This window comes from Emys orbicularis, chromosome 22 (assembly GCF_028017835.1).
Source record: "Emys orbicularis isolate rEmyOrb1 chromosome 22, rEmyOrb1.hap1, whole genome shotgun sequence".
NCBI lineage: Eukaryota > Metazoa > Chordata > Testudines > Emydidae > Emys > Emys orbicularis.
Window position 1 is genome coordinate 16,569,508 of NC_088704.1, and position 64,288 is coordinate 16,633,795.

Consider the following 64,288-nt stretch of genomic DNA (forward strand, 5'->3'; position numbering starts at 1 on the left):
GAGATAGATTCAATGTTTGTAATGGCTCAGCCATTCCCAATCCCTATTTAGCCCTGAGTTGATTGTGTCTAGTTTGCATATCAATTCCAGCTCAGCAGTCTCTCGTTGGAGTCTGTTTTTGAAGTTTTTCTGTTTTAAGATAGCCACCCGCAGGTCTGTCAAAGAATGGCCAGACAGGTTAAAGTGTTCTCCCACTGGTTTTTGAGTATTATGATTCCTGATGTCAGATTTGTGTCCATTAATTCTTTTGCGTAGAGACTGTCCGGTTTGGCCAATGTACATGGCAGAGGGACATTGCTGGCACATGATGGCATATATCACATTGGTAGATGTGCAGGTGAACGAGCCACTGATGGTGTGGCTGATGTGATTAGGCCCTATGATGGTGTCACTTGAATAGATATGTGGACAGAGTTGGCATCGGGCTTTGTTACAAGGATAGGTTCCTGGGTCAGTGTTTTTGTTCAGTGATGTGTGGTTGCTGGTGAGTATTTGCTTTAGGTTGGGGGGTTGTCTGTAAGCGAGGAGAGGTCTGTCTCCCAAGATCTGTGAGAGTAAAGGATCATCTTTCAGGATAGGTTGTAGATCTCTGATGATGCGCTGGAGAGGTTTTAGTTGGGGGCTGAAGGTGACAGCTAGTGGTGTTCTGTTATTTTCTTTGTTGGCCCTGTCTTGTAGGAGGTGACTTCTGGGTACTCGTCTGGCTCTGTCAATCTGTTTTTTCACTTCAGCACCTGCTGACTGGGTACAGACGAGTACCCAGAAGTCACCTCCTACAAGACAGGGCCAACAAAGAAAATAACAGAACATTCAGCAGGTGCTGAAGTGAAAAAACAGATTGACAGAGCCAGACGAGTACCCAGAAGTCACCTCCTACAAGACAGGGCCAACAAAGAAAATAACAGAACATTCAGCAGGTGCTGAAGTGAAAAAACAGATTGACAGAGCCAGACGAGTACCCAGAAGTCACCTCCTACAAGACAGGGCCAACAAAGAAAATAACAGAACATTCAGCAGGTGCTGAAGTGAAAAAACAGATTGACAGAGCCAGACGAGTACCCAGAAGTCACCTCCTACAAGACAGGGCCAACAAAGAAAATAACAGAACATTCAGCAGGTGCTGAAGTGAAAAAACAGATTGACAGAGCCAGACGAGTACCCAGAAGTCACCTCCTACAAGACAGGGCCAACAAAGAAAATAACAGAACATTCAGCAGGTGCTGAAGTGAAAAAACAGATTGACAGAGCCAGACGAGTACCCAGAAGTCACCTCCTACAAGACAGGGCCAACAAAGAAAATAACAGAACACCACTAGCTGTCACCTTCAGCCCCCAACTAAAACCTCTCCAGCGCATCATCAGAGATCTACAACCTATCCTGAAAGATGATCCTTTACTCTCACAGATCTTGGGAGACAGACCTCTCCTCGCTTACAGACAACCCCCCAACCTAAAGCAAATACTCACCAGCAACCACACATCACTGAACAAAAACACTGACCCAGGAACCTATCCTTGTAACAAAGCCCGATGCCAACTCTGTCCACATATCTATTCAAGTGACACCATCATAGGGCCTAATCACATCAGCCACACCATCAGTGGCTCGTTCACCTGCACATCTACCAATGTGATATATGCCATCATGTGCCAGCAATGCCCCTCTGCCATGTACATTGGCCAAACCGGACAGTCTCTACGCAAAAGAATTAATGGACACAAATCTGACATCAGGAATCATAATACTCAAAAACCAGTGGGAGAACACTTTAACCTGTCTGGCCATTCTTTGACAGACCTGCGGGTGGCTATCTTAAAACAAAAATAACAGGAGTACTTGTGGCACCTTACTCTGAAACCTATCTTAAAACAGAAAAACTTCAAAAACAGACTCCAAGGAGAGACTGCTGAGCTGGAATTGATATGCAAACTAGACACAATCAACTCAGGGCTAAATAGGGATTGGGAATGGCTGAGCCATTACAAACATTGAATCTATCTCCCCTTGTAAGTATTTTCACACTTGCTTCTTATCAAACTGTCTGTACTGAGCCATCTTGATTATCACTTCAAAAGTTTTTTTTTTTTTTTCTCTTACTTAATTGGCCTCTCAGAGTTGGTAAGACAACTCCCACCTGTTCATGCTCTCTGTATGTGTGTGTATATATATCTCCTCAATATATGGTTCACTCTATATGCATCCGAAGAAGTGGGTTGTAGCCCACGAAAGCTTATGCTCTAATAAATTTGTTAGTCTCTAAGGTGCCACAAGTACTCCTGTTATTTTTGTCTTTGTGTGTGTACTTTTTTCAGCCCTTGCTGTCTGGACATGCCATCGGTGTCAGACATAGTTGGAATTCTGCACCACTGTGTTGATTCAGCAGCAGTGCACGGCCGGCCAGCCATCCTGTGGGTGAATGTGTGTACTGGTATCTACATTCATGAAGGATACAGTCTTACAGATCTTTGCCACGCCTGCCACTCAAGTCGAAGGGTCAGAACATTTTCAGTGTACTGTACGCAGAACTATAAGTAATACTATGCCTTCCCTCCCTAGGGGGGAGGGATAATTCAGTGGTTTGAGCATTGGCCTGCTAAACCCAGCGTCATGAGTTCAATCCTTGAGGGGACCACTTAGGGATCTGGGGCAAAAATCAGCACTTGGTCCTGCTCGTGAAGGCAGGGGGCTAGACTCAATAACCTTTTGGGGTCCCTTACAGTTCTATGAGATAGGTATATCTCCATATATTTTAAAAAGTGGGGAGGGATAGCTTAGTGGTTTGAGCATTGGTAAAGTGGGGAGGGATACCTCAGTGGTTTGAGCATGGGCCTGCTAAACCCAGGGTTGTGAGTTCAATCCTTGAGGGGGCCACTTAGGGATCCAGGGCAAAATCAGTACTTGGTCCTGCTAGTGAAGGCAGGGGGCTGGACTTGATGACCTTTCAAGGTCCCTTCCAGTTCTAGGAGATGGGATATCTCCATTAATTATTTATTATTTTCCTCAAGTGCCTTTCAGTTGAGCATCTGAGGCCTTGGCTACACTGGCGCTGTACAGCGCTGCAACTTGCTGCGCTCAGGAGTGTGAAAACGCCCCCCCCGAGCGCAGCGAGTGCAGCGCTGTAAAGCGCCAGTGTAATCAGCGCCTGCAGCGCTGCACGCTCGCTCGCAGCGCTGCAAGCTATTCCCCTCGGAGAGGTGGAGTACATACAGCGCTGTGAGAGAGTTCTCGCAGCGCTGGTGGCGCGACTACACAGCCGCGGCAGCGCTGTGAATTCCCAAGTGTAGCCAAGGCCTGAGAAATATTGACGAGTGCAGCCTCACAGCTTGCCTGTGAGGGTCAGTAAGTATTATCTGGAGGAAATGATACACAGAGAGGTGGAGACACTTATCCAAGGCTACATGGAGGCTCAATAGCAGAGATTAGAATCCAGCTGTGAACTCAGGCCCTTGTGTTAGCTGCTAGGACAGCATGACTCCTCTATGGAGAGCGGTGCGTGAATCACTGACATTTTGCTTTACAGAGGTTTATACAGATGTTTTCTTTCATTTCAGCTAAACCCAAAGCTTAAGCAAAATTCCATGGAACACCCGCCTGCTTCCTCCACACTAGGGTGACCAGACAGCAAGTGTGAAAAATCGGGACAGGGGGTGGAGGTAAGAAAAAGACCCAAAAATCAGGACTGTCCCTATAAAATCGGGACATCTGGTCACCCTAGGGTGACCGGACTGCAAGTATGAAAAATCGGGACAGGGGGTGGGGGGTAATAGGCGCCTATATAAAAAAAAAGACCCCAAAATCAGGACTGTCCCTATAAAATCAGGACATCTGGTCACCCTACTCCACAGCTCAATTTCAACTCAGCAAAACCATGAGAAACAACAGCCTGCATTGGGCATGGATGCAAAGCCATGAATTGTCCCTCTCAAAGAGTTCCCAAACCTTACTGAACCTTTCAGCAAATCTGGCCTGCTTCATGCTTTCAGTGAAAATGTGAAAGGAGGTGAGTTTCATGTGATTTCAGGGTCTGGCACGAGCATTTTATTGGCCAAATGGGCAACTGTCAACACATATCCACAGGCAGTTCGCTTTCATTGAAATCATTGGCAAAACTCCCATTGACTTCAACGGGAACAGCATTTGGGCTACGCTGGATAATTTATGGGGCCCTCTAATCTTCATTTATACAGTAGGGCTGACATTTTCAAGGTTGCCTGAGAGATTTGGGCATCCAATTACCATTCAAATCAACGAGGTTCAAGCATCCAGTTCCCTTCGGAGACTTTGAAAACCTCAGCCCATGTTATTCGGATCCATGCGCTATGTCACCTATTGGCCTGTTATCCTTCAAATCTCCTCTTAAGAACGGTCCTTTCGCTGTTACACAGTTCCTATTTCAGTACACTATCTGGGGACATTATTCCGATGCACTCACCCAGAAGGGAAAATAGCTTCTTTGTTCTTTTGTCCCTCTCTTTGTTGATCCAGAGCAAACATAGGTGTGAGGACAAGAACTTCTACCTGTACAACGAAAGTCACAGCTGCTGTGTCCATTTATTAGGAAACATCAGCCAAGTAACCCTGGTTAAATATTTTCCTTTGACGCGGAAGAACTAGGGTGTATTGACAGAAGCCAATAGCACAGGAGAGGAAGTCTTATCTGTGGTGCCATTGATGGCCCACAATCTGAGTGACGATCAGTGAGGTGGTTTGTTTGGTGTTAGTTGAATGCCAGATCTCCCGCTTTGGGCTTGGGTTAAACATGACTAGCAACAAATGCTTATTCCTTGTCTGCACTGCACCCCACAATCCCATGAGTTAACACTGTAGCCCTAAGGATTAATCTGCTTGCTTGCATAGATATATCTTTTCTTATAAGTTCAAGTATTTGATGTATTGTAATACAATACAAGAACGTTTATCTTCTAATCAAACGTATTGGCGAGCCTAAACCCATACTAATTAATATTAATAATCATTCATGGTTAATACTATCAATTAATTAAAATTAATTAAAATTAAATTAAATTAAGTGGGTAAATTAAATCAACATTACTCACACACCCCAGATCAGGCTACAACACGTGTGAAGACACAATTACAAACTCTAGCACAGACAAGCCCTTTAAGCACAGCCCAATAAATGTTATTAATGACAATTAGCACTTACATCGAGTTTTCTTCTTCAAATCACTAGTACTGATACTAACTATTCAGACCTCTCTCTCGGCGCTCACTCCTGCACGGTGCCAAGCAGCCTGGCTGTGATCCAGCAAAGCATTTAGGCGTCTGCTTGACTTTAGTCCCATTGACTTCCAGGACAATTAGGGCTTAATCGACACTCATTTAAGCTAATGGCAAAACTCCCCTTTACTTCAATGGGGCAAGATCAGGCTCCTACGCCCATGGTTTAAGTTAAGCACATGTTTAAGTACTTTACTGAATCGGGGCCAGACTGCTTAGCACCTGGCAGGAGCATGTTTGTATTCCACTTTTCATGTCCACATCTCCAAGCACTCTGCTAAAATGAGGATCATTGGCCCCCCATTTTATAGATGGGGAAACTGATGCCCTGTATTGCTTCCACTGTACATCACAGCACCCCTGGGAAAGGCTGTGTTGGCTCTTGTCTTGTGGAGAGTCAGAGCATTAGGGACCAGAAGCCAATCAGAAAAACATCGCCGTCCATCGAGAGCACACTTCACTAGTGAGTCAACACAAAACCCAAATGCAAGGTTCACGCGTCTCCCCTCTAGTCTAGTCTCATCTAGTCTCGCCTCCTGCAGAGCACAAGCCATAGGACCTCCCTGAATTAATTCCTGTTTGAACCAGAGCAGATCTTTGAGAAAAACATCCACTCTCCATTCAGAATATCAAGCCTGCAAAAGTCAGAAAAGTGAAAAAAATAAAAAGGCAGGTTGCTTCTACCAGAGCTGTCCCTGGGGGGGTACAGGGCCTTCCCTGCTAATCTCCTCGCCGTCCACCCGGTGCGCCCGTCCACTCGCCCGCCGCCTCACCCCCCTCCCGCCTGCCCACCTGCCGCTCGCCTCCCTGTTCACCTGCTCACCCGCCCACCTACCGCCTCACCTCCCCGCCCACCTCCTCACCTGAATATCGGGACAAATGGCGTCCTGATCGGACATCGGTCGGAATGCGGGACAAAGGGCTAAATATCGGGACAGTCCCGATTTTATCGAAGTTCGGGGCCCCCCAAAGCGCAGGGCCCGGGGCAGTCGCCCCGATTCACCCTACCCAAGGGACAGCTCTGGCTCCTACCTTAGCAACCAACCGCATCCCACAGATGTGGCGCTGCATCCAAATTTACATTTAACAAGCGAAACCAGGAACAGACCATCCCACATCCATGCAATGGGGCCGAGTTAACATTGTAGGAGCCTGAACGTCCTGACTTTTCAGTGCTTGGAATTAGTTTAACGGCAGACAGCAAAATCAGTGGGGGGCAAGGGGGGGCACCTGCATGAGCTTTTTCTGGCTTTGTGAAGAAACGAATCCGACAGGAGTGTGGGGAAACAGAAGGGAAGAGAGCAGGGAAAGCTGGAAGCTTGCAAGTTCCTTCAGCTCTGTGAGCAACTTGATCTGGCCCTGTTCAGCGTACTGGTTCAGAGCAGAGGAGTCCTTGATTCTGGGACTATGCAAAAGGCTCCCATGCCTGACAGCTCTCTTCTCCATGGGGTTTATAAATCCTGCCTGCCCTCAGCTCTGGGACTGTCTTTTGACCAGCCTTGCCATCGACATCTCCCCACACACTCCACTTCTTGTTCCTGTGCTGGCCAAGCAGAAGAGGACAAGCTGGGAAAACTGTGGATGCTGTGATGGAGTGTTACCCCACTACAGCCCTGATAGGGTTAACGGGGGCCTGATAGGCCAGTTAGTTAACCCTGGCCAGGTAACCTAAGAGTGAAGCCGTCTATGAGGCTGTCTTAAGAGCCGACTGGAACTGAACTTTCCTGCGCTCTCTCTCAGATGTGCTGGGGAACATTTGCCTGAGGGATCTTGCACATTTAGAGGGATGATCAGGCCCCTGGTGATCTGCTGCTGGCTGGCCCATGCTAAGATGCTCATACCCATTCCAAACTCCTCTCCTTCCCCTTAATGGGATAGGAGGGACTGAAAACCCGCAGGCTTTCCTCAGGCAGAGCGCCCACGGAAGACCACGAGAGCAGCCCCCAGTGAGCAGGAGAATGGAGCATCCCCAAAACAGATGTCAAAGGGGCTATTGGCAGCATTTCCTATGTCCCAGTGGCACTGGGACACTAAAAAGGTGAGCACCTTCTGAAGCAAATGCAAATGGGATTCCCCAGCTGCTGGGAATGGTTCTGAACAGCAAACAAAAGCCCGTTCCAAGGGCAAAGTCCCAGGCTGCAATTTTATAGCCCACAATAACTGTTATTATGATAACATTGTTAATGGGGCCAAAGTACCTGACCCAAATCTCTCCCTGTGTGCCCGCAGAAGAGCAGGTGTAGCCATGGGGGAGGGGAGGGAAGCACAACTTGTTCTATACCAGCAGCAAGGGATGCAGCAGTGGGGGACCATACCTGCAGAGGCTGCTTTACAGGCAAGGACGGGAGCTCCTGAGAGATGGGCCCAGGCCACAAAGTATGGCTTTCATAAGCACCAGGACCGGGGCTCTGGGGTCTTGGATTGGGCTGTGAATCAGTGACCCTCTCCCTGCATCTGCAAGGGCATTTCCTGTCGGAGGAACTGACGCCATGCAGTCCTTGTTTGTTTGTTTGCCCTGTTTGGTTTGTGGCTACTACTAAGGGAGGGACCCTGATGGCTCAGCAAAACTAGTACAGCTGAGATATGGATCTGTCTAGCCACGTTCCACGCCCCGCTCCATCCCTGCCATAGTATCCTTCACACTGAGCTCCCCAGCGTGATCTCAGTGCAGGGCAGTAGCGAAGGAAGGCCACTGCCGCTTGACACATCTGTAATGAGCTGGAGGGACTCAGCCAAGCCCCTAGTCCTCATCATACCACGGGCAGCAGCACTAACCAAGTCCCATTGCTGGCAGCCCCAGCAGAGGGACCAAAGACTCAGTGGGCCAGGGAGACTGTGAACTTCCTTTGCAGCCCAGAGCGGGACTCCTGCAGACAGGACTGAAGCCCATTGGAGAAAATTCATAGGGCCACTGCCCTGCTCTCTGCCTGCGCTCGCTTTGCCAAAGCCCTTCAGAGGAGGACAGGAATACACTAGGGCAAACGAGTGAATTTGTCTAAGTCCAACCTCCCCAACAGGTCTCCCAGCGGCTGGTTGAGTGCTGCACACCGGGGCTGCGATTTGAGCTTGCCAGGGCATATGTTCATATGCTGAGCTCAGAGTTCTTTTCGGTGGCATCATCTTATTGTGTTCCTTTGAAAAGGTTTCGGGTGAAGCTGGTGCTTATGAAAGGTAACAGCACTTGCTAGAGGTCAGGTCAGGGCTGTACACAGCTCTGCCAGCGTGCCTCTGTCCCAGACTCCCCACCCCTGCTGTTCCAGTCCTTGGCTGTCCCCAGAAGCTCTGCCAGTTCTCCTCGGTCCTTGCTATTCCAGACCGAGCTCTCAGGCACAGGCGGCCAAGGCACGGCAAATTAGAGGTTTGTTTGATGGGCAAAATGCAGAGGGGATTAGAACATGCTCGGTTCACTTCAGAGCCAGCTGGGGTAAAGAGTAGTGCAAAGCTCGTTGGGGCAGAGAGCATCTTTCTGTTCTGTGTTTGTACAGCTCCTAGCACATTGGGGTCCTGGCCCACGAATAGGGCTCCTAGGTGAGACAGTAATACCAATAATCAACCATCAGAGATTGTCACCTGGCTCCTCTTTTTTGAGGGATACCTGAGGCAGAGGTGAAAGGTCCCACAGCGGGAGCTGGCAGTGGTCCTGTGTGCTTGCTTTTATCTGCAGCATGCCTGTTGTTACTCCACACAGGGGAGTGAATGCAGCGGAGGAGTCAGTGGGAATAGGCTTGTATTTGGTGCGTGTCTACAAAACAACCCAGCGTCTTATTTTCAGTCTTAACATTTTGTGCCAAATAACATGAGAAAGTGACGCAGAAGACCTGTCTTGTCCTTTAAGAAAAAGGAAAAACGTGGTGCGGGTGGGGTGGGCTGGGGATCACGGCCAAGGTGGCTCCACAACCTGAGCAGATGAAGTGACATTGTTCTCAGCCCCCGGTGGAGGAGAAAGTAGGGCCCAGTGGTGAGGGCGCGGGCCTGGAGACCCTGGTTAAACTCTCTGTTCTGAGCCACTGCGTTGCTCTGTGAGTGGCGCGTTGGCGTGGGGGGTGGGGGGGGGAGCTGTGTTTCCCATGGCACTGGCCCTGGCTGGCATCCTGGGACTGGCTGCTGATTTCTCTTGCCTGGGTACGTTGCTTTGGCAGTGACAGACAATCTCTTGGCTGCTCACTTCTCCAGCCGCTCTGCCTCCTACGTCGCTGTCCAGAGGGGCTGAGCATGCTCAAACCCCACCGCCGGCCTGGGGCGCGCAGCCCCTCTGGGACTCATTGGCCACTGCCATGTTTGCACAGTGCTTTAAAGATGAAAGGAGAAATCCTGGCCCCGTTGAACTCAAGGGGAGTTTAGCCGCTGACTTCACCAGGTGGAATTTTTCAAAGCTGGCTACAGGATTTGCCCTCCCAGTAGCCGTTCCTTTGGCCAATCTCCCCCTAAGAGTGCTAAGCACTAGGAAGTGCCAGGGGTCATTCTGGAAGGTACCTTGTTAAGGAAGGGTGAGATCATAACGCTGCTAAATGATGGACAACTGCAATAGTATAAATAATATGGCCGTGAGGCCCAAAGGGTGGGACACTGGGCTGGGAGTCAAGGGACCTGGATTCTTTTCATGTCACTGACTGGCTGTGTGATTTTTGGGCAAGTCACTTGTGTCTCAATTTTCCCCATCTGTATAACGGGAAAGATATTCCGTCCCTGCTTCGGTAAGGCACATTCTAGGGCACAGATGATGGGTGCTATCTCACTATTAAATATTATTACTCCTAACGCACCTTTACTTGAAATAACTCAACCTGCTTTATGCACATTAAATTAAACCTCATAACTCCCCTATCAGCAGCATAAAGTGCCATAAACACCCTAGATCTTAAAGACGTGAGGAAGCAAACACAGCTGGGCTCTTTGCAGTGTCTGTATGTGGCTGTGTGTGAGAGCTGGTGGAGTTGTTATCCCAGGGCACCACAACAATCAGGGCTTGGAAGCCCAGCACAACTGCTCCGTAGATCGCAGGACTGCTGTCTCCTTGTACATTGCATAGATCCTGACTTTCCTCTTTCCAGTGCACTGATATGGCTTCACTGGATAGTTTTGAAAGTGTCTTTCTCTAGCTGGTGTCACACCCAGGGCTGCTGCTGGGGTTGCAAAGGGGGCAGTGGGTGAGGTGGGACTGGGAGGGACTAGGGAATCAATTTGTTTGTTTTACTATTTAAACAAACCTGCTCTCTTATCCATAAAGAGGGTGGCAACGGTAACTGGCAAACATGTAGTGAGAAACACTGCCACTTTGTTCCTGGTAAAAAACACACTGAACACTACTGATAAACTCTCAGAACAGTAGCTGCTCAGCTTGGGTCATCTGAAGTTGGCAGTGGGGAGGGGAAAGAGGTCAGAGGCGTCCTCCATGTTTTGTAATGATCTGAGGCATGGTGCATCTGAAAAGAAGGGTTTTAATGAGCACTAGGGATCTGATAAATTGCTCCTGTGATCAGGGCCAGGAAGGCAGACTCCTGCCCCCATTGGGCTCCTACCCCAGGGATCTAAATTTTATTTGCATTACAGTAGTGGCCCACTGTGCTAGGCGCTGCACAAACAGCCTCCGACCCCAAGAGCTCACAACCTGAATAGACAAGGCAGAAGGTGGGAGAGATAAAGCGACTTACCCAAGGTCACAACTAGTTCAGTGGCAGAGCTAAGATTAGAACCGATGCCTTCTAACTCCCAGCCCACCAGACCATGCTGCCTCAGCCCACAGCTAGCAATACCCAGAGAGGAATCCCTATCAGCAGTAGGGAAAAGTACAAGATGCTGCCAGCTGAGGCTCGAGCTCTATTTCTTTACACCCAGAAAGGACATGCAGCAGGTTTAAAACAAATAAACACAGCGCACAGTCAACCTGTGGAACTCCTTGCCTGAGGAGGTTGTGAAGGCTAGGACTATAGCAGGGTTTAAAAGAGAACTAGATAAATTCATGGTGGTTAAGTCCATTAATGGCTATTAGCCAGGATGGGTAAGGAATGGTGTCCCTAGCCTCTGTTTGTCAGAGGGTGGAGATGGATGGCAGGAGAGAGATCACTTGATCATTACCTGTTAGGTTCACTCCCTCTGGGGCACCTGGCATTGGACACTGTCAGCAGACAGGATACTGGGCTGGACGGACCTTTGGTCTGACCCGGTACGGCCGTTCTTATGTTCTTATGCATCCAAAATACATACTCCAAGGCAAAGCACTGTACAAGCATTACAAAGATAGGAAAAATCTCCTGCTGCCACAGAGAAAAACACTCTGTTCTCAGACCCCATGGGCAGGAGAGGAGAGCAGAGCAGGACAGGGCTGGAGAAGTGGGCAGCTAGGACCAACAGAAACAGCTGGGATGAAGTCTGACTATGGAGAGCAGCATGGCCAGCCTCAGATGTTCAAAAATCAGCCAGCTCCCACCCTCCAGTTATGAGACTGATGTAAAAAAATTTTGTTCCCAGGTAAATGTTGGGTTCCTTGCCTCCTGTTTGTTGATCCTTTAGGCTCCACTCAGGTCAGGTTTTTCTGCACAGCCATGAGGGCTAGAAACTTTATTTTGAGATTCTCACATCATTTCTTGCCTCCTGAAAATGGGATTTGAAGTAAAATACCAAACATCCCGAGAGCTGGCGCCGCTCGGAACGTTCCATTGATAAGTCGAAAGAGCTCCATCCCCAATGCAAGTCCCCATTCACACTTACACTGGCGAAACGATGGCCAGGTAGGAACCCAGCTTCACTTACTCTGGGAGCGCCCCGTAGTCACGTCTACGTGAACGAACAAGGCCTGTATGACATTCCCAAACCCCTAACTTGTGCGCTGAACCCGAAACTGACAAAATCTAGCAACAACTGGCTGAAAGATCTGAACCTACTCTTCAAATGAGCAGCAAAAGAATGCAGGAGCCCTGAGCTGCCTCCAACCGGATGGACTCTGTTTTCCAGTTCTGGTTACAAAACCTGAAGGACATTCAAAAACTAAAAGCAATTCAAATCAATCTCTGACTCAGAACTAATGCCGTTTGTTAATGGACAGTTAACTGCTCAGCAGCTGTTTCTAGCTCAGACTCCATGCCCACTTAGTCAGTCAGCAGGGGCTGCCCAGAAGCCTAGCAATTTGGGGGAGGGTTTTTCTGGGAGGCGGGTAAGGAATGGGGCTGAGACCCCAATAAGTCTCTTCCCACACGGGCCACCAAACATCCATGGTCCGTGATCACTGCTGAGCCAGGCTAGATTCACCCCAGCAACCTGAAGGGGAAGGCTGGTTGTTCTTCTTGTTTAGGGTGACCAGATCACAACACTAAAATATCAGGACACATTGGGGTGCCATCAGCCCCGCCCACAGTCTACGCCCACTCCTCCCAGGCTCTGCCCCAGGTCCTGCCCCTTCCCCACTTGCCTCTCCCCACCGCGCCCTTCCTCATCCCCCGACCCCCTGCTGGCTTGCTCCGTCCCTCCTCAGTCCCCTACCCACCGCTCGCCTCTTCACCCCCCCACACGCCACTCACCCCTACAGCACCGACTTCCCCTCTGCCGGGTGGGTGCTCGCCCACCCCTGCCTCTTCCTGCCCAAGCATCTGCCCTCGCTCCACCCCCATTCCACCCCCTTCCCCCAAGTCCCCGCCCCTGCCCTGCCTCTTCTCCACCTCCTCCCCTGAGTGCGCTGCGTCCCCACTCCTCACCACTCCCTCCTGGAAAGCGCTAAGTGCTGCCAAACAGCTGTTAGGTGGCGGGAAGCGCTGGGAGGGGGGAGGAGCAGGGACACGGTGCGCTGGGGGGAGAAGGAGGCAAGGAGGGGGGAGGTTGGCTGCAAGTTTTCCCCGTGCGTGCTCCAACCCTGGAGCACCCACGGAGTCGGCGCCTCCCTCCCGCTCACCTCCTTACCTGAATATCGGGACAAATGGCGTCGCGATCGCACATTGATCGGGATGCAGGACAAAGGGTTAAATATTGGGACAGTCGGGACATCTGGTCACCCTATTCTTGTTGAAGAAAAGGGAGCTGTGTTCATTTCAGTTCCATTTGAAAGACCCAGGGAAAGCAATCAGCACTAGCCAGATGGAAAGAGACAAAACCCAGGCTTGTCAGAGAGTGCTAGGGACATGGGGGGAGTCAAGGGAACGCTACTAAAAATGACAACTCCATATTTCCTTTAACAGCTCTTTGAAATCCCTGGGCTGATTTCCCCTCCTCCCCCCACTGTTGTGTCCAATCATGTGCACTCAGCCATCACTGCCGGAACTGTGCTTAGAAAAGATTAAGTGAACAAATGCTAAACGGTGCCAAGAGAAGAGAAGAAAAGAATCTGTGTAAGCTCCATTCGTGGAATTCCTGGTTCACTCATCAGCAGCCGCGTTCACTCCCAGGGCCACCTGGGCAACTCCCCTACTCTAGTTCACATCAAAACGGCCCTGATACTCATCCGCTTTGAAATGTTTTCACACCCTGCGAACTGGCACCTGGCCACTTTCCCTTTCTTTTGTGTGTGCCTAGGGCTAATTCTCTGCCAGGGCTCTTTGGATAAGGGAAAGAAAATCGATTTTGCGTGAGTTTCATGGAAATTGGCATCTCCGGAAATTTTCTGACAGCTGGTTACAGGTACAATTAAGGTAAATTTTCTTTTCTTTTTTTTTAAATGGAACTTTCACATCCCCATTCCAGAGTCCATCCCCAGGTGGGTTTAATGCCAGTGGGAGGTGCTGGATTGAGAGTGACCTGGACACCAAAGCCCTCTGTTTATCCACAGGAGTACAGCGCAATGACTCAGCCAGAGGATGGCACCTCTGGAAGCAAAGTGTCTCCTTTCACACCATGGCGGGGCCTGGTTTCAACAGACTTGATGGAAGAAGAGCCAGCGATACCGCTCCCTAGAACGTCTGCAGGGTCCTACATGCAGGCAGTGACCTAGTCTGTGAGATCAGAAGGTTTTAGGGTGGGGACTGTGTCCCGTTAATGTGGCAGTGGGTCTCTTTGCAGCGTCTGTTCTTCACACTTGGTGATTTTAACTTTCTGTTTTCCATATATTATTCCCCAGCTTCTTCCAAACAGTCCTTCGTTTCTCCTGCCTGAAAGGACAAACCTGAAAGGCTCTCTCTTTGCCCCTTACCATAAGCAGGCCCCGGTGCTGAACTGGCATCTGGTCCATATTCCCCACTTCCAATGAAGTGGCATTATAAAGAGCCTGTGCCTTTCTGCTTCAGAGACAAACAGCAGATTCTCATAAATCACGGCTCTGTAATCCCTAGATATTAACTGTATCTATTCTCTGTGGGGTTTATTAAACATCTTGCCAGGGAAGAAGACAAGACCTGACTAGCATTGCCATCCTTGCTAGAGAGAGTGTTGGAATTAGTAATATTTCAAATTATTAATATGGGAAACCAGCAGACACTAATTTAACCATATGTTCCTTTATTAAGTCCAAAGGCCAAATGGTATTTTATATGTCTTTAAACATGCCTAACAGCCGAAAAACAAGCAGTCGTTACACACAAACAGTCAGCATTTGCTCAAGACACTTACAAACAGGCTAAACCCATGGGTGCTTAGACCAGGGGTGGGCAAACTACGGCCCGGGGGCCACATCCAGCCCTCCAGCTGTTTTAATCCAGCCCTCGAGCTCCTGCCGGGAAGTGGAGTCCAGGGCTTGCCCCGCTCCGGTGCTCCAGCCAGGGAGCGGGGTCTTCCCCACTCCACATGGCTCCCAGAAGCAGCGGCATGTCCCCCCTCCAGCTCCTACGCTCCAAAAAGTTTGCCCACCCCTGGCTTAGACCCATATTGGTCAGCTCCAGTGAGTCAGGCAGGTATTAGCAATGAACCCTTTAAGAGTTTACTTTTTATACTCTTTAACAAACAAGTGATGTCATTGCCAGTTACTGACTTTAGCTAAAAACCCATTTGAGACAATTCACCCTTATTTGCAAGCTTAATCCCGATAAAATTTCCAACCTCCTGTCTTCCCATGCCCTTTCCTCCCTATCTCTTCCCCTCCTTCTTGATGGCCAATAGAACACAGGAAGGTTTGTGCTTGTATCTTGTGAAACAGTTTTTCTTTGTCTTGTTATTGCAGGTCTTTATTCTATTAGTTACTTTTTGAACTCCACATCCTTCCCGCACTGCAAGTAATAAGCACTTGATTATTCTCACAGCCTTCTTTTACTTGCTGATCGGGGCCTTTTCCATACTGGCCACAAACCATAAAGCAGACATTGTGTTCTTTACCAAACTTAAGCTAACTTTAATTATTTTAATTGCATAACTATCCTATGCTAGGTAGAACCAATTACTTGACTACATTTATGGATCAATAGTAAAAATATTTAAGAGACCAAATAGCCAAGCATAATCAGTTTACCAGTCACAGACAAAGCAATCTCACGGCATTCACCTTATGTCGAAGGACTGGTTCCAAAGTATGTGCTCAGGGCTACCTGTGGTAATTTACAAGCTGAAAGCTAACCGTCAGCCAAGATTCAACCCACCAACCTGTCTTGTCTTTCTGTACCTTCCTTATCTTTGTTTTGAATTCCACATTTCAGGTACCCAGGGGCTGTGCGGGTACCAGGACATACTATTCATTTTTCTTATTTCAGACAGATTTTGTATTTGTGCCAAGAGCAGGGCTCAACTATAGCATGAATGAACAGCATTCTGGGGAAAGCGTCATTCAACCCCCATTTATACAACTTACCAGAGACGAAGGTTAAGTAGCGATGCTGTAATGTGCACAATGTTAAGGTCATGCATATAATACATATTAGCGTGGAGGGCCATACACAGAGCAATGCTGGCTAACTAGAGACTAAGCTGGTGTCTTCCGGCTACATTTTTAGCTAGTCAGTGAAATGCCTATTCTCCCTCACAATGTGTACCATGTACAGCTGGACAAGATGTTTGACACACACTGAAGAGAGGCCTGAACCAACCTCCAGGCTCAAATACTGCCTGAGACTTCGAGAACATTTGGAACTGGTTCCAAACTTTGTGACTATATCTTGTGGCTATGGATCCTTATTTAGGATTCATAAAGAAACCGAACCAAAGACCCAGATCCAGTTGCCTCAGAACTTTGCAACAGTTCAGATCCAGAGCCGATCTTTGCAGTTTGGTTTAAAAAAAGGCAGAAGGACTGGAGCCAGATTCAGAAAAGAGTTCTTGAAACCTTGCAGCAAAGCTGGGCTAAGGTCTGAGAAGCTGGGCTTGCTTTCAAGCCAGCCTGTATTGATTTCAGCTCGCAGGTGGAAAGGTTCCATACCCATTCCCAAGCACCAAGCCCATCTCTATGATGTCATTGAATCGCTCACATAGGGTTGTCAAAACACCAGTGTTTGTTTCAGGGAAAAGACTCCCCTAGAGCCCCAAAAGAGGCTGAGAGTAAAACTGACTGCTGCTGGGTCACCTACCAGCACAGATATGCCCACGGAACCGTTCTGTGGCTGGATCGATCTTCCTGCCAAGCCCTCCCCCTGGCTTCAGCCTGCACTTTTACCAGCACACATACAGGTAGGGACACACCCAGCTGCAGAAACACAAAGACGCTGAAACCAGCTGTGCATGGGAAGACTCAGCTAAGGAACTGCCCAGTACTCAAATGCACACCCCCCTCTAGAGGATAACCCCAAAATTATACCGTCTTGTGCTGCACAGAGATCTGTACAGCGTAAGCTCACGAAATTCGCCCCCTCCCTCAATGTGGAGGAAGATATGCATCAGCTTTTGCCCCCCCAGTAATGTTTTCCACACACTGGTCTTAGACAAAACAAAACAACATTATTAACTACAAAAGATGGTTTTCCCTTATAATCACTTAAAATCTAACAGATCAAAGCAGATTGACTAGCAAATAAAACAAACCTGCAATCTAAACTTAATGCAATAAAGAAATTGGACATGTGTAATAAATTCTCACCCTAAATGTTGTTTTAGGCAGATTGCAGAGATTCTTGAAGGTAAGCTGCAGTTGCTTGCAGCTTAAAACTCCAGTGGTGTTCGGGGGTGGGGGTGCAGCCCACGGAGCACTGTGGATGCTCGGGGGGATGCCATGGGTACTCAGGGGGGCGGGCAGGGCTGGGGCAGGTTCCCTACCCAGCTCCTGGGAAGCCGCAAGCTCCAGCTCCTAGCTCCACGTGCTGCCTCCGCTTCGCCCCAAGCCCCGGTTCTGCAGCTCCCATTGGCTGGGAACCGCGGCCAATGGGAGCTGTGAGGGCGGTGCCTGCAGGCGAAGGCAGCCCGTGGAGCTAGGAGCTGAGAGAGGGGAGTTCCTGTGGCCTTTCCAGGGAGCCCTCTCCAGGTAAGCACCGCCCTGCACCCCAACCCTCAGCCCTCCCACACTCAAATTCCTGCTGCTGGGGAGTGGGGGGGCCCGAGACTGCCCCAGTAGCGGCCGGTGCGACTGGCCCAGGGGCTGCCCAAGCTGCTCAGGCGGCTCCTGGGGACCAGCCGCACGGGCTGCAGCAGACGTCACAGAAAGTCACAGAATCTGAGACAAGCACAGAGCCTTAATCATAGTTATGCCGTAACCATCTCATACTAGCTCTATGAAGAATACGGGGTGTCATGCCACACCACCTTTGCCAGAGCTGTGTTGCGTTGACTGGACAGGAATGGAGTGCAACTGACCCACCACGGTTCTCCCCACAAACCCGCACAGCCTGTTACCAGGGGCCAGATGTGCTCCCAGGCATGAAGAAAAGTGGTGGTGGTGGGGGGAATATCAGGCCTGGTGAATGTTCTAGCACTAGAATTTTGGTTCCATCAGACCAGACCTTTCCCCTATGATTTGATAATTCACACAGCTGAGCTTGCTCTGAATTTCCCAGTCAGTAGTGGAGCAGCCTTTGCGATCACGCACTGCCATGGTTATTTGATTCAGTTCAGGCCATTTCATAGGTTATGGGTTGGAAAAGGCCAAGGAACAAACAGCTCAAGAAATCACTTGGGGATCGCAGGAGCAGAAAGCTGCAGAAATCACCTGAGAAAACACATGCAAGGGGCCAGGAGTTCATTTCACTCTCTGAAATATTCTCGGCTGTTCAGGTGAGCAAGCTGCCTTTTCAAAGGGCTGGCCGTGTGTCTTCGGTAACTGACTGAATGCTGAATTGCCAAACTGTTATTTCCCATCAGCCACTGCTGATTACAAGCCAGCCCCACCCCCAAAAAACCCATCCACTGGTGCTTTGGGGTTGCGCATTCAGCAGAAATCTTCCCTATGGCACTTGTGAAAGCCACTTTGCACCACTCCTGCAATTGGATCAGAACTCACGACTCTTGTGCCCAACTGAAGACAACCAGGCTTGGAAGTAAGGTCCATTGGCATGGCTCTGATTAGAGGTGCATCCCTTTGTCCCTTGCTCTGGCACCGTTGGGGGAATAATGGGAGGCGGGGGAAGGAGTATTCTTTGAATAGCTCACTCTCAAACCAAGATCAGATACTGGAGAAAAACTACTCAACTAAAAAGTTATAAGAAATTTGTCAAATAAATTAGACAAATATGAATTGGCTCTAGTCTATGGCTCCTTCAGCAGTCAAAACCTGTTTCCTTCCCTTACAGGCCCGAGTCACATCCTCAGCTGGTAGAAACGGACATGGCTCTCCTGAAGTCAATGGAGCTATTCTGATCTACAGCAGCTTTGTCTAGCTTGTACCCTCGTTGCACCTTGCAGCAGCTTCTCTCAGTTCTATGCCACTGCCAAGACTCTGGGTTAGTTATCTATGCTGGAGGGGTTTTCTCAGTAAGAACATGTTGTTCTCTTCTAGAACAGGATGTCCCTTTTAATCCCAGGATATAATCCCTTTGGTTCAGGGCCCTATACACACATTTTCTCCCATGCACTTTTATATAGGGTGTGAGGTTCCAAGATATTTCTCTCTCTAGCTTCACCCATCAAAAAGTGGAGTATTACTGTTTATTCAACGCTGTACATTTGCATAGCAGTTTATAAAACACAGCTGCTGCCTCTTGCGCCAAATGAGGTAATGTCTGTCTAGAAACCCCTCCACAGGCTGGGTGCTGCTCACCCTCTTCCCCAAATGCATTCTGAGGTTTAACTCCAAGCATTCCAGTTAACGGGCTCACGATTTAACCGGGAGATCGATGGCAAAACGCGTCAGTGGAAGTTTCAAGTGCAGAACTTGCTCCCCTTGTGCAACCGTCACTTTTTGCATCTGCTGATTTTCAGAACCTGGGGCACAAACCTGCTGTTTGGAGGATTGCTTCTCTAAGGAATTGGACAGGAGGCCTCTGGGCAGCCCAGATTCCCCAAAGGTATTTAGGCACCTAACTCCCACTGATGTCAATTGGGAATTAGGCACCTTTGAGGATAGTAGTCCTCATATTTAAAATGACTAACAGAGATGAGCTGATGATTAAAGTGGGGGAATGGCCACTTCCTTTTAAGACTGGCATGAGCAAAGAGATGCATTTAGCAGAGTAAAATGCGCTTGACTGATCCCTTTACAGCTACATTAGGCAGCAAGGGCAGAGTTTACATGCAGACTCCCGGCAGAACAAGATTACTCCACAAAGGAGTCTCACAAAGCTGGGAGACTGGGCAACAAAATGGCAGATGAAATTCAATGTTGATAAATAAAAGTAATGCACATTGGAAAACAATCTCAACTACACATACAAAATGATAGGGTCTAAATTAGTGGTTACCACTCAAGAAAGATCTTGGAATCATCCTGGATAGTTCTCTGAAAACATCTGCTCAATGGGCAGCAGCAGTCAAAAAAAAAAAAAAAAAAAAAAAAAATCGAACAATGTTAGGATCTGTTAGGAAAGGGATAGATAATAAGACCAAAAATATGCCATTAGATAAATCCATGGTACGCCCAAACCTTGAATAATGCATGCAGTTCTGATCACCTTGTCTCAAAAAAGATATTAGAATTGGAAAAAGTACAGAGAAGGGCAACAAAAATGATTAGGGGGTACAGAGCAGCTTTCATATGAGGAGAGTTTAAAAAGACTGGGACTGTTTCCGCTTGGAAAAGAGATGACTAAGGGGTGATGTGATAGAGGTCTATAAAAATCACAGATGGAGTGGAGAAAGTGAATAAGGAAGTGTTCTTTAGCCTCTCACATTACACAGGAACCAGGGGTCACCCAATTAAATGAATAGGCAGCAGGTTTAAAAACAAACATAAGGAAGTACTTCTTCACCCAGTGCACAGTCAACTCATTGCCATGGGACATTTTGAAGGCCAAAAGTATGGGTTAAAAAAAAGAATAAGTTCATGGAGGACAGGTCCATCAGTGGCTATTAGCCAAGATGACCAGGGATGCAACCCCATGCTCTGGCTTTCCTTAAACCTCTGATTGCCAGAAGTGGATGATAAGGGATGGATAACTCAGTAAGTTGCCTTATTCCATTCAGTCCCTCTGAAGCAACTAGCACTGGCCACTGTCAGCCAACAGGATAGCGGGCTAGATGGACCATTGGTCTGACTGAGTAGAGCCATTCTTCTGTTCTTTCAAATCCATACAGAGTAACACAGGTCAAGATTACTTTGATGTACTGCCTTGAGCTTGTTACTTTAAGACTTTGTGTATACTAAATAGTCCAAATAGCCATTGAAGTATGAAATTGCTTCAGTTTCCCTCCATGTGTGCAAAATACAGGTGAAGGCAGGTAGTTTGCTGGCTTTTGAACAGATGAAACAAGAGACCTGCTTGGTTAAAACCAGTTAGCACAATTCTATGCTAGTATCTGTCCCCTCCTCACACTCTCATGTTATATTCCTTGACACCGCACAATCCTAACTTAAACTCGACAGTTTTCCCACGTCTCAGCCTACAGACAACTGCTTCTACTTGGGATACTTGAGAAACACGTGCTGAAGATACCTAGAGACCTAAGTTCTTCAAGTTTGACTGGTAATGTAAAGTAATGGAACCTCATTAGCAAAAAGTGAGTTACATATAAAAGCCATTTTTATAGAACCATACAGCAGCTACATGCAAAGCTAGGATCTTACTGTAACCCTTGTCCTCACTGACTTCAAACTTCTGCGTCACCCTCTCCTTGTATCATGTACAAAATTAGATTGGATGCTGGTCGAGGGATAGCAGCGGAGTCTTTCATGTACGTGGGAGGTGCCTATAGCCCCCACAACGTTCTGAAGTGGCATTCAGCTGAGGGCTTATCTCCACAGGGAAGATTACTAGCATAGCCAGTGGTAGAATTCCCTATGTGGACACTTGTATCCACAAAAAGGAAGGCTCTTTTCTGATCTTTACACTGCTTTCAAAGCAAATTAAAAATCAGAAAACAAGCACTCTTATTCAGGAAGACAAGCATGCACATGGGAGTTTTAGTAGTATAGCTAGACCAGTAATTTTCTCCATCTGGACATCATGTCCTTACAGAAGATTAAAGTTCCTCATAACAAATGCTTAAGTTTCTTCTGTTCCAGAATTATTCTTTGGAGGGGCTGTGACTTGCTGGATGGAGTAAAGTTTGAAAGAAAAGAAAAAAAAGACCAGAGTGAAGTGTAAGCAGAAGCGTTGCCAGAACTCTGAACCAATGGGGGGAAAAAAAAAAAAAAAAACACTAGAGAAAAAAGTCTAACACGCCAATAAACTTATCCACAGGACTTAACTGCACCATCACTGGTTAGTCTCTTCCCATTAGTTTACCTCAGCTGTCAGCACAATTAGTTTCAAGTGGTTTTGCTTTAAAAGATGGTTTTTTTATATATATATACACACAAGAAACTCACTGAGGTCAGATGGCATAGCAAGCAACATTTAATCCTCTGTGCAGTGATAAGAAAGCAGCAATGGACACGATACACTGTGGCACATTCAGGGCCGCATGTGTGATGAGTGACTATGTGCCTCCATTTTTATCCCAATTTGAGGCACTTTGGGGAGGCCTGATTGTCACAGGCTTGGGGTGCTCAGCACTTTCTAGGTGATCTGCAGGGAACAGCCCTGCTTCAGGAGCCAGCTCCAGGTCCTCTTGGTTGCTCTGCTTCCCCTGCTCCACAGCAGTATGTGGGGGAAACGGTGGTAACATGAGGAAGCTGCCATGAGAGGGTGTGGGAAGGGCCAGGGCAAAAACAGCAGGAAGGGGAGATTGCTGCTGGTCAGCTATAGAAACCACAGCATTTTGCCTATTCTCCCCTCTGCACCATGATTCATGGGGTGGGACCCAGGCGCACCCTTCTTCCAAGGCATTTGCAAATGATACTGCACTGCTTGCACAATTCTGTTCTGGGATATGGGAACAAGGAATTTCAATGCCATACCAATGGCCGGCTCACCCCTAATGCTGTGCATGCCTGTTGATGGGACACTGAAAATCTTTGTAAATGCTCATGCGATAAGCCTGCCAGCAGATCACTCGAAGACATACAAGGGCATTTATAATGCCCCACCCTCACTGTAGTATCTAGGCAACTAAAGCTAACCTATGCTGTATCAGGGTATGTCTATACAGCACCTGGCTGTGAGCCTCCAAGCCTGGGTCAGCAGATTCAGGCTCTCACTACTGCACTACAAAGAATGATGTAGACTTCAGAGCCCGGGCCATGACATTTACAAGGCTATTTTTAGTCACCCCAGGCTCAGAGGCTCACTGCTGGGGGCTGTGTAGACATACCCTCAGTGGCTTGAAAGTCACAGGAACCACGGTCAACCAATCAGCAGCCACCATTACTTTCTTTCCCTGGATAGGAAAACACTCGCCACTTCAGGCAATTAACCCTCTATTACACCTGCACTGATGAACCTGCTAAGTTGCATAGCTTTTAACTCCCGTCAGTGGGAAAGGAAGAGACCTGTTTTACCATTACTCACATCCCCTGTAACCATGTGCTACAAAATTAGTCTGAAACAGTATTTATATTTGAGATGGCACACGTCAGTTTAAAAATAAAACGGCTATAAACTATTAATTTACCCCTATTTCAAGTCAGGTTATTTTTTCCCTTTTCGATTAGACGTGGCGGTACAACTTAGAAGAAAGTCTTGGAATTACACCAGACAGTAACATCATGGAGTTTAAATACAAAATCAAATACTTTAATGAAATTAGGGAGCATGGGAACAGCTCAGATATACCACTAAAACGGATACCACTGAGCTGCGGACTTGGGCTCGTTGTTTTTTTTTTTTTTTACACCTTCTGTTTTTAAACAAGCAAGCAGATTGACAAACTACCAATTCTTCAGAGTGTCAAAGATCCTGAGTATAGAGTTATTCAAAACACATAAAATGTATATATATGAAACTTCCCTATGAGCTGGTGGCCTGCACACAGCATTGCACGGATAAAAATATACTACTTTCAATACACAGAGCTAAATACTTTCACATTTATCAGAATTCTCTACACAAATCTTAAATTGATAGAATTCAAGTTTTGACTTTTCAGTATATAGCTTTCACTTGTATTAAACAAATGCTTATTTACACGGTGGAGAAAGTAGAAGGGCTAATAAGGCCATATTCCCATATTGTATTGTTAAACACTGCAAAATATATACACAAGTGTAACCTAATATAGGCATCAGTTCTAGAAATATCACCTTACATTTGTACAACATAATTGAGTCAGTATGAAACGACAGCTTTGTTAGCACCAAGCCACTAATGGTTTTCATGAAACGTTTTGAGCTTTCTTCTAGTTCCATCAGGAAGGGCTGGTTCAGCAGGGTTCTCTAATCGCTGAGCCAGGAAATTGGTGCTCTCAGTACTCCGAGTCCCGAACTAGACTAACACCATCGCACGACAGTATGCAAATATACCTATTACCAGAGAGCAGGCATAGGAGCAGCCACTACAACAGAGGCTCTTCGGTGTTTCTAAGAGCCGCTCCAGCAGCAGAACAATTAAGCCATCTACCAGATCAAGTCGTCCACATCATCATGTCTGTTCAGCATCTTTGTATTTGGATTCATGCTAACAAGCACAGGGTTAGAAAAGATTACTGATGCTAAGTGGTTTAGACCCAGGCTAACCCTATGCTGCAAGGGAAAAATGGGGGAAACCGGGCTCCACTCTGAAGCCCAAAGGACAGAAGAGAACCCTTTGTAGCTTTCATCTCCTATGCCTGCTGTGGCCAGGGTGGTCTCGGTCATAACGATGACCCGTACGCTCATAGGAGTGGGAACGCTCATGTCTCTCTCTATAGTAGTGACTTTTCTTCTTGTACTTCCCAGAATGATCAGAACGCTCTCGTGAGTGGCTCCGGGAACGTGAGGAGCTCCTGCTGCGGGACTTCCTTGGCTTGTGTGTCGAATATTTGTAGTCCTTTGACTTCTTGTAACTCCTCATTTTAGAGCCTTTGTAACTAGCACTATGGTTGAACTGTCTTGGGGGAGAATCACTGCGACTCCTGGAGCGGCTGTGGGATTTGGAACCACTCGATGTTGAGTAGCTTTCACTTTTTCTAAGACAGGGAAGTAGAAGGAGAAGAGAACAGTGAGTGCCTTAACAATCAATGCCCGATTACTTTACAACATTAAAAGCACACAGTAGGACAAGACAGATTATAGCAATCTTAGGTGCTACTTGGAACACAAGGAAAAAGGTTTTAGAAGAAAATGACTTGACACTGTCCTTTAAAATGCCACCCTTACTTACTTGTAAACTACAATTCAGGTTGAAAGCTGCCCTCAGAATAGATCTTACAAGAAAAAGCATCTTCTCTAAATACAGGGCGCTACTAATCTGATTAGTTGAACCAGCAAACCTTAGAAGATATTTCAATTAGATTTTAACTTTTGTCTGCATCACCTGGCTTCAAACAGAATACTTCCCCAGCTCACACCCCATAACTCATTAAAACACAGTATAAGTAATTTCCTGTAGGACTAAAATAGGTAACATTTGTAATCATTAGATCCGTTGTTGAATGGGTAAAAAACCCAGATGCTTTGAAATGCTGAACAGTAGCTTTCACAACATATTTTATTAATAATCCAGAAAGAAATCAGCTTCATAATTACAGCAAAAGGTTTTGGAAGAATTTTAGATGTATGGACTTTGGGGGTTCCATGATTACCTCTCATGGATATCTACATACTTGTAAATTGAGCCAATTTACCATAGATTTTTCTCTCTAATTTGTAGCCCTGAAAACAGCTTAAGGCATGAAAATCAAGCGGTCTTTCCTAGCCTGAGCATCACCCCCAGTAAGAGGCTTTGCAGGCCAAATTTGGACCTCAGTTTTGTTTGTGAAACCCCAGTGTTTGGTACAGGGGGCACAAGGTATAACGGAGGGAGAAGCTGAACATATTGCCATTCTGTTGATCTGAGAGTCAGAAGAGAATCCAGTTCCCTATCCCCCAAGCTTTGTTGTGTCTATGGTGAGGATAGTAAGAAGCAGTATAAACTTATTTTTGTCATTTAAGTCAGCAGAAAGGACTATGGGCACAAGGAGCAGATCTGCTGAGTAAGATGCCGTTCATATGCAGTTATTCCTCTAATCATAACTTCACGTGAACCTACACTGGCCACCATGTTGCACCTCCATACACTAGTCTCATTTCCAGAGCTCAAACGGGGTTTCTGTTTTATATAAATTGCTGTAGTTGTTGCTTCAGAGCCCACTGACTCCCAAAGCACCATTCTCTGGGATGGTAGTTTGCCATTAGCATAGCAGGTTACAAATGGGACTCAGCACTTCCACCCAATTCAGTACGTACCTGCGCTTAGGAGATGCTGATCTAGATGGTGATCTTGAATAACTCTGCTCTCGACTTCTGCTTCCACTTCTGCTCTCCCTTCCTTTCTGAATGCTATGAAGGACAGAATCCAAGTAAGATTTAGATTTAAGCGCTAGGGGGAAAAAAAAAAAAAAAAAAAAAAAAGGTAGTCTATATCATGTGGAATCTTACCCATTCACTGGGCTGTTGGAATTCATTCTTTTTGTTCCATCCATTTTTCTTTTGGCATTCTTCATCGCCTGCACAGCAAGTGGGGAAGGTTTATTTCCTTTACCTTCTTTTGGAGATTCTAAAAGAAAAATGTAAAAGTTTACACTTCATCCGCCCCCACATGCGTATCAAAGAGATGTCAATCTTTAGCGGGCAACCCAATGATAAGGAGTGGCAAGCAGTAGTTGAATGGGTCACCTGCCCTCACTAATGAGGGCAAGGATCGACTAATTACCAGATCCCTCTAGATACCCTTTGCTGTACATTCAGATAAAGGGTGAAACTTGAACACCTTTAGGTAAGTCACGAGTTATTCAAATCTAAAGTAAATTTCTGAGGCTGTAAACCTAGTACATTAAAAAACAAAACCCCCAAAACTTATCCTAAAACAGACTTTAAACAGTGAAAAAACCTTTAATAGAACTGCCTGAACCGGCATTTTATGTAATATGTCACACAATTTTCAATACCTTGGAAAGGCAGATACTAGTGTATCTTCAAGAGGGCTCTGTTAGGCAAAAGATAGTTTCCAAACATAGTTTTTTCCCAAGAGCACCTTCTTTAAAGGTGTTAAACTGGTATTCACAGATTTAGGTTGTATTTGATTCATTAAAAGGTCCAACTCTTTCCTCTTTGTTTCAAGGAAATTTAAATGCCAGATTTTTTTGTAAAGGGAATTTTAACTAGCCAGAAGTAACTAGTTTTTATACACACATTTCAGTTGAATAGAGAACAGGGCACTCTCCCTTCACACACAGCCATTCCTCCACCACCCTTCCCAGCGCATACAGTTACTGGAGCAGAAGCGTTTGAAAAGTGAACACGTTGGCTCTCTCCACTAGACAATGCTTTTGCTTGTTCTCCCACTACAACGAATAGTTTCGTGTCATGTCCCAATGCTGCCTTTCTTCTAGCACACATACTAACATGAGGCCAAGAAAAAGAATGGGAAAAAAATCTCATGAGGAGTTTGACTACCCCTTTCTACAGAGTGAGGACGCTGCAAAATAGCGGCATTTGCATCCTCATTTGGAATATAGCCAGCTTAATAAGGAATACCTGCAATCTAAAATAGCCTGACTGAGACAGGATTCTTACTCAAGTTATGAAGTCACTGTAATACTCCCAAAATATGGGAGAATGCAATGCAGTCCAAATATGCAAACTAGGTACATTGACACCAACCATTTTTAGGAACAGGGGAAAACCCTGACGTGTTCTCCAAATTGGGAGTCTTGTCGGGTAGCAGACCTTTAGCTAGTGCTTTTGCCTCTTCAATGGCTAGTTTTTTCTTTTCTACTTTGCTTTCCAGATAAGACAAGTCAACCTGCAAATGCACATTTAAAAAAAAAAAAAAAAAAAAAAAAAAATCAGTTCTCTGTACTGTTTCAATTGACCATCCATGCTTAGAAGAAGGGATACGAGACTCAGAGTCTGGAATCTGCTCCCAGAGAAGTGGGAGTTTTGCAATGGAAGCAGGATGTCTTACCCTATGATCTGAGAATACACATCGTATAAAACAATAGCGAACCTTTTTCCGAGTATACAGCTGCAGGATTTTTATACAAATCCCTTGAATTTCCTCCTCTGTTGCTCCAAACAGCAGAAACCAGTGAGGACGATTAGGAAGTGGGATCTACAATTGAGAAATCATACATTCAGTTTTCTATTTCTACATGAAAACCTTAATGTAAACTTAGACAAAATATAAATAGATCTTTCACCTCCAATGTTCTAGCTGCAAGGTAGATACAGGCACAAGCAATACTTTCTGGCTGGAATCTTACAAAGACATCTGTTCGTAGACTGTCATTCATGTAATTCCTGAAAGACACAATAAGGGAACAATTGCAACCCCCTGCAGAATGCCTCTCTGTTCTATTCTCTTCAATTCTACAGTAACTACTTCTCTGTGCATTCTATTACTAAGCTCAAATGCTATATTCCTGTAAATCTGAAGAGAAGTTAGAAAAATTTCTTCAAGGGGATGGATATGTGGTTGGGAATAAGTTTCTGACTGGCTGTCAGACAAATCAGTTATGAAAGAGAACCAATTTTAACTTTACTTTTCCCTCTAGATCTACTGGCCTGCTCTCATGCAAAAACAAATGTTTTTGTAGAGACCACATATAATCTGTAAAGAACTCAGTAATAGAAATCTAGGCTCAATCCCAGAGTGCAGAGAAGCATGCAAACTCAAAGCTAGTGTTCAAAGTTGCCGATCCTGCTGAAGTTCTCCGGAGAAATGCAATCCACTTCAGCGTGTACCCATTTCCACTGGAAAGTTTTTGGAACCTGTCCATTTTCCATTAGTGAGACAGCATCCAAGACAGAATCCATTTGTGATGCAAAAAGCTAGTCGTGGAAGAAATCCAGGTATTTGGGATCATCAGTGCAGAGGACAGTTCAGTATTCAAACAGATCTCCTCTTCTCTGGCATATGACAGTATCGTTTCCAAATGTCCCATTTCAACAAGGTTTCTTAAAATGAATATTCACAGAATGAGACAACTGTAAAATATTGCACATATTCCACAACAGTCAGTACATACTTTAAAATATTTTGATTTTAAATCCTCAAGGAAGTTTGTATTTTCAAAGTCCTTGCATCTGAATTTGTCAACCAATACAATGTTTAAAGGTATAACTTTTAAAAAGTATTTCTTTCAAGCAGCGTGTCAGGTGGGCAAGAGAGAAAACACCACCCAGAACAAAGGCCACCATATAGTTATACAAGCTTTCTGAGAAGAGAGTTTGAAATTGATCGTGGGGGTATGCAGCACACAAGGATGCCCAAACCAGAGCCCACAGCCCATTTAAAACCAGTTTACAGAAAGAGGAGGTGCTCATGAATCTCATTCCCATCTACGTGTTTTAGTCCTTTACTAGGTATTTCAGTTCTAATACATGGGGATCGACTGACCATTGGGAAAAAAGTGGCAAGTTAGAGGCTTAGTCTTGACTCTCCTTCACCTTGCCCATGAGGAAAGCTTAAACTAAGTCATGCTTTTCTAACACCGTTTTTTGCTATGGAGAAGACACTTTGAAGGAGATCAGAGAAAGTCTTTGTGAAATGAAGTGCAGCGAGAGAAGTAGTATTCACAAGGTATGAAGGATGATTGGGCTCCCTTTCCCAAACTGCTAAACAAAAACTAACTTGCTAACTGTGCAGCTGGCCTTTTGGGCTCTGAGTTTGAGGGCATGTAGAATTAAACATGTGTCACATTACTTCAGCTTTAAGTTGTTCTCTAAAACCACTGCACTTCAAACATTAGTTATACTGGATACCCATGACTTTCCAGGTACTGGAAGCAATGAATGGTTAGGGAATTGCTCTAATAGTTATTCCGCTACATCCCAAACAAAAAAGGAAATTTGTGCCTAATAGTCTTACTTCACATGTGAATTCTGAATGCAATTCAGAAAATGTCCAGTGTCATTGCTGTACTTCAGTTTGGAATTAAGACCTTCTACTCAAGTATTTTAAGTGTTGGATTAAATAACATACACAGATATGATAAAAACTGAAGTCTACCAGTTAGTTAATTCACCCAGAAGACTTAAATCCCACCTTAAATAGTTTTGGGTTTTTTTTTGCATTTTAAAAAGGTACAGCATCTTTAACATAGTTAAAGCATATTAACATTAACAGTTTTCAAAATTTAAACAATCAAGTTCTAAAATATACAATAGAGTCAAGGGCACAACAACAAAAATCAAAAGTATAAGCACAAGAAGCAGTTGGCCAGTTACTATACTATCGTATTTATACCACCTGTCTAGAGTCAGCCTTCTCTTTGTAGAGCCTGCTTTGGTTTGACTGAAGACGCAGTTATCCCTGCACCATAGCGCTTGGGCAGCAGAGGAGAAGTCTTAGTCACTTACCCTCAGAGGCTACCCTTTGATTAAAAGAGTACAGAAAAGAAAAGTCAAAATAGGTTCTCCACCAAACAGATCACAGTACCAGAGTTCAGTCAGCAGAAATATGACCTTTAGATTCATTATTCCAATTTTTAAATTATGTCATTGTTTCATAAGTTAGAAGTTTGTTACAATCTGGAATTTTTACTTCGATACCCATCCCCAAATGATTCTCTTCACTACAGTGAAGCAACAAGACAGGCAGAGACGTTTCATGGCAAATGCAAAAACACTGAGTTATCCAGTCTTAGTAGCTGACATCTTGGATTATCCATGTGGATAAAAAGGATTTATGTCGAGAGTTCCTGATGCCCTTGTTGCAACCAGCAGCTCAAGTGTTGGGAAAGTCTGTCTCCCAGCATCAGCGACGGACAAGAACTGCACATATGATTTACCCAAAGAAACAACCACTTAACATTTTCACTTTAGAGGGAGGGCAAAGGGTAGGAGAAAAGGGAAGAAAGAGCAAGGGTTGAGGGGTTTAAAAGCTATCTTACCATTTAAGACAGTGCCTGAAACTTAGAGGCCGATCAACATTTGGGTAGTAGGTTGGGGCACTCCAGGAAACACTGGAACTGTCTATTCCATGAACATAGTTGTGGGCTACACCAATGTTGCCCAGAGTGCCTCAAATGACATATTTCTGCCACTGCCCTGCTGGTCTCGTATAACAAGATAGATCAACTTACCATGAAGTCTGGACCAGGTGTTGGTTACGTTCACATTCTAATACCTGAAGGTACATAACGATTATCTGGAAGATATGGGTTACTGAGTTATTATCAAGAATCTCTAGAGCCAAGTATTTAATTCAGAGGGGATGTCCATGTAGAATCTGCTATTCTGTTCTAGATTTTAACATTCTCAAATATCCACAGAGAGAGTGCTTGTAAGATGCCAAATGTTTACCTGGGTAGTTTCTACCTTCAATTACAAAAGAGGGAAAGAACAGGCTCCAAAAATGGCTGTGCACAGCCAAATCTGACCTTCCTCATACTCCTCCTTCTGTGCTCAGTCATCCTATTCATCTAGAAGTCTTGCCTTCCACTTAGTTTTCAAAATAGGTATGCTTTTCCTATAGAACTCAACATTCCTCTTTTAGCTGCCACATGGTAGGAAACACTGCCAACTGGAAAAAGTGGCACCAATCCACCACAAAACACCTCTATTGGAAGGGACTAAACCTAGCCAACATTTCCCCCCCCCCCCCCTTTTGCTTATGTAGGACTTAGCAGAATAGGTTTAAAAGGTTCACAGCAGCATACAAAACAAAGTTTTTTGTGAACCACATTGAAAAAAGATGGTGGATAAAACAAAATGATTACAGAAAATTCACAGGGATTAGTGGGTGAAGGAGTACACTCATTCCTGTGATTGGTACCCCAGTAAATAAGGAGGCTCAGAAAGAATGGCAGTGGGCAGAGAAAGTTATCTACACATTTTTAATCAGGGGGCACTTGATCTCAAATTTAAAGAGCATTTACACTACAGCAACCTGAAGAGGTCTGAAATAGTACCCCATTGCTGCAAGACAGAGAGCAGATACCTGCAGGGCAAGGAAAAGGAGAACCCTTACACTACTTTAACCTTCTATTAGATTCAAACAGCAGTGCTGACCAGCTCATATGGGGAGCAGAGTCCGGCACACTTTGGGGAACAGCATTCCTGGGACTGAGAATTTCACACATCCCACCAGTAATATTATAATCAGAGCTAGATTCTACAAAAGGGATATTCGAGAGCCTTAGTCAAAGAGGAGTTATTCATATTGCTTCAGAATTTAACACCAAAATTACCTGCTTATTCAACAATAAGTTGTTTTCATGCTATGACAAATTGAAGAATCCAAGTACAGTTAAGTCTAACCAGTTCTTAACATCTGCATCCATCTCCAATCTTCACTGACCAATGAGATACAAGACCAACTATTAAGACTCTCTTGAATGAGAAACAAGATAGCAAGATCACTGTAAACTAGCTTCACTGTGTTCAGTAGTGTGGAACAAGCAGCTTTTAACCAGTTTAATAGTCTACCCAGAACAAGCAGAGTGTGAAACACACACAGTTTTATAAGTTAGCTGAATATCGTACAAACCTTATGAGGGTGCTTTACATGAACGCAGAACCCCAGCTCCTTTAAAACTCTTCTCTCTGCCTTTATGATTTGGTTCTTCAAATTAACATAATCTTGATCCAGTAGTAGAGGTACAGGTTTTCTGTAAGACATTATTTCAGAATCCATCGAGTAAGAATGAACTGCCAATATTAAAAGATACCCAACAATCTTACTTGGACACATATGCAGGTTACTATATTTTGATGCAAACTAGCTAGTATTTACAACAGTACAAGCATTTTTCCAGTTAAGATAAAATAACCAGATTCATGTTTTGGTTTTCATTCCCCAAACAAGGTTTTACCCCATGTTCCTTGAGTCATGATGCATCTGAACTCCCCCATAGGCACAGCAACAATTATGGCTAGCTAGGCTACTAAATTCAGGCTCTCATGTTCAGTAGTCCCCACATTTAAACAACCGGCCATGAAGAAAGCGAACATTTTTCAGATTCTAAACTTACTTTCTCTCTCTTAGATGTCGAAGGCGATGGAATACGTTAATTACATCTCTTATGCGCCTCGGTGCTTCTTCAATTTTGGATGCCAGATGAACACAGGCCATTGACACATGCTGAAATATAAGTATTGCAACATACTGATGTTTTGCAAAATCTGGAACTGATCGCCTCCAAGAGCTTTAGGAGGGATAACAAGAGAAAGTGGTGGTAAAAACAAGAAATATTCCAAATTTTAAGTTAAGTATTTGTTACAATGTAGATGTGTAAAACTGTGTTTAACTAAACAACATATCTATAGCTCGAAAGTTTCCTGTACACATAGTTCAACAACAGGGCATAATACATGCTCTCAAACATGAGAGAAATCAAATGCATAGTGCATTTTCTAAAAGAATCCTTACCTCCATGGAATGCTTCACAAAAGATTTTGTATAAAAGAAACGTTGAAACAGCACCTGCCCTGTAGCCATTGCCACCTAGAGAGAAAGGAAGAAATGGTAATCCAATATTAACATCCCCATACAGGGTTCTAGAGCAAAATGAATTACACTACAACAAATTTGAGTCCCATAAAAACCATTAGAAATGCCTGACTCAGCAACAAACAGCTCACAAAGAAAAAAAAAGCGTATAACACCATAAACACCTAGAACTATAATGTGCAGTCTTAGACTAGACAATAGAAAAGTACCAAACAAAATATTTTATGGGGACACTCAAAAATAGTTATGAGGGTGGACACTACAGTCTAAACGCCCCCCAGTGCTCCACCATCTATGCAAACACTCCTACTTGTTTATTTTTGGTTCTATGTTCGTTGTGCAATATTAAAAGGCAACCACCAACTCAAAGCGAGTCATTTTAACCGTGAGTCAGCACTAAATGTCAAGCATTACCACCTGCCCCCAAGCTCCCCAGCCAGCCTTTGTGGTTTTACAATCACATAGCCATATTTAAAAAGACTCCCTTGTTGCCATATTAAACACACTCATATGCAAGAAAAGATGGCTAGAGAAATTAAAACAGCTAAAATAAAGATTATTGGTAGCAGCATTAGGCAAAAAAAAATTTTTTTTTTTAAATTGAAGGTCTCATCAACCTTGTTTCAGCCATAGTGGCATTTTTGTAACCGCTCTCCCCTCCAACCATCATAGTAACATTGAATCTTTGTCCCATTTTCTTTAATGGGAGGAATTGAAGCTCACCAGGGAAGTCAACTGGCGACACGTCATACGAGAAAGCAGTTAAGAAACCCCATTTGAAAGGCATTGCGAAATCATGTGCGTTACCACCCGCAGCAAAGAAAAAGCGTGAGGGGGGCATCTCCTTTTAGGAAGGGCCCTGGAGGGCTGAGCCAACCCAGGCCCTGGCTTTACCGGAACAGATGGTTACATCATTCACTTCCTGTCTCAGCAGAGCCGGCCGGGACAAAGGGGGGGGGGGGAGAGAAGAGAGAAAGCCGGAATGCTGCCCGTAAAGGACACAACAGGGCCAGTTTCACACGCCTGGTTCCTTGGTAAACAAAAGGCCGGCGGCGTCTCGTGATCCCTGTTCCACTTTCCCGACTGCAAACGCGGCTGCGGGGCCCGGGACCGAGCCCGTCTCCCCCGATAGCTGCCGGGTCGCGCGTTACCTAGTTTCTAGGATTAAAGGGGGAGTTTGTGTGAGTGACGCAGCGGCCACTGGGCACCAGCAGACGGCGGGGCCCTGCCCGGAAGGACAAAGCGCGACACTCCCAGGCAACAAAGGCCCAGCGCCCCCGGCTGCCGCGGGCCCAGAGCGGCTCCCCAACCCCCTCCTCCTCCGGCCCGCGCCGCCCCCGCCTGGGCCTCGTTCGCTCCCTCAGACCGGAAGCTGCTCCTCTCCCCCGAGCGTCTTTCACCCGCCGCGGGCCCGGCCCCGAAGCCCGGCTCACCTGCGGGAGCCGCAGCAGGATACCGGCCGCCTGGATGAGCTCGCAGCCGGTGACGCGCAGCTGGGTCTCGGTGTCGGGCTCCAGGCCGCTGCCCATGGAGGGGGTGAAGAGCAGCGCGTCGTCGGGCAGCAGGCAGTTCTCCAGCGTGATCAGCACCCCCGAGTACAGCCGGTCCCCGATCAGCACTGCGCCGGGGCCCGGGGCTCCGCTCCCCGACGGGGCCGGCCCCGCCGCCTGAGGCCCGCCAGGGCCCCCCGCTACCACGGCCGCCGCGCTGCTCGTCCCCGCCGCCATCTTGGGCCGCCGCCTCACCTCTCTCTCGCCTTCCCCCTCTCCAGCCGCCTGAGCCGGGCGGTGTCCCGCCCATTTCCCCCTGCGCTCGCCTCCCATTGGCGGGTGATAGCGAGGCGCCGCTCTCGGATTGGCCTGCCTGCCCCCGCCGTGACGCTGGTTCTGCGGCCTGATGCAAGCGGCGTGACGCAGCGGTTGGGAATTCGAAACAGGGTGGAGCGGGCGGAACTTCCGGCGTGCCTCGCGCGCCCCCTCCCCCACCCAGACAAAGCCTGGCTCGCCCCCACCGACCAGGCCCGAGCCAGCCCTTCTCCCCCCCAGCACACGCCAGCGGGAGCCCCCCACGCTGGGGGGGGGGGGGGGGGTTGAAAGACTCATTGAAACAGATGCTGGGGGTATGGACAGGGCCCATGAGAGAAATCTGGAGCCCCACTTCTTCGTGTTCACTGGGGTCCGCCCCTTCCACTTACAGACAGTTGGGGGGCCCTGGGACAATTGCCCTCCCCACACATTTAACAGGAGCCTTAAGGGGTACTCCACCCACATTTTAAAGCTTTTCTCTGCTATGCTGGAGGGCAAGAAGCTTTGTTTCTTGACTCCAGCAGCCGGGGCTTTAAGTAAAACAAGTCTCCCAAGGCTCACCCCCAAAATCTTGAATTGGCAGCACTGACCAGCCTCCCCACAACTGTAGTTTTGTTATCTTGCACTGCTATGCCTTATAAGAGTTCAAGCAGGAATTATCTTCCACGGCAGCACTAGCACCTGCATTGAACAGACTCCAGCACACAGATTTCACTGGAAGATATATCTGAGTGTAAGCCTCCTTTTGCTTCAACTTTAGCTAGGACATTTATAATACGGTGGTGCTCCCCTGAAGACCAGAGTCTTGGAGGATCCAGGGTTTTAAAGCCTTTACACAGACAGAGGTCCCAGTTGCACTACAGCTTTTAAGTGCAAGGCCTGCTCTACACTAAAAAATTATATCTAGTTAGGTACATCGCTCAGGGCTGTGAAAAAATTCACACCTTGAGCAATTTACGTAGGTCCACCTAACCTCAAGTGTAGATTACAGCAGGGTTGATGGAAGAATTCCTCCATCCACCTAGTACCATTCTTGAAGAGTGGATTAACTAAATTGATGGGAAAAAAACCTTCCATCAATTTAGGAAGGGTCCACGCTACAGTAGCGCAGCTGTAGCGTAGATATGGGCTTAATCTCCGGTTCCCCTGACTCGGATACAAGTATAGTATAGACTGAACCAATGAGAGATTAGCAACTCTGTGGATACGTTTTAGGCAACACATCACATGTAAGCTTTCCCTACTTTAGACTGGCCAGTTTAATTTTTAAACTAATTTGAAAGACTGACCGCTACACTTGAATATAGTCTAGCTGTGCTGCACTCTTTTACATATTCTAGTTTAAAAAAAAAGCTAGATAACTCCACATTTTATGGCATGAAGCTAGATGGCACAATACTTAAGAAGGCATGGTTTATACTCCTAACAATCTGAATTTCTGGTGATTTCACTAGCCCTTTTTCATTTTTTTTTTTTTTAAAAAGATGCCTTCACATGCTTATTCTCATGGACTGACTACTTATTTTAGTAGAACTCTACTAGCTGCAGCACAAGCCTTACTAAAGCCTTTAAGATTTTCCTTTTTTCTGCTTTTTGGCAGGTACTTCCATAGTTATCTTATGCATCACATATTTAAGCCATAGCTTTGCAATATAACCTCATTAACATTGAGTGCCACATAAATGTTTTTTTTACTTGCATCTATGTGGGATAGTTGTCAACATTTCAGGAAGCATTTAAAATGCATGTTATTGTTCTGTGACACCAGAAGTGACTATTCAGATATTTTCATAATACATAAAAAAACCCTTTATTAGATTGTTACAGAACAAAAATGTTTACACAATGTTTTTACATAGAGTGACTTCTGCACAGTAGGGTTTATCCCTGTTAAGCTTAGATTGCAATTTTGACCAAAACCACTAAGGAAAAAGAACCGCCCTCTTGAGTTTACAAGCTAGCTGTCTAAGTCTTCCTTCAAATACATGATCTTTTTTGTACTCTGGGGTGCAAACTTACTTTGCAATACAAGCCTCTGCTTAGAATAGGCAGCTACAATTGTAGGTTATGCCTGTCACTTCAATAATGGTGCACAATTCGTGAAAATATTCCTTCTGGTTCTTTTCCATCCCCAAGGGCATCAAGGAAGCCTTCTTGTCTCCTCCTTTGGGCTAAGGCAGCTAGGGACTTGAATGTCTTTGGCTCATAAATAGCCAGATCAGCAAGCATTTTCCTGTTCAGCTCCACTTGGCACTAAATGCAAGAAGGATGGTCAATGAAGAGCATAGTAATAATACTTTTACAAATGTTCATTGTTAAGTTCTTAAGTGCATTACTATATACAAGTTTCATTAAAACGCTAATATTTAATGGCTGTTTTAGGCAAACGAACATATGATTTTACTGCCTGGGAAAACCTCACAAGATACACATCTAATTTTTGTGAATATCCCAAGGGGAAAGTGTCATACAATTCAACAGCAGCAATTTTATACTACAGCATATGATATAAAACAGATAATCATGGATTTTCTAAAACCCCTTTCTAACAAATTCCAGTAGCTACAGTGGGGAGTCTCTTACTACGTAGACTTACATAAAGGAAGTGCCTGATCTTGGATGTTCTAGTTTTCAAATTCCAGCAAACAAGGTATATATGTTCCAAATGGATGGGAATTCTTATTGAAATAATGTTTTGCACTTTTATAGTGACTTCCATCTAAGGTTCTCAGTGCTCCTTTGTAATGTATTCTATCCATTTTAGAGGTGAGGAAATGGATACACAGAAATTGACTTGGCCAGAGTTGCACACGTTGTCCATTTCAGAGTTGGCAATAGAACTTGGGTCTCAGTTCCTAGTCCTGTGCCTTAACCATCCTTACATTGTATTTCAGATTATGCAATAACATCCAGAAATATTCTCAGCCCATCCATTTATTTTCACCTTTAAATAAAAAGCCAAGTTTGAGTTTCAGGGCCCAATCCCATGAAGTGCTGCACACCAACAATTCCCATTGACTTCCACAGGAGTGGTGGATGCTGAACTCAGGATCAGGCCCTTAAATGGGTCTCAAAATGGAAGGACTTCAGGATCGGTCCCTTTATAGACTACATAGGGCAACGAGTGGATGATCTAAAATGTCAAGAGATTATAGAAACCAGGTCTGCTTCTTCTGGAAAATGAAACTAAGGACCTCTCTGTTGGACAATTCTAAGATGCAAGGGACACTGACTTTCTCTGAAATACCTGTTCCTTTGTCTCAGTTTGATGGAACTTCTATGCCGAGTACTTTATTCCATTAGTTACCAAGAGTGACAAGAGAAAACAATGGAAGCACTTTAACAGTTTGATAACTTTAGAATAAATCTGATTTAATTAGTTCAGTAGTTCTCAAACTTTTGTACTGGTGACCCCTTTCACATAGCAAACCTCTGAGTGCGACCCCCCTTATAAATTAAAAACACTTTTTTATATATTTAACACCATTATAAATGCTGGATGCAAAGCAGAGTTTGGGGTGGAGGCTTACAACTCGCGACCCCCCATGCAATAACCTCGCAACAAGCTAAACCTAAGACCAACAAACTTTTCCAATTCTAATGTGAAGCTTTGAAACAAATCCCCGTTTGTTTTAAGAGAGCACTGGAGTGCTAAGAATGTAGCAGCGAAACTGACTGCATTTATTTTTGTTGTCCAAGCTGACTGAAATGCACCAGTCTAATTAGTGAAAAGTAATTCGGATTTTTAAACTCACTTTTAGTAATTCAAGGTTTTATTTGTTTTATATTTTTTAGATCTCAAGGTATTAAAAAAGGCAGCTATTACTCTGAGCACCTGACAGTAGCATAGGTAACATCTTTTATTTACAATAAACAATGTAAACTGACACTGTCCCTTTAAAGAATAAATGAAAAAAGTTCTTCTGGTCACATAAATCTATAGTGAAGAGGTAGGAACATGTTATGAGTCTTATGTTGAGCTCTTATGCTGCCAAGATAAAAGAAGGTCACTTGTAGCAGAAATAGATACAAGTATAAAACATGACTACATTATTGCAGTAAGCAAGAAAAACCCTACACAACAAATTTCATATTTATCACTCATCAGCTGAGCTGAGAGGTTTTCTGGGTGTTTTATGGAATGACTGATTGAAAGACCAATTCAGTGCAATTCTTCTTCAAGCAACACACTTACCTTAAGCAGATTGCCTGTGAAAGCTGGATACTTCAAACCATGTTCAAGAGAAGCTGCTTCAATCCTCGTAATCCAAAGCTTTAAAAACACAAAGATTTAAATATAAAAATAAGAATATTCTAGTTGATGCTTTCTTTTGGTAGAGAATTAGACATATGGATGTGCTCAGATTCAATAAATACAGTGTGTCCTGACCAACATTTCTTCACTGCTAAAATTCTGATGAAACATGAGCTACTGCAGAGCCAACAGGGGCTACTGCACTTGCCTTGAACTTGCAGAACTACTCTTTCAACAGCAGTTTGTAAAGCATTTGGGGATACCCTGAGTAGGAAAATGGCTATATAAAAATGATTCTAGTCTCCCAGTTTCAGTGTTTACATCTATCATTTTGGTTTGTTTTTTACCGCTCTCATGAATTTCTTCTTTTCTCTTCTGGCCTTTGTTGACTTCACAAAAGCTCTCCGAACACTTCGTACAGCCAATCTATAGCAGCGGTTCTTTCTTCCACGAAAATGCTAAGGCAAAAACAAGATGTTCCAGTTCAATTATTAACTTTATAAGGCTGTAAAGCCCTTCAGTAATATGAATATAGAAGATATCACTTTGCATTTCTATAGAGCCTTTCATTAAGAGGATCTCAAAGCACTTTACAAACATTAGTTAAGCCTAATTTTACAAATGGGGAAATAGAAACTCAAACATTAAGTAACCTGAGAAAGACCATAGTTTCTCACTGGCTGGACAGAGCACAGAATCAGTTTTAGTTTTCAGTCCCAGATTCTAACAGTGGGCCAAACTCACACTAACTTTTTGACTCTTAAAAAACAGAAGGGGCTGTGCCTCTATGCAAAAAGCAGGAAATCAATTGGGAATCCCCATCCTTAGTAATGTCTCATAGCTTGAGCCACTTCATGTACCACTGATGATCTTATATCATCTGTGGAAACCACCACAGTTGCATATATGGAAAATTAACACTGGGCAAGTGCACCATGTGATTAGTCTGCCCTCCAACAAGTGTCCCCACAGGCTACTTATGATACATGGCTAGATTGGGACCCACAAGTGTAGGATACGCCCATTTCATTGTAGGCAATGCCCTGCTCAATGCTATAGCAGGTGATAATGTCACTAAAGCTACTGACAATATGCCATTACAGAAAATTCCTTTTTAACCCTACATGCAATAGCTTAAGAGATACTGTCCACTTAAGTCATATTGTAAAGAAGTATCTTTACCGGTTCTAACAACACCTGAAGATGTACAAATATAAATGTACTTATCACTGTTAATGCTCTTTACCTTTTGCATTTTGATCAGTTCAAAAATTAAGTCAATTTAGCCAGTTTCATTGTTTATAGTTTGAGTTTCAAACACTGAGGGAAAGTTTGGTTAAGGCTTTATCAAAACTAGTTTCTATAGCAGTGGTTCTCAAACTTTTGTAGTGGTGACCCCTTTCACACAGCAAGCCTCAGAGGGCGACACCCCTTATAAATTAAAAACACTTTTAAAAATATTTAACACTATTATAAATGCTGGAGATGAAGCGGTGTTTCAGGTGGAGGCGGACAGCTTGCGACCCCCCAGGTAATAATCTCGCAACCCCCAGTTTGAGAACCCCTGTTCTATAGAATTTATATTTCTGGTGACCAAATTTAAGTTCACACTGTCCCTTTAACCTTATATGTGCAAGCAAGGCTCAGTTAGCCATCTAGTCCCCATTTATACAGCAACTATGGACAGCCAATAATTCAGCTATTTTCCTTTAAGCCGTAACATCATGCCTCCCTTTTGTATAAAAAAAAATAAAGGGTGAGAATTTCTGGTTCTATTATGGAGAAGAGCACAGCCTTTGGGGGAGACCAGGGTGAAAGCTTTATTTATGCTCTCTGCCATTGCTACCCACCATGCACTGGGCAACTCAGAGAGGAACATGAGTGTCACCTTCAGGCCCAGAGGAAGGACAAGACTAAGTGGACGGGGTGTGGGAGGAAGCAACTAACAAAGAGAAAGGGATACACCCACCCCTTCTGCTCCTTGGGGACACGACACCCCCCCCCCCCACACACACACCCTTTCTGCTCCTTGGGGACACGACACCCCCCATGCCCCCTTTCTGCTCCTTGGGGACGACACCCCCCCCACACCTTTCTGCTCCTTGGGGACACGACCCTTCCCCCCACATCCCCCTTATGCTCCTTGGGGACACGACACGACCCTCCCCTCCACGCCTTCTGCTCCTTGGGGCCAGACACCGCCACCCGCTTCGGGTTCGCGGCGGGGCTGGGAGCGGCGGGCTCTGGCCGCCAGGTGGGGCGAGGGCAGGAGAAAGCGCCTGGCTCCCAGCAGATGCGCAAAGGGAAGCGAGGCCAGGCCAGGCAGTCGCCGAGCCCGCGAGCGGGGCTGGGGAGGAAAGAGGCCCGGCGGGTACCGGGAAGCGGGCCGCGGAGGGCGGCTGGACTCACTCACTCGCGCATGCTTGAGCACCGCCTGCACCCTCCAGAAGCGGTCGGTCAGGCGGCTCCGCAGCCAGCAGGGCGCGCTCAGGAAAACCATCGCCCCTCCGCCTGGCCGGCCCCAGCCCCCTGCGCGCGGCGCGGCCGGGAGCACGCGGGCAGGCGCGGGGAGCGCAGGGGGCGGGGCCGGGAGCACGCGGGCAGGCGCGGGGAGCGCAGGGGGCGGGGCCGGGCGGGGCCGGGCGTCCGCGCCGCGGCGCAGCTGCGGGGCGTTAGTTGGGACGCGCGGCGCGGCGCTGCTGCGCGAGGGGAGGCCCGGCTATAGGGGTGGGGGGGTCTCAGCGGCTCATGCTAGGGGCTGGGCAGGGATTCCCATGTGCTCAGTTTTGGGGGGCAGGAGCAGAGGTGCTGGGCTTGGGGGGGCTGCCTCACCCCCTGGCTTGAAGTGGTTTCCATCCTATACAGGGTTTACAGTTTGGTTCAATGGCTCTCAGCACTCCCACTATACAAATGGTTCCAGCCCCCCTCGGCAGGAGGTCACAGCTGCCCAGATATTTGGGGGGGGGGGGAGGGAAGAGCAATAGTTGACAAGATTGGGGAGAAATGTATATCTGGGCACATGAGTGCCCCCCGCTCCCCAAGCCAGTTATTTGTGCTGTCTGGAAAGCTGTGCAGATGGCCTGCAAGGTAGATAGAAAAAGCAACAGGTGGGGCTGGACATGCTGCCTGTTATTGGTACCCAGCCCATCTCTTGATGAGATTTTCAGTGTTTATAACTTTGCCAAACTTTAGCTGGTGGAACTGAAGCTTTCCCTGCCAGGTGTCTCCTCAAGATGAATTAAAAAAAAAATGTAGCCAAAAGAGTTCAGCTGTTTGTGAGAAGGAGGAAAAAAACGTTCCCACAAACTTTTCTTTAGGACGCTCTAGTGTCCTCATGCTTTGGAGCAGGGACTTGAAATAAGTCCTTTGAGCCAATGATGAGCCATTTGCTGTTCCCCGAAAATCCACTCTCACAGCTGCAGCTGAAATCAATGGGAGCTGTGCTTTGAACATATAAAGTGCTGCATAATGCTAAGTATTCTGGAATATCAAGTCCCAGGTGTCAAATAACTGGGAACCCAAAATTAGTAGATACTTTTGACTTTAATCTCTTTGTGCCTTAGTTCCCCCTCTGTAAAATGAAGATAACAACATGCCCTCATCTCCCAGGGGTGTTGTGGAAATTAATGTTTGTAAAGCACTCAGATGCTATGATGATGCTATTGTATTAATTTAGAGGGAATAAATGGACCCAAAGAGTTAAAGGTGTTAACATGACCCAATCACTGTCCGACATTAAACAGTCTTAAACAAGATTCAGGGTCGCTGGTACACAGATGTCTTTTGCACCTTTTCCCATCAACATTTGTTTTTATAGGTTATTGTGACATTTTCTGAACTTTTATTCACTTTTCACAGTTGAACTCACAATTAGGGTAAATTTATATGCCCGGTTATCACAACAGTACCATACAAAAGCCCATGAGGAAATTAATAATTCTGTTTTCAGAACAGGGTTTGAATAGTGTGCAATAAAGGCCTGGAGCCACCCATTGCAAAATGTGGAGAAAACAAAATATGAAATAGCTGCTCATTAAGTGAGCACCATCCATTCTGTGCACTGAATGAGGCAGGGGTCTTGTGGAAAAAACAGTAAATGGGTAGTGTAATTGAAGCCCATAATGCATATGCACAAGGGGGCTGAATTAAGGTTACACCGGCAGCCTTAATTCTGGCATTTCCTAACTTTTGACTGTGCAACCTTAATATTATTCTTTTAATTTAGGACTTTTTGTGTAATATATGTAGATATAGTTTATAGGTTAGATATACTGTACATAATATTATTGATACACAGTATACCATAGATATAAATTGCAGATAAGATGTTTGTAATATTAAAATAGGGGCTACATCAGATGAGACTTTTGCCCTGGTGTCTGCCAAAATTTCTCCTCCTATCTGCATATACATACACAGTTGTGCAGCATGTTGTGTGCCATTTCTGCAGTCATTACCCCAAGGGTGGTTGCATTTCAGTGGTGAAGTTATTCCATTCTGTCATTTGTTCGGATTTCATAGGTAGTTGTGCCCTGAAGAGCTCTTTTATGCCAACTGGCAAAGGGCGTACTGTTATGTAACCATAAATCCCAGCAGATCTGACAAACTCAGTACATCCAACACGCTCTTGTCAGAATATTTAGCCAAACCGTTCTTGTGAGGTGTCATGAAAATGGTGACATGCTGGTCATGAAAGCATTGTGTGATGTGGGTATGGGTTGCGTATAAACAGTTATGTACGTGTGCTGGAAATGTGTTCTTAAAAGATGTCGTGGAGGCAGTTGATAAACAAAGGAACGTGGGTTACGTGTCTTCATGGATCAGGCTAACAGGCAGATGAGAAAACCTCATGGCCTGGTTACAAGAAAAGGACAATAAAAGTACATATACATCTAAGGTAAACAAAGTGATCAAGGCAAACGAGAAGGCGAATTGACCAGAGGAGGAAGAAGGGGCTTGGTGCCTGCACCCAGAGGAAAAAGCAGCAGGGGCACGGGTGCCGACTTTTCAAAGTGCCGGGGGGTGCTCGACCCCTGGCTCTGCCCCAGGCCCCGCCCCCACGTCATCCCTTCCCCCAAGGCCCCACCCCACCTCTTCCCGCCCAGTTCCTCCCCCGAGCGCACCGCATCCTTGCTCCTTCCCCCTCCCCCCCAGCTTCCTGCATGCCGCGAAACAGCTGTTCACAGCGGGCGGGAGGGGCTGGGAGAGATGGGGAGGTGCTGATCCACGGGCCTGCCGGTGGGTGGGAGACACTAGGGGGTACTCCAGCCCCAGATCACCCACGGAGTTGGCACCTATGAGCAGGGGAGAAGAACTTTGTCTGCGTTTATTTTTCAAAGAATACATTTCAAAGGTTTTCTGACTGTAAAAGGGAATCAAAGGGACTCCTTGGTTATCCATCACTTAAGGCACAAAAGGGGCCAGCACTTTTGGAATCTGTGAAAGCTGGTTCCTCAACCATGTGGGTTGAGGATGCTGAGAACTGACTGGAGGTGAGAAATTGCCTGAGACTGTTAAGTTTTAGACACTAGAAAGCGTGTTTTCTTTTGTTTTATTTGTAACCACTTTCTGTTTCTATTATCTCCGCTCAGTATCACTTAAACCTCTGCTCTTTATTAATAAACTAATTTTAGTTTTACCATAAAGTCACTCAGTGCTGTTATATTAAAGTGTAGTGTGCAGTCTCGGATGTGCCAACAGGCTAGGGTGTATTCTGTCTCTTTCGAGATGGTGGACTTGGTATTTCTGTGGTCATCTGGTGACAAGAGGTGGATGCTGCAGAGGAATGGTCCAAGGGGTTCGGGGACTGGGGTTGACTGAATGTTACCTGCAAGGCAAGGTGAAGACTGGCAGACTCTCGAGGAGTTTGCTGGTGAGGCAGACAGACCGGTGTGGCTGGGCCCTAACACACAGTTTAAGCTCCAGCAAAACTCTCCCTTGCTGAGGCAGATGAGTAAAATATTGGCTTATGATTCTGGGCACAGCGGGAAAGTGTCACAGTGGTGAATAGGTACAAGCAAATGAATGAAAAATCAGTCTGGGAGGTGCAAATTTTTCATAGCTGAAACCTTTCATGACCGTGTAGACTTCCTACCTGATCATTGGCCAGCAGGGGTTATCTCCAGTTTAGTGTCCCTCTCTCCCTGCAGATGGGAAGATAATGAGGCAGTATTGGATTCTGTAAATCCGGCATGTTGCATAGAAGGAAGGCAGGGATCCCTACTCCATGCTTGGGAAGCTACCTTGTCGCATCCCCCAGTCACCTACAGTGCTGAATGTAGTCACCCAGACTGGGGGACATGCCTCTCTTTGGTTTCTGGCAATGTAAGACCAAGCTCACTTTGCTGAGATGATTACACTAGAAGAGCCTGTAGGAAGGACGTAGGTGACCCGACAGAATTTTGTTGTGATTGCTGCACACTGCTAGTTTACACCTTCTAAAGGTGTTCACATTGCCAGCAATCTCTCCTCATCTGAACTGTTGGCCCAAGCTTTGACATGTCTATTCTAGGCCCTACTAACTGCTTTGTGCATGGGACCCCTGCACCAGTGGAGAACCCCACTGACTTTTGGGGGGTCCTGCGTGAGTGCAGGGATCTGCCCGTGTGAATCCAGCTAAAGGGACAAAGCCTAAGACTATATACACCTCTACCCCGATATAATGCTGTCCTTGGGTGCCAAAAAATCTTACTGCATTATAGGTGAAACTGCGTTATATCTAACTTGCTTTGATCCGCTGGAGTGCACAGCCCCGCCCCCCTGGAGCGCTGCTTTACCGCGTTCTATCCAAATTCGTGTTATATCGGGTCGCATTATATCGGAGTAGAGGTGTACAAGCTAATGGCTAGGGAATACGTCTTAGTCTGTGCTTGGAAAGAGCTATGTAAATGAATAATAGTAAAAAATAACAAAGTGCTTTGAGACCATTGGTTAGAAGGAGCCATAGAAGTGCAAAATTATTATTGTAACATGAGTTAATGTCCACAGTGGGGGTTATAGACTGAAAAGAGAGCTGTTCAAATACTGGATAATACGATTTATCAAGTAAAATATTGTCCGGATCATGTATTATTCATCAAATATTGCACTCAACGAGCTGTAAAGTTGAGTAATGCAAAACATGGAATAGTGAATAGTTCCATTACTTGACAAATATTATCCATCCAGCTTTAACCAAGACCTAATTCTTATTTTCATTTAACTTCTGTTGACGTATTTTTATTACATGTCTTCAACCCGCCTTCAAAATGTACAGGTTTGATTTTGGCTGCAGGCATGGAAGTGACTACTTGGGAGCATTGGAGCTATTTTTCCACTTGGAAACAAATTACATCCTGCATTCATTTGGAATCCTGCCCTATATGGAGGCAGCAGGTGCAGTTATTGCCTAGATGACAGCTTTGCTGATTCAGTGCTTCTTATGCTACAAGAGCTGGTAATTTCTCAGTTGATTCACTGTTTCTTTTATGCATACAGGTTTATTACATGGCCACTGGCTGAATATAAGATGACATCAGCATAGGATTATTCTAATGTACAAAGGTGTATTCTAGAGATAGGGTGATTGTAAATAGCACAGATCTGGCCATTTTGCCCTTCTTCTGCATCCCAAGCTAAATGGTAAGTGAATTTCAGGCACTTCAAATGGCTACCACCATGTGATGACGGCGGCCATTTTAAGTGTGGTCTTGCTTCTTCTCGCTGCCTGGCCGATCTTCTACCAATCTCCCTTACCGTGTCCTCTGCTGCTTCATTACTCCGACCACCCTTTCCAGGACCCCATCTTGCGCCTTGGGCACCACCCACCCCACCTCCCTGATTCATCTTAGTATCCACTGGCTACATTATCTGGTATCTAATGAATCCCCAAAGATGGTTTAATCACATCCCTAGTAAATACGTATTACAGCAGCACATTGGTAAAGACAGAACCTTTTAAAAATTAGAGCCTTATTCTCATTTATACTAAGGCCCTGTGACACCACTCTAGCAGTATAAAGGGGCCTTACAATGGATATACAGTATATTTATACCCCCTTTAAGGTTCTGTTACACTGCAAGAACAATGTAAATGAGAATCAGGCCCTTTATCGGTTAATACTGGAATGATGGGAAAGTCTGATCCTTCTTCAGAAGATGGCAGCAGGGGAAACTGAAGGACAAAGTTGTTCTCATGCCTCTCAGCTCCAGCTAACTGTACTCGAGTTGGGATCTAGTTCAGGTCCGGATTGCAGCTTGTCATCTTCTCCTGGGAAGTGGACGGAGTGCCCGCAGGTAGGACCCTGTCTGATGCTAGATCCTGTGCCGTTTCATGCCAGCGAGTTCTGAGGGACAGACTTGCCCCCTTCCCCAGCAGCAGCTCCATTAAAAGGAAGTGATTTTTTTCCACAGCCAAGTGCAGCGGGGTTTTGTTTAGCCAGCCGGCTGCATTGATCTCAGCTCCATGGTCCAGAAGGTAATTAGCTACCTCGCTGTGCCCACGACAGGCAGCTCTGTGAAGTGGAGTCAGATTCAGACAGTCCCTAATGTTGGAAACAGCTCCTGTCTTAATCAGCAGGTGGACGAGGGCCAAGTGTCCCGCAGCTGCTGCCTTGTGGAGTGCCGTGCAGCCGTAGTGGTCCTTCATGTTCACATCAGCTTTGCTTTTCAGCAACAGTTCTGTAATCTGGGAAAAGAAAAAGAGAGTTAAGTTGTGTGGCCCCATGCAAACGAATGGGCATACGTTCCACCTTCTTGCAATACATTGGAATATTGAGCCCAAACCTGCAAAACCGTGAGCACCTCTTGCGAGCAGCTATTTTCATTTCCAAGTCAACAGGAGTTGAGGGCACTCAGCACCTCTTAGGAGTGGGTCGGCATCTTGTAGGACCGGACCCACACTGCGCAACCTACAGCAATTTCGGTGGCCATTTGCAGTCTCAGAGACCCTTGTGCCAATATAGAGCTCACTGCAGGATCAGGGCCTTAAAATGAGTATTACTTTTTGCTCTTCAAGTCTTGGCATGGGACAAGCAACTGGAAACTCCTTCTGAGGGCTTCAGTAGGGCCTAGGGTGACCGGATGTCCTGATTTTATAGGGACAGTCCTGATTTTTGGGTCTTTTTCTTATATAGGCTCCTATTACCCCCCACCTCCTGTCCCGATTTTTCACATTTGCTGTCTGGTCACCCTAGTAGGGCCAGGATTTCAGTTTTAGTGAATCAGTGTTTTTAGCAGTAAATGCAGCTTCCTGCTTCTTTTTGAAGTATTCTCAGCGAGGCATAGTCTAGTAGATTTATTTTTCTTGGTGAATATAAATTTCATAGATTTATAGATCCCATGGCCAGAAGGAACCATTGAGATCACTTAGTCTGATCTCCTGTATAACACAGGCCACAGAACTCCCCCAAAATAATTCCTAGAGCGTGCCGTGCCATTCCGTTTTCGGTTTACAAGTTTCATTTGCATTTTATCTTTGCATTTGCCTTTTAATTCTTCCATTTCATTCTCCTATTTTAAAGTCACTCATTGAATTCTCCCCTGTGTTCTGATAGCTGGGGGTCGGGGAGGGCAGGGGGAATTTCCAGCTGATTTACTGTCCCTCCTTAGAAAAGGCAACTGTACATGTAGTGCACCTGTACAAACTACCAATGGCACCCAAGCTATCGAATGCCATCACCAGAATATGATCTGTCTTCAGCCAAGGTGCTGTTAGAAAGTAGAGTCCTTTACGTTTTTGTGATGTATCTTTTCCCTAAACATGCATAGAGAAGCCAAGCCCATTGTGCTATTGTGTCAGAGATCATATAGTTCAATACGAGCCACCAGTCAATGGAGCTAGCTGCATCTCTTCAGGCATATCTTTCCACTTTATGGAACTTTGGAACCCCAGAGGACAATCAAGAGAGAAAGCGGTCAGTGTTGATAACCCAGACATAACATTCACAGCCAAACGGCTGGGTCTTAGTCAGCATCTTTGGTCATCTCGGATTGTCCCAAGTGAGCACTGGACTGGGACTCAGGAGACCTGTCTTCTATTCCCAGCTCTGCCACTGACCTGTGGGGAGACCTTGGGCAGGTCACTTCCCCCCGCCGTGCCTCAGTTTCCCCATCTGTAAAATGGGGATAATGATACAGACCTCGTCGTAAAGTGTTTTGAGATCTATGGATGAAAAGTGCTATGTAAGAGCTAAATATTCATATTATTATTGATAGACTTCAGTGGTCATCTCTCCCACCTTGCTGACCCTAATCAACTGATAATGAACCATTGCCATGAGCATATTGCAGAATTCAGTGCCTTAAGAAAAATGGATATTAGGGGCCTACCTCTTGATTGCCATTATTGGATGCAATGGCAAGTGCTGTTCTCCCCAGCCCATCCTGAGCATTGATGTTGGCACCCTTGGCTAGCAAGAACCTTAGAGCATCACTTCTTCCCGTCTCTGCCGCGATGTGCAATGCTGTGATGCCTCCGTTACTGCCCAGGTCTGGGGAGAGACCCTGGCAAAGCAGCAAGTCCATAATATGCAGCTGGCTGTTCATAGTCGCCCAGTGCAGTGCCGTCCACCGGTTGTTGTCCCCGCTGGCAGGATCTGTGCCTTGCCGTAGGAGCAACTGCACGATGAGGGTGTGACCGCTGGCTGCTGCACAGTGAAGTGGGGTGAGGCCCCCTTTAGTCACGGCTGATGCTGGGGATCCCCGAGCCAGGAGAAACTCAGCCACTTGGGTATGGCCACTCCAAGAGGCGTGGTGCAGCGGGGTGTAGTGTGCTCTGTCTGTGGCATGGACCACGGCTCCGCGCTGCAGCAGGAACTTCACCAGCATGATGGACCCCTTCAGCGTGGCACTGTGTAAGGGCGTCCATCCATTCTCATCCCTGTGTGGGCACAAAAATGAAACCTCAGGGTGTTTATTTCAGCGTGAGACGGACAGAGAGCGAATGAGTGAGACAGAGCTGGGGTAGAGTGGGAACAGCTGGCTCAAGGGGGCTCACCTGCTCTCTATCACTGCCCCCTGCCTCAGTAGCTGCTTCATCAGGTGGGCGTTGCCGTCCCAAGCTGCCAGGTGAAGCTCTCTCCAGCCCGGGTGCACAGGGGCGGATGGTGAGTTATTCTCCATGAGCTGAATGCCAGATTCAGAGCTGTTCCCCATCGACTCTCCTTCCAGGGTCATCTCCTCACTCAGCTCCATCCACCTCCTCAGGAACTCGGCCTCTGCTCTCATTCCTCATTTTTTTTTTTCAACAAGCAACAAATAATCTGCTGAATATTAGTTCCATTAACTACACCCCCCACCATCACTGCAGAGGGGACTATGGGAATTGGGGAATTAAAACTAGGCTGCGGAGCCTCTACATCACAGGTTTCAATCTAATAGTAACCAAAAGCCATTGCTGTCCGTTGCGCTCCATGGGTATGTCTACACTGCAAAAAACCCCACAGCGGTGAGTCTCAGAGCGTGGGTCAACGGACTTGGGCTACGTGGCTAAAAATAGCCGTGTAGATGTTCTGACTCGGGCTGGAGCCTGGGCTCTGAGACCCTTCGCCCCTCACAAGGTTTCAGATCCAGCCCGAGCGAGAGCATCAACACGGCTATTTTTAGCCCTGCAGCCTGAGCCCCGTGAGCTCCAGTCAGTCGACCTGGGCTCTGAGATTCACAGTGGCCACTGCTGTCGGTTTCCACTGTCCCAGTGCAAAGGGTTAATGTTTCATGAACCTGTACTTAATCATGTTAGGGGGCTGAAGGACTATAGCCATCTCACCACTTGGTTCCACTGTCCATTGATAATAAGCAAATGGGAGGGTGCTCAGACGCATGGCCAGCCAAGCTCAGGGGTACAAAACAGCCTTTAAGAGCTCAACTTGCCCTGAGTCAAAATGAGGCTGATCAAATAACGAGCCCCTTGTTCCACTGTGGGGCTCAGCGCTCTGCTTTTGCAGCTGGGGCTCTTCCATACAGGGATTCAAGAGACGTACGGGGAGAATTTCTGGAGTTTCACAACACCCACATCCTCAAAACCACACAGACACCGTGGCGATATTTTCCATCATAAAAAATAAACAAATAAAGCTAGTTCTTGTCTCTCAGAGCCAACCCCTTTTTAGATGGAAAGGACAGTAATTTTCCTTACCAATCATTTTCCTGCCACAGTCACGTGCGTAAGGTGGCTCCGGCGGGCGCGGCTGTACGCACAACTTGTTATGGTAGTGCTGTTGCTCAGTGCGAGACTTCACACGCTGGTTTGTTATCGCAGGGTCGTTTCCGTAGTGGTAGCCTTTGCAAGCTTTGGTTATCGCTGGGTTGTTCCTCGGTGCCGGCCCACTGGCATTAATTCAAAAAGAAAAATTCAACTAAGTAGTGAAGCTGTTGGGGGGGAAATAAAGCCCCTGTGTATAAGGTATCACACAGACCAGTATGAGATAAAAATCAATGCAAGTGAAACGCGTCAGTCCCTCTGACCTTGAGAGTGTCCCCTTAATGTCCAGGGAAGCATGTAGGCTCTGAAGAGCGCACTGTCCTCATGGCTTTCTGTATCTAGAACTGTGCTCCGTCCGTGCTGTTTACTCAGTGACTAAATGGATTCGGGAGGAGGACCTGGTTGCTAATGGTTAATAGGATAATGTCTGTTTCCCTGCACACATGTAACTTCTTTCAGCACGGCTGCCAACATTCCACTAGACAATGAGACACCAGGTCAGCAGAGTCACACAGCACCACTCCCTCGTAGTAAGACGCTCTCCAGGGAAAGACAACTACAGATCCAGTCCATCAGCTAGCTTGGGGGTCAGCTGCTCAGAGCTTTGGAAAGTGATTGTGGTTGTTGTGGACTGGAGTGACATTCACTAAAGCTTCAGGTCTGCCCAGCACAGTTAAACAAAGTAAATTCGGTGCTACTCTTAATAAACTGCAGACCTTCTGACAAGCACCAACATGTTCCCCCTCTCTGAGGCTCCTTGTGTTACATGATAACCTGCTTTTACTAGGCATTGGCAAAGCCTTTGATCTTCCAGACAGGGTCAGGTGGCGAGTGCTTAGCTCCGTGAAGTGCTCTCCTGAAGCATTAACTCTTGCTTCTATGGGGCATAAGAAGAATGAAAGAATATCTTGCCTTTCAGGTGCTGTTCATACTGAAGGAACCTGGAAAAAATATCCTACAAACTATGGGCCTGATTTTCAGGTACACCTGCATCTCCCACCTGGAATTGTGGGTACCCAGCACCTCGGAAAATCAGGCCCTGTTTTCATTCATCACTTTGCCCACCACTGAAATAAGCCAGGGCTGGAGTGGAACATGGTGATTGTTTAGCAGCTCACAGCAATTCTACTACAAACGTTTGCCTTGAGCACAGGAAGAAGAATCCTGTATCCGGGTAACTGTGGGGGGAGCCCAGGTCAGCAGAGTGGAAGCCAAGAGGTTCTGATGAGCATCCATTTATTTGGGGTGATGGTACAAACAAAGCTTTTGAGGTCCATCCCCCACTAGAAAGACCTTAGTGTAATAAATGACCACATGCTAATTCTCCCCAGATGGTAGGAGGCACATAAAAGATGGTGTTTGTCCTCTGTGTCCAGTCTTCCTTCCTATTATTTGCAGTAAGGCCCCTTCCACAGTTCCGGTTGTGTAAAGGGACCTTCCAGTGGGTGTGCATGTAGTTGACTCTGTCAGAGTTGTGTAAAGGGGCCTGTGTGTCCATGGAATCATAGAATATCAGGGTTGGAAGGGACCTCAGGAGGTCATCTAGTCCAACCTGCTGCTCAAAGCAGGACCAATCCCCAGACAGATTTTTGCCCCAGATCCCTAAGTGGCCCCCTCAAGGATTGAACTCACAACCCTGGGTTTAGCAGGCCAATGCTCAAACCACTGAGCGATCCCTCCCCCCATGATAAGTCATCCCCATGTTTTCAGTGGTTGGGGGAGTTTGGGAAGGTGGGTCACATCCTCCAGAATGTCTCCTTGGCAGGGAGAGAAGGCTGTGAATAAACCAAAACCAAAGGCAGGAGCTGTAAGAAGCCACAAGGTGGTGCTGTCGCTATAAAGACATTTGAGAAATTGTTCTCCCACCAGTAGTGCTCTGGGTGGCTCCGGGGTCAGTGAGAGAAGTTCATGTTTACTGCACCAACTACAGCATCTAATATCTCCTGGCAGGAGACTCTTCCACAGGTAGTACTTAGCAAGACTTCTCTCCCACTTGCTAAGAGGGTCTTACCAGGGCTGGGGAAAGCTGAGGAATTGGAGGTGCTGTGAACCTCTCATCTTGTTTTTTGAGGTTTGCAAAGCTATTTTGATTTCTAGATGATTCATTTGAACCCATATTGTTTTCCAAGCAGAATTCAATTTGAAAACGACAATCTCCTCCCAGCTCCCTATGGGCTCAATTCTGCTTTCATTTACATTGAGGGGAATCTGGAATCACTCCACTGGATGCACTGAAGTTGCTCTGGATTTATGCCAATGTAACTGAGATCACAGTTTGAGCCAACATGCTTTCTAGAGCCAGAGAAGGCTGTGCTATGCATTAGAAAGAGAAGAGCTCCCAATAAACTAGGCCAGCGCATGCGGGTGCCCAATATTAGAGGTGTGGCTGGTAAGCAGGCTTAATTTATGGGATCCAATTTCACTGATTTGCTGGGACATACTGGTTTGGGTATTACACTCCGTTCAATACTGTGATGCTTGTAAATACTAATCACAGTTATACCGTGTTCTCATACTGGCAACCTCTTCCTGGCAGCAGAGAATCTGACCCTAAATGTCCTCTTGCATTTTTAGGAAACCAAACACAACCACCTCATTATTAATATTGTTTATCAATTGTAGGGTAACAGAACCCAGGGTCCATGCAGGCTCCAGGCTCCCCTGGGCTAGGGGCCATACAAACACAGAGAAAGACTCTGGGCCTTGCCCCAGACTGACTAGCAACAAAAGTGAAACTGACCAGTCAGTCTTCAGTCAGGTATTTCAAATGTGCACATACTTCAGTACAGGGGTTTATGCACCTGCACTGGAGTTCGTGGCCTCTCAAGTTCATCATGTGCAAAATCTGACCCTAATCCCCCAAGGTGAATGAGATGAAAAAAGTGAACAACCAGCATAAATGGTGAATTGAGATTTTTAAAAATCCATTTTTATAACTGCAGGTATTCTTAGTAACAGGCAAGGACTACAATCTTAAAGCAGATGACATTTCTCTTGACAGCATCCTTCTAGTTATCATAATAATAAAAAGAGCATTAAGAGCATGAATGTCAGCTGACTGTTGTGAAATAAACCTTCCTGTCACAATCCATCAAGCAAGAAAGGTTCAGCCTCTCTGTTCTTTGCTACTTGCAGTCACTCGATGCAGGTGCACTGGGTCTGTTTATTTAATTATTTATCTATTGGTGGTGGAATTACATATTAGTATTATACTACATTGGCCAAGGTCAAAGCCGCTTATCTACATTAAAATATCCTAAGAATGCTAATAAGTTAGATGGAATCTGTCAATCTTCGAATGTGTTTCCATTAATTTATTCTGGGCCGGTTTATCTACATCAATGATTCCCTTGTCAGCTAGGAAACCTGAAACCTTTAGGAAACACAAATGCAATTCACCAGGACTTATTTGAAATGCTAACCGATAGTTAGCTGGGAACATAGTTCAATAATGTGTCTACCTTTGAAACAAAATCAATGTTACTCAGAAGGGTTTTAATGTGGGCTGGTTTTTAATGCTATGTTTTTAATATATAAAATGTATTTGGAGGTTTCATTGGATCCCAAAGGACAGATTTGGAGCTGGTGTAAACCAGACGCCACTGAAGTCACTGGAGCTATGTTGTTTTACACCTGCTGAGGATCTGGCCCACAGTGCCCATCTGGGAGCAAAGCAGTCGCTGCAGTTGGATGAAATCTACAAGAAAAATAAACTCACTTTTTGTCCTGGTTTTCCTACTCCCGACAGTTTACCAAGTTTAGGGGCTGCCGGGACAGATAAAATGAAAGCCAGCAGAAAGGTGGAAAAGGGGAAGCCCTAAACTCTGCTGTTTTGGGACTGCAAATGTAGAAGCCAAAATAAAAAGAGCCAGGTTGACTGGCATGCTCCTACAGTTTACAGGATCAGGGCCCTAGCTGGTAGCGATTTTAAAGGCATTGCCGTTTGACCCAGTTGTCTGATATGAATGGTGGGAAATGGCTGAGAAATAAAATGAGAACATTGCCCAAAACTCCAACTGAGGCATTATGTTCACCTTGTTTTCTCCCACACATTTGTACTTCCTGGTTCCATCTGGGACAAGAAGTATCACAGCACAGGCTGTCCTAGTATTTCAGTGTTGCCAACCACAAGCATTTGAAAATCATGAGTCAGGTCCCCAATTAATCATGAGATTGAATTAACAATCTGAGATTTGGGGGTTCTTAGAATTAGAATTATAGAATATCAGGGTTGGAAGGGACCTCAGGAGGTCATCTAGTCCAACCCCCTGCTCAAAGCAGGACCAATCCCCAGACAGATTTTTGCCCCAGATCCCTAAATGGCCCCCTCAAGGACTGAACTCACAACCCTGGGTTTAGCAGGCCAATGCTCAATCCACTGAGCTATCCCTCCCCCTCTTCTTAGCTTTCTAGTTCTTGAGCCTTAAGTTGCACTCGGGCCACGTTTTCAAGCTTTGTTCTCCATCACGAGGGCTAGAAACTTACTTTTTTTAAATGAAACCTGAGATTCTCATGAAATCACTTGACTCCAGGAGCTGGCACTTGAAGAAAAATATCAAGTATCATGAGATTGGCAATAAAATCGTGAGAGTTGTCAACACTGATTTCTGGTCCAGCTTTGCAAGAACCACGCTATTTTAATGGTTCTGAGAAATGTCCTGTCATTTGGATGCCTCTTCAGTCCAAACTTCCAAGCAATTTGAAAATCACATTCCAGCAGCCCTGACCAAGCAACCTCCGTAGGGCGGGGCATGTGATCAACAATAATGGTGCTGGTGGAAATTGAGCCAAAGTCTGGGTTTATGTTTGCATACCAGCAGCGGGCATGCCTGTTCTCCGTTCCACCACATGCTGTGAATTACTGCGGTTGGCTCAGCACAGGGATGCGAATTGCTGAATTTCAGCCAATGTACACTTTCTTCTTCGTTCGCGGCAGCGTAGAGTCTATCATGCGTCTTCCCTAGCCTGACACAGTGGGCCCCTTTGTGCTGTCCCTGACACCTGTGCAAAGGGAGTGCCAGGAAGAAACCAGACTTCTCCACTCGCACCCGGGGCAGGATTGTACACCCGCTTTGCACCACTGGGAATGAAAACAGAAAGGGGCGTGGAGTCTCAGGTCCCGTAACATGACAGAATCTTCCCAGGGAGCTTCCGTAGGGGCCAGTCCTGCAGTCCTCTCTCAGATGAAACTCTCATTGGCTTGACTGAGCGTAAGAACGGAGAAAGAACTGCAGGACTGAATCCTTGGCTATTAGTGGTGGCAAAGCCCTATTAGGCCATTTACCTTTCAGTTGGGACATAAAGCCAAGGTCCTGACTGCTCCTGGTGACCAAGGATCCAGTCATTTTGCCCCAGAGAGTGGGAACTAGCTCCTGTGCCCTGGCATATCCCAATAGGATAATTACGTTCTGCCTGCTTGAAGTTCAGGGCAGTTTCAGCTGAATCCAGTGGGCTAAATCCATAGTCAGCATATCCCAGTGGCACCACCCTGATTTGCACAGTCCGAGGATGTAGCCCTCTCTTCACTTCCTGCCCTGAGCCATTGAGTAGCGTTGCCTTGCGCTGACAAGCAGCTGCTGCGTTGTGCCCTAGAGGTGGCTGCATTCCAGAACTGGGTGGAAGCGATCCCAGTGCATGCTTTGCACAATCAGTGTGTAAGGGGGTTGGGCCCCGTCTCTGTACAAACACCCAGTCATCGCCATCATTGCTCGGCATCGTTATCCTGAAACTTCACTCCTCGGGGGGGGGGTGAAACAGACGTGCAGCTTGGAGGTTTATATCACACTTGCTGCTAGGGAACTTTCCCTTGGCATTTAGTGCTGAACCTCCCTTTGCTCAATTCAGGCCCATTCTTCCCACCAGATTGTTGCCTTGCGATGACTTGGGCACTTTGCTCTGAAGATATTCAGACACGGTGTGCCTCTCTGTCGGGCGAAGAGGACTCCAGTCACACAGCGAAAGCTTTTTGAACGGTAAAAGCAGGAACTGAAACCTACACACATTAATCTCATTGCAACGGCCCGCTGCAGCCGCCGTCCTGATGGATGGACTCTGCATCTCCATGAATATTTATTTCCCTTTATTATTCTTGAAATGTATTTATTGATGGAAGGAACTGGGATGAACTTTCACCCAGTGTCACTGGTGTATTTCATCAGGGCTGGAGACAAGGCGAGGCGCTTGGAGTGACGACAGGTAGCATGCATGGGAATATCATAGTGAAGTACTGAAGGGCCAGGTGAATGAGCAGCTCCAGTGAGGCCGGGGGAGACAAGGAAATGCTTCAAGTTGCACTGATGAGCTGTCGACAAGTTTACTCCAATTCATCCACAGGAGGAACAAGGAAGGAGCCAGGGAATGGAATAGAAGGCACACACAGGCCCCAATTCCCCTTTTGCTTATCTCACTGGAACTCCATGGACTTCAGGGGAGCTGCTCCTAATTTACACCGGAGTGGGAGGAGCAGCCCAGTGTTTTGTAAACCTTTTGCATTGACAACAGTGGGCATGATCAGGCCCGGAGTGTGTGACGGAGAGGGGCAGGGAAGAGCAGGTTTAGTTCTGTTTTCAAGTGAGTAGCCTGGCAACCAGAAATATATTTCCACCCTGTATGTTTGCAAAGCCAGTGGGGCAAAGCCAGGGCCCTGATTAGATGTGGTCTAAGGATGGGCAGAATGCCCCTTCCCCCATGTTTGGATTGTGCAGGGAGTGTGTGGGAGGGCGATAAAGCATTGGTAAGGGGAATCAGGGGCATGGCCCTGGGCGGGAAGTATTTTGATAACCCTGTGAAGCTGGGTTCATTCGAAAGACAAACCAAACAGCTAGTCGTTGGCAGCCTGGAGTAGCTTGATTCAGATGGATCCGTGGTGATCTTTTCCCAGAATCAAAGGGAGAGAGGCCAACACTGCCGCCCCTATAGAGCAGCTTGGCATAAATGTCCACTAATACCTCCTCAGAAGCTGCTGTGCACCACAGCCCAGCTGTGGCTGCTTGGCTGGGGTGGGTGAGGAAATTCCCATTTATAGAGCGCTCTGGGTTCCAGCTGGATACAAGGAGCTCTTTAAATCACCCTACTGAACATGCTGAGCTCCCTTCTGGCATGTCGCCTCCGCAAAGCGCTTCTCGGGGCAGGGATTAGCTGTCTTTTTACTGTGAGTCCGTGCTGCACCTAGCAAGTGGGGCCCTGACTGGAGTCCCGAGCCCCTACCACAGTATAAAGAATAGTAGCTTGCCTGCGGCCCTGCAAGCATCAGAGCTGGTGTCAGAGAAATCCTGGCTCACAGTCCCATGCTCCGACCTCTAGGATAACTCAGCTCTCATTTGTCTCTCCTTTGCTTCACTCTGCTGTGCATGAGAATCTCAGGCACGTTTGATTTTCCTCTGCAGAAAGCTGGTGATAATGAAGGGAACTGGGTTTGAAGCTGACAGCTGTTTTACAGAGTTAGCTTCCTGGAGCACTCGAGCAAAGAGGCCAGATGGGTCTGCCACGGCCCAGGCAGGATAAGAAATGAATCCATGGAATGGGCAGCCCGGGGAGGGGCTGGCTATCTCTGATGGGCGATGATGATGGATGTGCTTTGAGACTGGTCTCTTTCTTGGATGGGTAGATCCTCAATGGTGTTTCATTGCTAATTGTTTGCATGCAAGCATCCAGCTTTTAATCTCACCGTCCTCATCTGTTTTCTCTTCCCAAAGCTACTGATCCTGGAAAGGATGTGTCTTGATGATGCGTGGCACTATTAACCAGCTCAGTGGTGAGTGGTCTCGCACCCTCCTTGTGCGCCACTCAGCCGTGCTGCCTAGACGTGTTGTGGGACTCAAACAGCGCGCTGGCCCCTTCCAGGGGGGTGAGTTTCGTTTGGAGGTGACTTTGCATGTGCGTGCTCTTTCCTCTCGCTAATTGTGTTTCGACACTGCCCACCAGTGGTCACACGCAGGAGCTTCAGGGCGACAATTGCCCCTCACAACTTGAACATCTTTTAGCTCGTTCAACTCGTCAGAATTTCTAGGAAAGGGGCTTGGTCTTCAGCTTAAACCAATCAGACATTTGCAAAAGCCGGATCCCCCCAATAGGCACCCAGCTAGCAGCTGCTTTGCTTCAACAGCCTTTCTCCTCCTCTTTAGAGCCTCGTTGCCTTCCTCTCTTTTTCACTTCTTTCCCGTCCCCCTAATATTCCGGTTTCAAGACAGGAGACGGGATACCTTCTCTGTCAGTGACTGGTGGAACTATTATTTCCAGTGCACACTGTGCCCGCCCTTATCTCATTAGGATTTGTAGCTAAACGATCATCGTCATCTTCGAGCAGGCAGTGTGATCCAGTGGCGAGAGCACTGGGGTGGGGGAGATCTGGGGGTCTGCCATTAACTGGCTCTGAGCCCTTATGCACATCTCTGTTCTCTGTCTCCTTTTCCCACATCTCCTCAATGGGGATAAGGATCGCTGGATGAAAAGTGCTACGTAAGGGCGAAATGTAAGTGGAGCAGGCCTGTGTCACTTTGGTCTACACGCAGTTTTGGCCCCATTTAAGTTGTATTGGTTTAGAAGCGGTACAACCCCGGAGCGCGGGGGCAGCTGTACTAGGATCAAAGTGCTTATAACAGGATCGCTTATTTCTGTATGGGGAAGGCGATGGGGTGGGTTCAGTGGGGCTAGGGGTGAGGCTGGTAGGTGGCCTGTGGTGGGGTTAGGGGTGGTTTCAGCCGGCAACCCCAGGCTAGGGTTAGGGTTGGAGCCAATTGGTTCTCTGGGCTTCGGGTTAGATTTGGTTGGTATTGCTGGCCCAGAGCTAGGGTTGGGGCTAGTTAGTGGCTCTGACCTCAGGCTAAGGTTGGGCAGGATTGGTTGCACTGGTCCTGGTATCTGGGCCACCTGCCCTTGAGCCTTTCACAAGGCCATTGAACTCTTGAAGCTCGCCGACTCGGTTCACCCATCAGTCATTATTCCACCTTGCACCATGTCCCCACCAGAGGGCCGATCACTCGAGGTTTAAGGAGGAATTTGGGGGCAGATAATCCCTGTGCCGGTGCAAAGACAGCGGGAGCCATCCCTGTTCAGGGGATGTGGGGCCTGTGCCATCCACTAGGGCATCCCTGAGGACTTCCCTAAAGTGCGTCACTGTTTCAAAGGCCTTTCTGGGGCTTCGCAGGGGAACAGAATAGCTGGACCCTGAGCCCATCCCAACCATGCTTCACCCTGCGGTATGCACCCACCACTGCCTCCGCTCTATCCTCAGATCTCTTTTGCCCAGGGTGCCAGTGGAGGTGGTGCAGGCTGAGCACCAGCTGTTGGGGGCCTCTGCGTCAGGAGTCGCCACCCCACGTGGGGAGGGTGGGGCCTGGGCCCTCCCCCACGCAGAATGCAGCGTGGGCCGTTGGTGCTGGGAAATCAACCCCATGCGCAGTGAGGGGTGGCCACCGCCCCCCCCCCCTCACCACTGGAGGGGGAATGGTTGGGCCCTCACCCAGAGCTGCTCTGAGGGGAGGGGGGTAGCGGGCACATGGGGATGCTGCGCCGGGTCCAGCAATGTGCAGCACCGCGTCCGGCCCCCGTGCACGGGGCGAGGAGGAGGCACCATGGCTCCCCCCAGGAGAGGGGAGCTGCGCCCGGCGGAGAAGGAGCTGCTGGCGGCAATTGCCCGAGGTGAGGCATGTGCGTGCCCAGCTCGGCAGGTGAAGCCCTGTATCTGGGGGCAGCAGGGCTCGGGAGAGGGCGTGGCTTCTGGGGAGACACTGATCTAGCACCATCTGTCATTGCTTGTCCACCCCAACGTCGGGGCCCATCCAGATTTCCACGCCTAGCTACGCCTGCTCTGTGGCTGCCTCGTTGGCACAAAGGGTCCGGGACGCAGTGCCCATAAAGTCGAGTCAGCATTGTATCACTGGCGTGGCATTGCTGCGTGAAACCCTCCTGCCTCATCTCCATGACAACCGGGTGACAGCCTATCTGCCCTACCCCTGCACAGAAGCTCTAGGCTCTAGGCTCCGCTCTCTCCGAGCTGAGTGACGGATCAGATCATGACGTGACCGGGCCGGCTGTAATGAGGACCGTAATATCTCAGCTGCAATTTGGCCAGCTCTGTAATTTGCTAATGGGATTCCTGAAAGCATGGGTTATGCTTCCGACACACAGTTTGAAAGGGACATTCTCTTGACACAAAACTCATATTAAAAATAAATGCACAAATTTGTTTCTAATAACAGCTTAGAATAACCACGCTGAAACAGGCTTAGGAATCTGATGAATTTTTTACCGTCTGTGTTATTTAAAAAACATTTCTACATTTCACTCAGCTTGGATGTGTTAACTAGAGTGATCTGTTTTACACTGAACTTACAGTCAGTTTCACTGTCTGGGTCTATTGCAGAAGCAGCCTTGGTATGTGTGTCTTTGCAACATTGGGCAGATCTATTATAATTAAGAAGGAGGGTGGGGGGAAAGAAAGAAAAGAAGGGAAAAGTTTGTTTGTTTAAATGATTAAAACATTTAGGGGTTTTTAACCTTTTATTTCCCCCTAAACACACTCACCCTTTTATATTTTCAAAATCTAAATTTCAGCCCTAAATCTGGCTGCAAGCGGCTACGTAAACATAAACCCACAGTGTCAAAAATAAAATAAAATTAGACTCAGGCATCAACACCTTTCAGAACAACATTTGTTAGCATCAAGCCTTTCACCGGTGGGCGGTGTGAAAGGAATACTAATAGTGAGCGATTTCAGGTGTTTGTGGATGCTGGCAGATCTGGGTTTGTTAGAGAAGCTATAAATAATCCTTAACTTTTCTCTAACACTTTTTATCTTTTGATCTCAAAGTGATGCACAAAAAAGGGAAAGTATCATTATCCGCGTTTTACAGGGGAAAGCCGAGGCTTGGAGAGACGTAGAGCTGGTCAAGGTGGTTTTTAAAATGGAAAATGGCTTTTTGGACCAAATGGAAACTTTTGCAAAAAATGTCTGCGTCTCACAAAATCGATGGTTTTCTGACAAAACTTGAAACATTTCATTTTCTCAAATATTTGCTTTGAGAAATCACTCCTTTTCAGTGACATTTTATGGGAGAGGCAGGCAGGGTCTGGGGGAAGAGACATTTCCTGACCCTCTCTAGCCCAGCTCCTTTCTAGAAGGGAAAGCAGCCCAGTTTTTTTGGAAGTGGAAGGAGAAACAAAGTGTGCCCGGGGCTGTCATATGCATGATGCTGCTTCCCGTGCCAGCATCCCAGCTGCACTGGGTTCATGATAGAAGTGATCCCAGCAATAGTTACAAGGCATTTTGCATGTTTTGATCAATTTCACAGAACTTGCAAGGGCAAGTCTGACCTGCAATAAAAACCCCCACGGCTCCGAGTCTGGGTCAACTGACTTGGGCTCTCAGGGCTTGAGCTGCAGGGCTAATATCAGCAGTGTAGATGTTCGCACTTGGGATGGAGCCCCTGGCCTCTGTGCAGAGGAGGAAAGTGCTGCCATGCAGCCCTGCCGGGACACCCAAGCCACAGCTGTTTGCATTTGAAGGCAACCACTTTCTAAATGAAGTGAACCTGGTGTCCTGGGATCCAGCTACTTGACAGGAAATAAGGGAAGGGAATGAAAACAGCCAAAAAAGAAGAAAGAAAAAAAAAAGGTGGGGGATAGGGAATGGTCCAAAAAAATCTTCCCCAGAAAGGATGTTGGCCAGACCCTCCAAGCCTGCTCCAGCCTCTTTGCACTGCTCCCTGATAGGGCAGCCAGGAATCCCCCCGCATAGTGCTGGCTCTATGGCACCTGCTCCCAGAACCCCAGTGTAGGGGCAGTATTGGGAATGGGGAGCATGACTGTAATGCCTTGTGTTCCAGATCCTAGCTAGGGAAAGTCCTTGTTATAAGCTTACATATGCTAGAGCAGCCATGAGACTGCTCTAACTTACCCAGGGTTCTGAACTGGCCTCTATATGCTTCCGGGATCAGGGGAGTGAAAAGACAGCTTTTAGCCACTTTTGTTCTCCATCTGTCCATATCCCCCCCTGCTTCAGGTTCTGTGCTGAGCACAGCTCGGCTGGGACCAAGAATCTGGCCCTTTCCATTGAGTACTGCAGAGAGTCCATTGAATATAATCAGGGACAAAGTTCCAGAGATGGGCTCTGAACAGAGAGCTGGACCATGGTGAGCCTCAGGTTAAGGGCAAGAATGAGGAGCAGCTATGTCATGTGGTCAGGGAGTCTCCATGCCATTCCTAAAAGACAGGGATCTGTATCACTAAAGACATCCTCCGAATGGGCACTGCTTGTCCCCCTGGCTGGCAGTCGGAGGAGAGACCCAGGAGTGGATGGGCTTGGAGATTGAATTCCCCTTCTCAGCACAGCAAGCTCCTTCCAGGTGTAAGCTGAAGCACGTTGGTGTGCAGGGCAAGACAAATGGAGAGGCACAGTGGATACTCGTATCATCCATTAACCCTTTGCCTGTGTCAATTTCTCAGTGGGCAGGCGCAGCGCTAGGATGTGACTCCTGGCTGACTTGCCAGTCAGTGTTGCTGGCGGTCTCAGCATGTGCTGGGGAAGGATAATGCTGCAGGGTCAGCCAGGGTCTGGCATGTCTGATGGCAGGTAAAAGCAATGCATTCAGGAGAAAGCAGGATTCTTCTGCTGCCCAGATCAATTCCCAGGGAACAGAAGGAGGAGGAGGGGTATAAATCAGTTCATGCCCTCACCTGACCATGGCTGTCATTGAGGGAGAAGCATCAGGAGCTCCTGCTTGCACTGAATTAACAGGTGCAGGGAAGAGAGGAGAAAAGCACCTTCACTATTTTGAAATCCCAGGACAATGTAGGGTTTTAATAAGATCCTCATAAAACTGATCTATTGCTCTCCCAGCCCTGTCAGGGGTGGAATCCTTCCCACAGTTCATATACTTGGAGTGCGAGCATTTCATTTCCATACAGCAATCATTAGAAGGCACTATTTTATGGTGC

At 46.6% G+C, this 64,288-nt stretch overlaps 3 protein-coding genes across 4 annotated transcripts; all 3 read right to left on the reverse strand.

The window, feature by feature from the left end:
* Positions 1-23,253: 23,253 nt before the first annotated feature.
* CCNL2 (cyclin L2) lies at positions 23,254-34,841 on the reverse strand. 2 transcript variants are annotated; one of them, XM_065421468.1, is made up of 11 exons: positions 34,548-34,841; positions 33,034-33,108; positions 32,636-32,745; positions 32,152-32,272; positions 30,746-30,810; positions 27,860-27,959; positions 27,667-27,771; positions 27,321-27,462; positions 26,097-26,214; positions 25,905-25,997; positions 23,254-24,646 (listed from the first exon to the last, which is right to left on the reverse strand). In XM_065421468.1, the coding sequence occupies exons 1-11, from the start codon at positions 34,839-34,841 to the stop codon at positions 24,295-24,297; spliced, it is 1,575 nt and encodes a 524-aa protein (XP_065277540.1). In that variant the 3' UTR covers positions 23,254-24,294. The 2 variants fall into 2 exon arrangements, with proteins under 2 accessions (XP_065277540.1, XP_065277541.1); XM_065421469.1 differs by lacking the exons at positions 30,746-30,810; positions 32,152-32,272; positions 32,636-32,745; positions 33,034-33,108; positions 34,548-34,841 and adding an exon at positions 29,911-30,735.
* Positions 34,842-36,704: 1,863 nt separating this feature from the next.
* MRPL20 (mitochondrial ribosomal protein L20) lies at positions 36,705-41,734 on the reverse strand. The gene is made up of 4 exons (XM_065421372.1): positions 41,588-41,734; positions 39,522-39,632; positions 39,115-39,192; positions 36,705-37,172 (listed from the first exon to the last, which is right to left on the reverse strand). Exons 1-4 carry the CDS (start codon positions 41,672-41,674, stop codon positions 36,999-37,001), a joined length of 450 nt encoding a protein of 149 aa, XP_065277444.1. The 5' UTR covers positions 41,675-41,734; the 3' UTR covers positions 36,705-36,998.
* Positions 41,735-47,386: 5,652 nt separating this feature from the next.
* On the reverse strand, positions 47,387-51,485 carry ANKRD65 (ankyrin repeat domain 65; the record flags this gene model as incomplete). Its single annotated transcript, XM_065421146.1, has 4 exons — positions 47,387-47,839; positions 49,483-50,032; positions 50,150-50,381; positions 51,287-51,485. Coding segments are annotated over 4 exons (1,434 nt in total), but the record flags the coding sequence as incomplete, so codon positions are not given.
* Positions 51,486-64,288: the final 12,803 nt, after the last annotated feature.

Bases quoted from the DNA above. Each gene is read 5' to 3' on its own strand.
- MRPL20 (XM_065421372.1), bottom strand. From the start codon at position 41,674: ATGGTTTTCCTGAGCGCGCCCTGCTGGCTGCGGAGCCGCCTGACCGAC. The intron at 39,633-41,587 runs GTGAGTGAGTCC...TTTTTGCCTTAG, and splicing joins CGGTGCTCAAGCATGCGCGA to CATTTTCGTGGAAGAAAGAA. The intron at 37,173-39,114 runs GTAAGTGTGTTG...TCTTGCATTTAG, and splicing joins TCACAGGCAATCTGCTTAAG to TGCCAAGTGGAGCTGAACAG.
- CCNL2 (XM_065421468.1), bottom strand. From the start codon at position 34,841: ATGGCGGCGGGGACGAGCAGCGCGGCGGCCGTGGTAGCGGGGGGCCCT. The intron at 33,109-34,547 runs GTGAGCCGGGCT...CTTTCTCTCTAG, and splicing joins TCCTGCTGCGGCTCCCGCAG to GTGGCAATGGCTACAGGGCA. The intron at 32,746-33,033 runs GTAAGGATTCTT...CTTATATTTCAG, and splicing joins TTGTGAAGCATTCCATGGAG to CATGTGTCAATGGCCTGTGT.